This window comes from Megalobrama amblycephala, linkage group LG13 (genome assembly GCF_018812025.1).
Source record: "Megalobrama amblycephala isolate DHTTF-2021 linkage group LG13, ASM1881202v1, whole genome shotgun sequence".
In the NCBI taxonomy this organism is placed as follows: domain Eukaryota; kingdom Metazoa; phylum Chordata; class Actinopteri; order Cypriniformes; family Xenocyprididae; genus Megalobrama; species Megalobrama amblycephala.
In genome coordinates this window covers 10,459,659-10,520,304 of record NC_063056.1, presented here as the reverse complement: position 1 = coordinate 10,520,304, position 60,646 = coordinate 10,459,659, and the positions used below count along the sequence as shown (strand labels likewise).

The following is a 60,646-nucleotide window of genomic DNA, read 5'->3' as shown; positions in this document are numbered from 1 at the left end:
CGTTGGCGCCATGACCAGGTGCTTAAGGCAATTGCTTAGCCTCAGCCATCAGCACCAGCAAGAACCATCATGCTCTAAAGAAGGCAGTCCCCTTCCTTGATCTTCAGAACACAAATTAAGATATTTTTGTTGAAATCCAATGGCTCCGTGAGGCCTGCATAGGGAGCATTTCCTCTCTCAAGATCCATTAAAGGTGCCGTAGAACGTAAATTTAAAAGATGTAATATAAGTCTAAGGTGTCCCCTGAATGTGTCTGTGAAGTTTCAGCTCAAAATACCCCATAGATTTTTTTTTTTAATTCATTTTTTTAACTGCCTATTTTGGGGGCATCATTAAATATGCGCCGATTCAGGCTGCGGCCCCCTTTAAATTCTCTTTCTCCCCGCCCCCCGAGCTCGCGCTTGCCTTAAACAGCATAAAGTTCACACAGTTAATATAGCCCTTAAAATGGATCTTTACAAAGTGTTCGTCATGCAGCATGTCTAATCGCATAAGTACAGTATTTATTTGGATGTTTACATTTGATTCTGAATGAGTTTGATAGTATGCTCCGTGGCTAAAGCTAACATTACACACTGTTGGAGAGATTTATAATGAATTATGCAGACTGCAAGTGTTTAAAAAATGAAAATAACGACTCCGTGAATACAGTTAGAAACGATGGTAACTTTAACCACATTTAACAGTACATTTAGCAACATGCTAACGAAACATTTAGAAAGACAATTTACAAATATCACTAAAAATATCATGATATCATGGATCATGTCAGTTATTATCGCTCCATCTGCCATTTTTCACTATTCTTGCTTGCTTACCTAGTCTGATGATTCAGCTGTGCACAGATCCAGAAGTTAATACTGGCTGCCTTTGTCTAATGCCTTGAACATGAGCTGGCATATGCAAATATTGGGGGCGTACATATTAATGATCCTGACTGTTATGTAACAGTCGGTGTTATGTTGAGATTCACCTGTTCTTCTGAGGTCTTTTAAACAAATGAGATTTATATAAGAAGGAGGAAACAATGGTGTTTGAGACTCACTGTATGTCATTTCCATGTACTGAACTCTTGTTATTCAACTATGCCAAGGTAAATTCAATTTTTAATTCTAGGGCACCTTTAATGTACTAAAAACATATTTAAATCAGTTAATGTGAGTACAGTGGTTCAATATTAATATTATAAAGCGACAAGAATATTTTTGGTGTGCCAAAAAAAAAACAAACAAACAATAAAACGACTTATTTAGTGATGGCCGATTTCAAAACACTGCTAGATTCGGAGCATAATGAATCAGTGTGTCGAATCAGCGGTTCAAAGCGCCAAAGTCATGTGATTTCAACATTTTGGTGGTTTTGAAATCGGCCATCACTAAATAATTTGTTATTTTAGTTTTTTTGGCACACCAAAAATACTCTCGTCACTTTATAATATTAATATTGAACCACTGTACTCACATGAACTGATTTAAATATGTTTTTAGTACCTTTATGGATCTTGAGAGAGGAAATGTCATTGCTCCCTATGCAGCCCTCACGGAGCCATCGGATTTCAACAAAAATATCTAAATTTGTGTTCCGAAGATTAACAAAGGTCTTAAGGGTCTGGAACGGCATGAGCGTGAGTAATACATTTTCATTTTTGGGTGAACTAACCCTTTAAGCTTAGTGGAGGGCTATTGCCTAAGTTGGGCTGGCTGTTTTGAGATGTTTTAATTTCACATCTGTAATAAACAGTGTCGAAGTTTATATATAAAATAAACTGTATTGCAAAAAGGGCACTTGTCTAGTCAGAGGTCTCGAGATTTCAATGATTTAAGCAAACAAAACAACGGAAGCAGGTATCGGTATCAATTTCAGTATCAGCAGTAGTGAGTGATGAAAGCTGCATGATGCATATTCACAATCTCTGTTTTGAGGAACAAAGGATGGTGAGATGTAAATTTGTAATTATGAGTTTATACACTGCAATTGTGAGATAAAAAGTCAGTTTTTTTTTTTTAAATGGTAGAAACAAGCTTACATAGTATTAAATGTGTTACAGTGAGTGATGTCTCGCTGTTTTCTGGTGTGTAAGGAGTGAGTCAGTGGGCTAGAAATAGATGTTGATTTCAGTGAGTCATGATGAAGATCTGCTGTTGTCTCTCAGATGGCAAGATGACTCACTCACACTGTTCACTTGGAAGCAGCATAAATGCAGCAGCATCTACTAGATTTCTTGTCAGCTGTATGGGAAGGTAAGGTATTGATATGTTGAGATATGATTATCAACAAAAAGTTGATATAATCCACCAAATCAGTTAGTTTAACACTTATGGAAATGTCTATAATAGGGTGACTGAAGACTGCAGAAAACCTCTAATTACTCTGGTTTATAATTTAAAAAAAAATAATAATAATACAAAATATATATAACCCAATTTGAATATTCATAAGAGGTCTAGTTTGGTAAAATTAGAGGAATATTTCACCTAATAATGGGGAAAAAAAAGTTTCTAGTGAAACTTTTGGAGAATGTTCATGTTGTTAGTTGATATGACTGCTGAAATCATACAAGGCTTTGTGTGAGGAACAGACTTAAAATACATTTTAGTCAGTTCATTATAGAAAACATTAAATGATTTCAGTTCAGAAGACCTGGTGTATGTGCAAGATGTATGAACGACTTTCATGGTACAAAAATTGAGAAACACTTTCCATTCTTGTATGTAAAATAGCAGCCTGGATATTACCCCAAAAATAATAATGTTGGGAAGTTTGGAACACATGAGAGTGAGTAATAGATAGATTTTCTTTTTTCAGGATGAAATATCCCTTTAACATTACCATGAAACAAAATGATTATTATTATTATTATTATTATTATTATTATTATTTTAAGGATTATTGCAGTATTTATTATTGATTTTTGCACATTCCTTTTTATTCATGAGCCCTTACAATTTTCAATCAAAATAACTTCCCCTCCCTCTTGCAGCGACATCTCTTCTCTGATGTGTTTTTACTGGTGCGAGGGCAGGACAGCCTGTCACTCACATGAGATCAGCCAATAGAAAACCACAACCATCCAATTAGTTCCCCATGGACAAAAACGAGTGACCTGCTTTCAGCCGTTAACCATTAGTGTAATAAACTAACCGTACACAAATACACCAACACAGTACAAACTCTGATGACAGAAGACACACTTAATGAATAGGATATCCAGACAGATCTGTAAAAACTTGTCTGTATTTAGATATATGTTTTAGTATGCATGTAGCTTATCGTTCAGGACTGATGTTAATCAACTCAGTTAAACCGGTTAGAATGATAGTATAATAATCATAATGATGACAAATAACTTGACATCACATGTCATAAACAATGGAGGAGATGCTAAAACATAATGCATGAAATAGAAATCTATATATTTAGCTTTGTTTAAAAAAAACATCTAAAATAAATATATTTAGCAAACATTATATCTAGCTTAGCAGATATTAGCAGAGTAATGATGTTAAATGGAGAATAGATATTTTCTTAAATCCTGACAGACTAAGCTATGTTATTAAATCAGTTCACTTTGTTATAATCTCAAACCAATATTAATAATATAATATGAAAATTTAGTAGTAATCAAAGCATTAATCATTACTCTAAAAGGAATAGTTCACCGAGAAATTCTCATTCTGTCATTATTTACTCATCAGCCAAGTCAAACCTATAGGAATTTATGTCTTTGGAACACAAAAATTAAGATATTTTGAAGAATGTGCTGATCTCTCTTTTCCGTACAATGTAAGTGAATGAGGATATATTTAAGCAATTATTCACTGATTATCTTCATTTTGATAATCTTACTTTCATTATATTGAAAACAACAGCCCAGATATTTAACAAAAAAAATCTCATTTTATATTCTGCATAAAAGTCAGGTTTGGAACGGTGAGGGTGAGTAAATGATAACAGAATGACCATTTCTCGGTGAACTACTACTTTAAGTTTTCTCATCCTTTCATTCAGTGTTTTCTGATCCTTCCTCACTGGGATCTGGATTCTCTTCTGTCTTCTCTTCCGGATCTCCCTCATTCTCCGTGTTCTCTTGGTTTTCCTCTTCTGCTCCTTCCACTTGTTTGTCTTCTTCATCCTCTATATCAGCTTCTACGTCCTTTTTCTCTTCGCTGGTTTCATTTGCCTCTTGTTCTGATGTCTGTTCCTCATCCTTTATCTCTCCATCCTCTTCTTTCTCTTCTTCCTCTTCCATTTCTTTTTTTTCATCCTCTTGTTTCTTCTCTTCTTCTTCTCCATCACACGGTGATTCTTCTGTGTTTTGGGCTGGTTCACTTTCTGTTTTAGATGAGTCGTCTATATCTTGACTGGCCTCTGCTGCCTCCTTAATAAAACAACATTCAAATGAGAGTGTGTGTGTGTGTGTGTGTGTGTGTGTGTGTGTGTGTGTGTGTGTGTGTGTGTGTGTGTGTGTGTGTGTGTGTGTGTGTGTGTGTGTAAAATGGGTATGTGTGTGTGCCTGGTATTCCCTACTTTATGGGGACAATTTTTTTTTTTTTTTTTTTTTTTTTTGTCCCCATGAGGAAAACAGCTTATAAATCATACTAAATACTAAATGTCCCAAACTATTTCAAAAATCTAAAAATGCAGAAAGTTTTCTGTAATGGGTAGGTTTAAGGGTAGGGGGATATAATATATATGTATGTTTTATCCCCCTTCACTTATATGTTTGTACAGTATAAAAATCATTACGTCTCTGCCCCCATAAAACATGGAAACCAGTGTGTGTGTGTGCCTTTTTGTGATTTATGAGGACACAAATTTGTATAATGACATGGGTATTACACGTAAACATGAAATATGAGGACATTTCATGAGTCCTCATATTTAAAATAGCTTTAAAAACATACTAAACAATGTTTTATTAAAAACGTATAAATGCAGAATTTTTTCTGTGATGGGTAGGTTTAGGGGTAGGGGTAGTGTAGGGGGATAGAATGTACAGTTTGTACAGTATAAAAACCATTACGCCTATGGAATGTCCTCACTTTGATAGCAAAAACAACCTGCATGTGTGTGTACACACTATCATTCAAAAGTTAGATTATTCTTTATTGTTTTTGAAATATGTCTCTTCTGCTAAGTATGCAAGGCTACATTTATTTGATAAAAATACAGTAAAACAGTAATATCAAAATGCAGTAAAAACCCTGTTTTTTATATATATATATATATATATATATATATATATATATATATATATATATATATATATATATATTCTCTTGAATAAGCTATATTCTCTTGAATATTCTCTTGAAGGCTGAAACGCTACTTTACACTAGACACAAGGTGAGTGACTTCTGAGTAACTCTGTTAAGAAATGAATCGTATGTGTGCAGATTGGGTTTATGTAAGAGTATTAGAGATCATGATGTGGTTAGTGCACCTCACCTGCTCGACTTGTGAAGTCTTGTTATCCTCTGCACTTCTGTCCTCTCCATCATCTGCACAAACACAGACATAAAAGATAAAACAGCAGCGCCATCCAATGGTCAGGATTAAAACTACGACGTAATTTCTGCAGGTCAATAATTACAACTACTTTGCACATTCACACACAGACACATCTGATATTGTATATAAATCCTAATTTGATGCTTCTATGAAAACTTTGATGAAAAGGTAAAATGGCTTTCATGCCTTCATGCTCAACTGCATCAATAAAATGAGCAAAAGTCCAAAAATGAAATAAAGAAATTCATATATATGCCTAATTATATAAAATAAAATAATATTTATATTTATGAAAATTTGTGATTTTATTGGTGAAAGCAACGATGATCAATACGATCATCGTTACGGATCTAGTGGTTAAAATGACAGATTTAGCTTCAGAACTCAAATAAGCAAGTACTGAAATAGGCCTATGTCACACTCTTATTAAAATCTCTCATTAATTAATTACAGAGTCAATTTTTAAATGACCATTAGCTTTCGACGGTTCTGTGTAATTATTTTTGCAAGATTTACAGTCAAACCATTGTACTCTCTAGTAAACAAGAAAATTACACGAGTGTTTTAAATACTTAATGAGCAATAAATCCAAACATTGTGTGTGAAATCAATATACTCTAAATAATTAAACAGCAGAATTAATGCACCTCATATAAGTTCACGCTTTCCCCAATAGCGGCTATAAAAATATTGCTGTGCAGATGATAGCATTTCACCCAGGCATTTAATGCGTTTCAAATGCAAAACTGATTGAAGTTTAGCAGCGGAGATGAGCCGGCATAGCAATAATGGGCTTCTTTGAATATTTTATGGAAATCGCTCACATTTATTAACTGTAGTCCAAAACCCAGACTGTAAGCAGGACCGCTAATGTAACAATAAACAGTTAAATGTGATTGAGAGAAGGGCTTGTCTCATAAAAATGCTAAATCAAATTAAATAATATTTTAAAACCTTCATTAAAGGCTGTTGGATGGGGGATGGGGAGGGGGTATAAATCCTGACTCGAATGACGCAAGTTTTTGCCGCCTGTTTTTAAGCCTTCATTTCCAACACAACTGCTGTTAGATAGTAGGTTTTATTTCTCTGCAAATAAATATGTCTTTCTCTTCAGTCTTACTTTCTTGTTTTGTGTTCAACAAAGGAAAGAAACTCATAAAGGTTTGGAACAACATGAGGGTGAGTAAATGATGACAAAATTTTCATTTTTGGGGTGCACTGTCCCTTTAAAGCCTGGGACATACCAAGCCAACTTAAAGACTAGCGGTGACGAAAACCAACAGTGTTGTTGCCTTGCTTTGGATGCATCTTGAACACACAGCACAGATTACAGCTGACTGCAAACTAGCACTTGCATGTAAAGAATTAACATTCTTCATTTCAACTGCCAGAAAAGCACATTTTCACCACATTTTTAGGGATAAAATGTATGCAAGTGCTGCTAAAGTGGAGATTTCTGACTTTAAAAGGCATGTATTATAATTTATTGTATTGTATTGTATTGTAATTGTAATTTACAGATACAAATATATAAATAAATTGTTTTCTTTCCACTAGTCTGAAACAACACATTATGAAAAGCCAAATATATAGGCTAAAATCTCAAAATGAAAAAATGTTTCAGTTTTCTGCTGAAAAAATGTTTTTTCCTGAAGTGTCTTGCCTTAAATTTACTAAAAGGAACCAAGTTTACAAAAAACAACAATCTAAAGCATACATAACCATAACCAAAATGATCTAGGCTACAAACAGTCTCAGCAGTTCAGGCAGAATCAACCACACAGGTTTAACACTTAGTGTTAGAGGTTTAGAACGAACTCTGAGCAGAGAGATTGAAGAACATCATCTACTCCATTCATAGCTAGAAATGAAGACTTTCACAAAGGACACAAGTGGTGACAAGTAAACAAAGCACCACTGCACTTATGAAGTGAGATGTGTATTTGAAAGACTCGTGTCAGGTGTTCAGCACTTCTCGGCCGATTTTACACAAAAGACCGAGAGCTCCAGCGGTGATGTGAAGAACTCACACATGTGAAGCTGTTAAGGCAGTCATTGGTTGCTAGGCACTCGGCCAATCTTTTTAACTCCCGCGGGCCGGAGAAGAACAAGTCCTGCTGTTTTCACGCTATAGATGAGGTATTTATGGATTATTTTAATAAAGACCTCCTAAGGCTCGCTATAGCTTTCTCTCATCCACATAATGTTACCAAGCAAACTACACAACCCACGAGACGGAGCATCAGAACCACTCTGCCGTCATGAATTCTGCTTTACATCTCTGTTTATGACAAGCTTTACTTTCGTTCTTAGACCACGTGATGCATAATGAATCCAATGCAAATCAATTACAGCAGAAGCGATTGAGCCAAACATGAGAACATGGTAATAAAATGTGCAAATGCGATTGGTATGCATGCACCTGGCATCAAATGCGTTGAATGATTTTGCTCTTATGCAAACAAGGACAAAAACATGTGCTGCTCCAGAGGCAACCAATCACATTCATAACCTCATCAAAACTGATAGCTGTATGAAATATGTATGACAGAAACTGTTTAATCACAGATGATAAAATTTCACTTTTACAATTTGAGGTTGCTATGCACTTGGTAAAAATTGCATGTTTTTTTTTATTTAGTCTTGCCCTGAAAAAGCTGTTTCACATAACAGATATTTACAGACAAAACAATAGCTTAATTTATTAAAGAAAACCTGTTCAAAAGTTTACATACCCTTAATTCTTAATGTGTCATTAGCTGATGAAACGTGGTATGTGTGATGTTTTGTGATAGTGTTCATGAGCCTCTGTTTGTCCTGAGTAGTATTCTTTGGTTTTCTGAGCTACAGTGCTTATAAAACAAATATTAGCATATTAGTAATAGCATTAGTATATTAGCAACGCGAGCATTGGTGACATTACAGTTAGATGCTTTTCTGTAATGTTGATTTTAATAGCCATTTGAATTTAAATCATAATGAATTCTACTGCAGAAATGTAAAGAGTGTGTTCCTTCATTCAACCAGAGATCTGAGCCATATCTACAGACCAAACAATAAGAGACCCTTTTTACACCAGACTGGAAGAAAACACCTAGCATTACCCTAGAATCCACCCATAGCACCTTAGCAACAGCACAGCAACACCCACAACACAACAGCATTGTCTTCAGAAAAACGTTCAAATCTAGTTTGATCTACTTTTTTTTATAATGGCATTAATGGAGTTTATAATGCAGGAACAGTGGCAGAAATAAAAACCGAAAAATAATGATATTGGATGCATCAGCCCCTCAAAGCCATTAATCGCTCAGGTCAAGTGCAATGCTATAAATGTGCTAAAATATTTTTCTTAACATGCTCCACATTTAGTCTACAGACTAAAACGACTAAATATTATTTCTTTCTCTTAATCCAATAAGCCTCCTTCAAAGGATGATAAAAAAGTTTTTTTTTTTTTTTTTTTTTTTCAGCCTGGTTGGCATGCAGGATAAGGATGTAATGTTTTTATGGCAATTCATGAGGAAGTGACATGAAAACAGCACAGCGCTCAGACACGCTCGCTTACAGATAGACCTGTCTGCTCAGACATGCAGTTCCAGCATTTGTTTTTCCCTCATAAGTGAAGACTGCTGGGAAGCATTAAGAAGACGTACTGATTGGCTAATTCGCTTTGGCAGTGTCACCTTTTTCTATCTGAGCCGGCCCGGGGGGATATATTAAATCATGTTGTTTGCTTATAAAAGCAGCTTTTAACACGCTGATAGCGAGATTAATGAGTGAGCTTGTAATCATAGGCTGCGGCAGTGTCATAAACACATGGCTGTAACGCTGTCCTCTACAATAAATGAAGATGAGAGATCAACCAAACGGCCACCTTCAGCTGCGACTGACCTTGCGGAGATGAAATTTACCAGCTAAAAGGGCTTTTCATTTTGCTGTATGATGTTGATGGCAACAAAATTGCTCTCACAAGGTTAAACTATATAAATATTGTGCAAACAGAAGGAATAAAGAAGGCAAAACTGAGAAAACCAACAGAGACATGATTTCTTAATAGGTGAAAGCCTTGAAATGCAACAATGACCAAAATGACAGTTTTATCATTCTCACAAACAACATGTCTAATATTTAAAAAGCCAAATATACTTCCACTAAAGCTTCTAAGGTGCCATTAAAAAGACACATGTAACCTTCAGTCTATTGGCAGGCTTATTACAGAATAGGAATGTGCACGGTGAAAGAGACCAATTCAACAGAAGGCGTTTTGTTACACCTCTATAAAGCACAAGGGCAAAATAACCATGGCTCTTGTGCGAACATTTCCAGATTTGTACTACACTGTGATTATTTGCATTGTTCTGAAAAAATTTGAGTGATAGTCGCTTAATACCAAAGTAAAACTGCCACTATCTCTATTATATTGTGGTCTCAACATTGAGAACAAATGCAGAACAGACCCCTAACCTCATACATCAGCACATAGTCTTAACATACATCCCATCTGGATGACAGCAGAGCTGTTTTATCAATTTATTCACCTATAATAGTGACATGAAGCTGGTATAACTCACAATAGAAGTCATTGCTGGGATTTTGAGTCTTTAATGGTCTTAACACTGCATAATCAGTATGAATCACTCTGCAATAGGGCTTAATTGGGAATATTTTAAGGCACAGTTTTGGTGGAAAGCAATTTGCCACTTCTGACAAAAATAAATCACCATGCTTTTGGTGGGAGGACTGTATAAAATCACACTGATTATCACCTCCTCCTTGTCTAAGTGCATACAAAAACCGGGGGCGGGTTAATCAGTCCTGACTTCCATTCGCCGGAGTGTTTTCTTGCATTCCTGTTGATTTGTCAGAGGCAGACAGGAGACTCCTATAAGAGCGCTGTTACCAGCGAACAGCAAACCCACCAAGGCAATTGTCCAAGCTCCGCCCAGCAACTATTACACGGGCCTCCATCTTGGCCAATCATGTACGGCAGCCTCTTTCAGAAGAATTTCAACAGCCATTTCTGAAAAAGTTCCTCCAAAACATCATACATTCAGGGGCCTGATTCAAAACCACACAATTACTCAGCCCTAAGCTTAATTGTAAACATGAATATTTCATACATCATTTAAAGAAAAATATGTTTTGATTTAGTCAGCAGACAGTGAGGAGTGAGTCCGTCTCCCACTGCTGTAAGGACTGGATGTAAAGAGGGATATACTGATTAAAAAAAATAAAAATAAAAAACTACTGTGACCCTACAGACATTGTTATCTCCTGTCCTGGAATCTGAGCGTTCCAAGAGCTCTAAAATTTAACCAGTAACTGACTTTACACTATTTGTATCACTCCGCTTGTTTGTGTTTGTTCCAGATGGACTGTCAGTCTCTGTGTTAGTGGTGGTGATTTTATGGTGATCATTTTTGCAGGTACACAGTTTCACAAGTGGGTGGCAACAAATGACTTTATGAGTCTTTATGAGTGAGTCATTGAATCATTCATTCAACCAATTCGTTCAAGACTGCAGCCGCATACAAAATATGCATACTTCCCTGTTATATTGTAGGTGAAAAGAGTAGTATGTCCGAATTCACAGTATTCATATATGCTGTAGAAAATTATTTGTCAATGTTGTAAATAAAAAGATTATTAGAGTATGTTTTACAAGAAATTACAATTTCAGTTTTTCTGCTAAAAAAAATCATGTTTCTGTTCTTTGTAAACATTTGTGAAAATTAATAGCAATTTCTGAATGGAAATCCTACCCCCCTAGGTGAAATGTACGGAGCCTCTAAAACGAACATGGTGGTGGAAAAAATATATTTCAAAACTTTTTAATTTCCCAAAGAAGATTCATTCAGTCATTGAATGATTCACTCAACTGATTCGTTCAAAAATTCTGATTCATTCAAGAATGAAACACGTGCTTAGATTGTTTAAACATTTTTGCTGAAAGTAATGACATTATTTTTTTTTTTTTACAGCTAAATGTGTATGTCTGTCATTTCTAAAAACAGGTTTTCCTGAACACTTTCCTTGTCATCAACATGGTCAGACAATTTGCCATGTCAGGCTGTCTGGGATGCTCAATCAAACAGAGTTTTAATTTCTTGCTTATAGGTGTCTCTGAATATTAAAGTAGGATAGGATCAAGTATTTTACAATTAAAAAACCTCACAGACATCACCATTAATTGTTCATCTCAGTAGCTGCACATTCATACTGTTATGTTTTAGAAGCAGTCTTTATATGATATTATTAATGATTAATATCATATTATTCACATAAAAAATAGGTAATGCTCTGCTACAGTTTACATTCTGGTACATTTAATACTAATGAGATTGTGCTGGTAAGGACACAAGGAAAAGACTGTGACAAGAAAATTACATTTCTACATTTAAAGAAGGATCTGACTCCCTCTTCCAAACCCTCTTTTATTCTCTTGTCTCTCGCCTCTGGTTCAGATATTGCATTACTGCCATCACTGCAGGCCATGATCTAATTAGAAGCGAGCAAGACTTTAGCACTTGTCAAATCTCAGTCTGTTCGGAGGTGCTGAAAGACCTCAGACACACACACATACACGTTCTGATCAGTGAAGTGAGGCACAGAGAGAGGCACCTTAATGGCCTATTTCAGCATTATTACAGTATTGTGGATGGATTGTCACCAGGAGCCCTGAGATACTGAACTGTGAAAGCTATCAGCGGCTCTTGTACGTCTCCACACTCTTCTGATCCCTCCCTGTCATTACTGGAGTGGGACGGAGCCGCAGCAATTTCCCCCTGATTCCTCCTTCCCTCTCTCAAACACAACCACACATCCTCACTCTCCTCCAGAACCCTCTCTGACTTCATTACGCCATGTGATTGGAGAATTTGCCCTACATTCATTTAACACTTGTGCCATCTGTTAGACTCCCTCGTTAATGGTGTCAGATCCTCTGCAAATCATTGATATTCAAATGTATGCACATAGCGTTATATTCCAGCACATAGTTTCCTGCCTTCTAATGCACGGTTTATTTATCAAAGAGGGATATTCATCAGTGTAAGAGATACAAAATGTTTTGCCTGCATTGAGAGCTGCGCTTTAAGACTGTGCTTTACTCTGAACAAAACATGTGATGTTTCTGATCTTTTGGCTTTTAATTCAAATGATCTTGTTTCACACTTCACATACAGATTTGTAACAATGTTGACATTATGTTTAAAATTGTTTTGTCTTGAACCCATGTCAAGACCATTCTAACATCAATGGATTTTTGCTGCTCACTTCAACACCACACTTTTACCTTAAAGGATTAGTTTACTTCAGAATTAAAATTTCCTGATAATTTACTCACCCCCATGTCATCCAAGATGTTTATGTCTTTCTTTCTTCAGTCAAAAAGAAATTAAGGTTTTTGAGGAAAACATTCCAGCATTTTTCTCCATATAGTGGACTTCACAGGGGTATGACAGGTTGAAGGTCAAAATTGCAGTTTCGCCTACATCACGCATGACCTTTCCAATGTGATTACGTAATAAGTGGCACATCGCAGAGCAGTGCAAGACAAGCGTTTGTGGTTAAAAAGTATATAATTTTTTTTTTTTTTTTTTTTTTTTAAGAAAATTGCCGATCGTTTTGCTAGACAAGACCCTTATTCCTTGTCTGGGATTGTGTAGAGCCCTCTGAAGCTGGATTGAAACTGCAATTTGGACCCATTGCACCCTAGTGAAGTCCACTATATGGAGAAAAATCCTGGAATGTTTTCCTCAAAAACCTTCATTTCTTTTTGACTGAAGAAAGAAAGACATAAACATCTTGGATGACATAGTCACATGTAAGTAAATTATCAGGAAATTTTAATTCTGAAGTGAACTAATGCTTTGATATTAGATTCAGCGTTAAATTTGAGCACAGATCTGCATTTTCACTTCCTGATGACAAATAATAAATCCTGAATGAACCTCAATTATTAGCAGCCGAAATGAGCAGAATGCCGCTCAACACGAATACAACCAGCTCCAGTAAAACATTTGACTAGTCAGTGCAGATGATTACATCAGGCAACTAAACTCCCTGGTTCTGTAATCCTATATCCTGCATGAAGGAATCAAATGGAGACATTTATCCTGCGACACTGGAAACTTCATTAATTTACAATTTGATATGGTCAAACTGACTCACTATTACCACTTGTTTATTGGCTTGATTCTGTCATACACACTCAAATCATCACCTAAAATGACCTTGATGAATATGTTCCTGGCTTAAGTCCTCATTCATTTAATAAGCAGAACAAATGTCTGTGTAAAATCACAACAGATTACGAAAGAACCGTTTTCACATAGAAATACATTCTGCTCGACCCAAGAAACGGAAGCTCCCCCTGAAAGCGTGAAGAACAGAAGAGATGTGCTTTTGTTGACTTCATTGCCATGGAGATTTAATAGGCTTGTTTCAGACACCTGGGTACCAGCAGGACCTCGAGTGCTAATGAGGGAGAGACGCTTCTACACTAACTACAGACACTGCTCAATATGTGACACCTCCTCACTACCAAGCCTCTTATTTCTGAGCTTTATTTTCACCACATCAATTTAAGTATGAATCAAATTTCGTTCATAATCTGGAGCGTGACCAATAGCATTTGCGGGCGATCTCTGAAAGGGCTCTCTTTGCACTGAAATGTCATCATTCGGTGAGATGTTCTGGAAAGAGACACGTGCAGTCAAGCATGGCGCGGATCGCACACTGCCGGCTGCAATCTGAGGACACATGATGATGATGATGATGATGATGATGTAATTCCTCTCATGCCACAGCAAGAGCATGAGCAATACACTCATAGAACACCAGTGCCACCTCTTGGACACACAGGGAAGCGCATTATATAAGCATCACTGAATTACATCATCGTAATCCAGACAATAGTGGCTGCTGAGACACTTGGATACAGACACACATGCAAAGAAAGACATGATGAAAGCTGTCAAAGACAACAAAAACTAGATAGTAATAGTGATAGATTATGCATCTTTACAGTTAAATCAATCAGTGTTAAACCTATTTATATTGATTCAGTCACATATTTCATGAGACAGTGACAAGCTAAAGGTACATTCTGTTCTTACAGTGTACATAAACTAGTGTTCAAAAGTTTAGGGTCAGTAAGATTTTTTTAATAGAAATTAATACTTTTATCCAGCAAAGATGCATTAAATTGATCAAAAATGACAAAAGACCTCTATAAAGTTATAAAATATTATTTCAAATAAATGCTGTTCTTTCTATTCATCAATGAATCAGTTTTTACAAAAATATGAAGAAGAACAACTGTTTTCAACATTGATAATAATAAGAAATGTTTCTTAAGCCGCAAATCAGCATAATAGAATGATTTCTGAAGGATAATGTGACACTAATGAGTAATGATTCTGAAAATTCAACTTGACGATAACAGGAATTTTTTTTAAAAAAAATAATAAATTCACATATGTACAAAACATTTATTTTAAATTGTAATAATATTACACAAAATTACTGTTTTACTGTATTTTTGATTAAAAATGCAGTCTTGGTGAGCATAAGAGACTTCTTTCAAAAACACTTTTAAAAAATTTACCAACCCAAAACTTTAGAACACTAGTGTATGTAGTTGTACATGCTGTGTTCCTATTTTGGACAGACAAATGTCTAAATATGAATTTCTTCATTGACTTCAGATTTTCTACTGATGGTCAAACGTGTGTCTCTTACCATTGTCCTGAGCCTCATTAGACGCTGTGAGTTCGCTCCTCTTCTTGCGTATACTCATGAGTCTGGCCTGAGAGATCTCTCTCACCATAGACGACAGCTGTTCTTTGGAGCTCTGGTCCGGAGGACTGCTCTTCTCCTGTCCATACTCAGACTTACTGAGATGATGGTTCCCTACCTGACAACAGAAATATTCAACAATTTAACATATGAATGCCCAACGCAAAATCTTTCATGTTTTGTTTTTGTACTCACATCTCCATTTTGTCGTCTGTATTTGTATATTGGTGGTAGTGATGCTGCTTTTGACCTAAAATCACATTCAATTACAATCTGTTTAAAAACATGCTTCATTGCATTGAAAATACTGCGTCTTTCTCTTACCCGTTCATTCGCTTTATGCCTATGGGTTTATTGAACAGGAGGTCACTGTAAGGAAGCTTTTTAAATTTGTCTCGGCCAACAGCAACATAAAACTGTCCATTTTCTAACTCCTTTCCATCCATAACGAGAGTCCCTTCAAAGGTGTAGAGGCTGCAACAGAAGATGTTAAAGGCTAAATTAAATAAATATTGCTTAGATGACATATTAATGCTTTCTTTTCCCGAATGAGGAAAGGGCACTTATCATCTAAAGGACTTTTAACGAAGTTTTTCAGGCTTGTACAGTCCATCTAACAAAAATATGTTTTAAGAATGTTTTGCTAATGTTCCCTCCCATTAAGTTAGGAAAACAATTTCTGAATGTTGTCTAAACATTCAAAATGTCCAGTTTTTTAAATGTTTTAAAAACATTTCTTGGTCATGCAAATGTTTAAGGAACATTCCATTTGATCATTTTGCAAACATTACTGGAACATTTCATTACATTATTACAATCAAAACGCTTAAGAAAAAAAAAAAAAAACTTTTCATGAACGATGTATAAATAATGTTTTTTTTTTTGTTGTTTTTTTTTTTTTTTGCTAACTTTTTGAAAACATTATTAAAGACCAGGGGCCGTATTCACAAAACATTTTATCTTACCACTAAGAGTTCTCCGAAATAGCAGTAAAAGTAAAAGTTCTTAGCTAAGAGTTTTCTCTTAAAACCTATTCACAAAGCTGCTGAGACAAACTTTTACTAAGAAATAGAGAAAGGTCTTAAGTTAAGAGTAAGGGCGGGGTTGACCTCGTTGCTATGGATGATGTCAACACACTTACTAACTATGCCCACAGTGATTGACTGATGGGGGAGAAGTCTCTGTCAGCGATTTAATCATAGGGATGTTGTAGAACGAGATATCATGTTTCCATATTCAAATAAAGGTTTTAAAATACAAATGTTGCCATATTCAGAGAAAGTTTTTTTTTTTTTTTATAAAAATGTTGCCATATTGAAAAAAAGATTTTAAAATGTAGGCTAAGTGTCACAAATTAAATTAGTAAATGTTCAATTAATTGTCCGCCTCTTACATGTCTGCGTCTCGAGAGATTGCAGAATTCAAGTGACAAATGATGCTTTATAAACAAAGTTATGGAGGAGCGTGTTTAAACGGTCTATCTAATCAGTTTGAGTGGAGGAATATATACACAGACGAGATCAGACTCGCATTACCTCGACAGTTTTCTGCATCCCTCCGCCAACCTGCTCCTCAATCTCTGCTGGGATATGGGGCGAACTCTGGGTTTGGGCTAAATCAATTCCAAACTCAGAGTTTGGGCAAAATAAATTCCAAACAAATTCCAAGATCGGAGCCCTCGATCCCCTTGGACAGCATGCCAAATACGCATATATATATACTCTATTCGATCATTTGTAAGTGTGAACCCGTGAAAACAACTGCCACAGGTAATAGTACGTTATTTATATATTTCTTTATTTATTTATTGAAGATTTATTTTTGGCATTTTATTGTATTCCATAAATCAAAATATGTATTGCATTTATGAAGAAAAGGTGCAGCACCCAGCTTTATCGCTATTGCCTCAATGGTGTACAGTGCCTTTAGGTGGATTAGGATTGTTTGTGATTTGGTCTTAGTGACTTAGGAGTCCTCTTGACTACTCTTAACGTTTCACAGGTTTAGGAGCTAGTTTTAACGCTAAAATACTTTGTGAAATACTCTTAGAGCAAAAATTTAGGAGTCCTAAATTTAGGACTGACACGCCCATTAGTTTCTCCTAAATCTGTAAGTTAGGAGCTACTTTTAGCTTAAGATGTTTTGTGAATACAGCCCCTGATAACTTTAAATGACCATTCATTTAATTAACGACTATTAACGTTATTGGAAAAATGTTTGTTCATAACAAGAACCTTGCCAGGACGTTAGCCATAGTTCTGAGAATGCTCCCTGTTAGCTTGGAGTGTCCTGGAGAAGCACAATAATGAAAGTAAATTATGATCTGATTTCCAAAATATCTGAAATGATGTCATTTTTTAAATTGCTGTAAGGAAGCTTCTCTTAAAAATAATTAAATAAATAACTCTTACAAGTGCACAAGAGTCAACCTCTGATTTTAATGAGCAACTGCCAGCAGCATTAGGTAAAAAACAGCTAGTACTTTTTTTACCTTCTGGCGAAAAAAAAAAAAAAAAAAAATTCCTTTAGAAGCCATTTCATGAACATGAATTCTGACTAATATAAACTAAATTCACTTTTATGTACCTCCGCACACCCCCCACAATTCGCAAGCCCATTTTCTCTGTGATCATCTCCAGAATCCGCTCAAACTGGCCAATCACACGGCTGGGAATCAGAAGCCTCACCGCTGGATTCAGGACATCTCCATTTGCCACAACACTGAGTACACAGAAAAACAAATTTACATTTATATTACAAATGTATATTTGTAACATTGTAGATGTACAAACAAACAAAATAAATTAATACAGTACATCCATTCAGAAATAAATACATAAACACATACAGTTCATACATACATATAGAGTGCTGGTTCATTAGTTGCTTAAAAGAATAGTTCTTCCCAAACATCCAACTTCCTTACTATTTGATTATTTATTTATTTATTTATTTATTTATTTATTTATTTTTGTGTTTTTTTCCCTTTCAAAACTTGACTGCTGTGGTTACTACGAGCTATCACTGTGTGCAAAGAGCTGCAAAATTTCTCCAGAAATGTACTAAAAAAACAGCATAATGGGTTTGGAACAACAAAGTATAAATAATGGCAGAATTTTCATTTTTGAGTGAACTGCTTAGGCTTTTAAGTGCCCCATAGAGATATTTGATTAAATCTGAAAAAAGAAAAGAAAAACAAAACCCACAACACAAATGCTGCTTTTAGACACTAATCCCCGGTTTCACAGACAAGGCTTGAGCCTCAATGGAAAGCAACTTGCACTGACTTATATTAAAATATGTCAGAGCCATAGTTTTGTCTCAAGATACACACCAGGGGCCGTATTCACAAAACATCTTAAGGCTAAAAGTAGCTCCTTACTTGCCGATTTAGGAGAAACTCTTAAAAATAATGGGTGTGTCAGTCCTAATTTTAGGAGTCCTAAATTTTTGCTCTAAGAGTATTTCACAAAACATTTTAGCGTTAAAACTAGCTCCTAAATCTGTGAAACGTTAGGAGTAGTCAAGAGGACTCCTAAGTCACTAAGACCAAATCACAAACAGTCCTAATCCACCCAAAGACACTGTACACCATTGAGACAATAGCAATAGAGCCTTAGGTGCTGAACTTTTTCTTCATAAATGCAATATATTTTGATTTATAGATTTGAATCTACGATGAGACACCAAAAAAAAAAAAAAAAAAAAAAATCTTTAACAAATAAATAAATATTGTCCGATTACCTGTGGCAGTGGTTTTCATGAGTTCACACTTACAAATGATTGGATAGAGTAAAAAAATAAAATAAAATAAAAATAAGCATATTTGGTGTGCTGTCCAAGGGAATCGAGGGCTCTGAGCTTAGAATTTAGCCCAAACCCAAAGTTCTTCCCGTTCTCCGAAAGTGAAGAGTGGGATGGCAGAGGGATACAGAAAACTGTCAAAGTAACTATAAGCGAGTCGGCTCTCGTCTGTGTATTCCTCCTCTCGAGCTGATTAGAAAGACCATTTGAATGTTTCTCCCAAACTTTGTTTATAAAACATAATTTGTCGCTTGCATTCCGCATTCTCTTGAGATGCAGACATCCAAGAGGTGGACAATTAACTATATTAGTTTAATTAGTGACACTTAGCCTACATTTTAAAACCTTTATTTGAATATGGCAACATTTTAATTAAAAAATATTTGTTTGAATATGGCAACATTTGTATTTAAAAACCTTTATTTTAATATGGAAACATGACACCTCATTCTACAATATTTCTATGATTAAATCGCTGACTCCTCCCCATCAGCCAATCACTCTGTGTTTACTCCGTAGCAACGAGGTCAACCCCGTCCTTACTCTTAGCTTAAGACTTCAGTCTATTCCTTAGTAAAAGTTTGTCTCAGCAGCTTTGTGAATAGGTTTTAAGAGAAAACTCTTAGCTAAGAACTTTTACTGCTATTTAGGAGAACTCTTAGTGGTAAGATAAAATGTTTTGTGAATACGGCCCCTGTAATGTTTTTTCTAAGGCACATTTATAAAAGTTACTTAAATGTCCTAACTGAACTAAGGACTATGGCTTAATCTAAGACCTGTCAGTGAAACCAGGAGGTTCAAAGGTTTGCAGTAATGCTGACTAAACAATTATGGATTGAAGTGTGTCTAAATTTCAGTACAATAAAATAAAGAAATAAACAGTACTTACAATATTGCACAGGGTTCTTTGATGGGTTTGAGGAATCTGGCAGACACTATCACACGACTCTGAGGAACGGGTTTCAACTGCACATAGGAAAAAGACTTAAATGTGTGGCACACACAATAACAGTATTAATCTACTCATAGTACTCTGAATCTCAAGTTAAATATTAAATATAAAAGTTAAATATACTAAGTTGCTGTTTTTCATGCTTGAATGTTCAAAAAACACATTATTTTTTCACAGCACTTCTCTTCCAAGTTTGTCTGTAACACTCTAGGGGACTGGACTGGTAAACCGAAGGTTGCGGGCTCGATTCTCAATACCGGCAGGAAATGAATTCCCTTGAGCAAGGCACCTAACCCCCAATCACTTCCTGGGTGCCACAGCAAAAATGGCTGCCCACTGCTCCGGGTGCGTGTGTCCATGGTTTACTTTGTGTGTTCACTACTCACTACTCCTAATGTGTGTTGAATAAGTTTTTTTTTTTACATTTTACAATTGAATCTAAGAAAATAAATAGGAAACTGCATTGAGCAGACAGTAGAAAACACGGCCTCAAGACGTGAAATGTGAGAGCTGCTCACTGGCTGTCAAGGTCAGATGCAAGTTCGATTAACCAGTGTGTTTAAGTGAGGGCCTTGCTCAGTTCAACCCAAACACAGACAGACAACTGCTCTCATCTAGTGTTTCAGTGTCTCTCGGGCCCCTGCTGTATCCCCTGGTAACCCCACAGGCACTTGTGTAAATAGCAGAGGGACGGTGAGTCTTTGGGCCGCTGCCAGGCCAAAGCAGCCGCTCTAATTGAGACAATCAGGAGCCAGTAGGAACAAAGTGTGGCCCTCATCGTAAATAAATTGGCCTGTTCAATCTTGCCTAATGATGATTAGGACATTGTATCACCAATTACCAAGGCAACAGCCATTTAGTTCACTGCAATAATAAAGTGGGCTCTGAGCAGGTGTGATGATACTCACTCTCTTTGCCTTAGAGAGTTCATAAAATTTTAAGACTGTTGTAAAGTCCCTGTGCTCTTTTTCAGTCTTTCTTTTCATTCCCTTCTTTAACTAGTCTTGAGTACAGCGGGAGTATATGAAGTGTCATTCAGATCGTCTCAGAGCTTTGTTTGTGCATTGGGTCAGAGCCATTGACTTAAATATGCATCCAAGGAGGTGGATAATAATTCACAGGTTAATAATTCATTGCCAAATGAGCCGACAACAAAGTGATTCTTCCCAGACGACAACGCAGACGGTGTGTGTCTAAACATTACACCTCGCTTAGGTAGTTTTTCTTGAATGTTAAAAGCAGGTGCGATATGCTGAACTAGCACACTAATGGTCCAGACATATGTGTGAAGGGACCTGCATGCTGCTTTTCCTTTAAACATATACCTTGAAAAAAAGATTGTGTTTTGAAAAACATGTTCTTAAATCATTTGCTTTGTTTGCAATGTCTAAATCTACAGGGGTCTTTAGTGTTCTGGTACATAGCTACAGTAGTCCTCTGGGGCACGTGGATGAACTTATATACCCAGCTGAATCCATTAACAACCAACCTAGTGTAGTGACTGACTGCTATACACTGAATGTTTGTGCTCTGTTCTTAATTAATGGGATCAGCAGTGTTTTATATAGGAGTTGAGCTATTGGAGTTGTATACACATACACAGATTTCAGCTGTACAAATAAAGTGTAAATATTTGTCCTTACCACTCCATTGGGCTGAAGCGTTCTTTTCTTCCTGGTTCCTATCTGTAAATAACTAGAAAGCAAGTTGAATTACTTTCCCCCTCTTTCACAATGCAAAGAAAAAGATTATTTGCAGATTTTGTGAAGTTCCTATTAGTTGCCATAAAACAGCTTTAGTAAAACATTTAATTAATGAAAGTTAAAATGTGTGTTTGATCTAAAAGTTCATGCTTAAATATGTGAAATTAGTTATCTACATTTTTATTACAACTTTATGAAACTAACATTTTAATTTTGTTAAAATGAATGAGTTGGATCAGAAAGTGAAGGCAAAACATCATCATTTGTCCACCATACAACTTTCATTCTGAAAGTGCATCCAGGATGCACTTCATGAAGTTGGTTGATAAATGTTGACTCTGACTCTGCAGTTTTCATTTGTGCCCCGTTTTGATCACTGCATCATTCCCAGACTTTCATTTGTGCTATTACAGAGTTTTCGTAACTTTTCTGCCACTGTAAAATATGGAAAATAAAGAATAAATTGATGTATGTGTAAATGTGTGACTGGTGTACATGTCCTCATGGCATATTTAGGTTTGATCAGGCAAGGTTAAAATATGATACATTTTCATGCACAAAAATATACAATCGGATGGCTCAATCGGATTGAAAAGTTATCATTTAAACATCTCTATAAAAAATAAATAAATAAATAAATAAAATAATGCTGCAAACATTTTTCTATTTATGTTCTGAAACATTAAAGACATTAGGCGATATCCAACTAAAACATTTCAGAAAGAAACGTTTCATGAACGATGTATAAGCCTAAAAAGTGTTTTTATGCTAACATTTTGAGAACATTATGAAAGACTAAATGAAAACGCTATTTCTGAATGTTCTCGGAACGTTAAAAACATCCAGTTTTTGTCCTAACGCTTTGATAACATTATTAAAGACCAGATAACTTTGAACGTTCTATAAACGTTACCGAAAGAACTTTTGTTTATAACTTTGAGATTAGATAGATAGATAGATAGATAGATAGATAGATAGATAGATAGATAGATAGATAGATAGATAGATAGATAGATAGATAGATAGATAGATAGATAGATAGATAGATAGATAGATAGATAGATAGATAGATAGATAGATAGATAGTCTTACTCTATCTTCTTGAACTTCTCTCGTCCAGCAGCCACATACTGTTCTCCGCTCCTCAGGTGCTCCAGTGAGTCTATCCGATGTCCCGCTTTGGGCGTGTAGATGTTCCTCACAGCTCCAAACGGAGCCCGGACTCCACCAGTCACCTCCCGCAGCAGCGTGTCGAAGGTCGAAACCCTCTTCGCGTTGATCACCAAACGCCTGGGCTCGTAATACGGATCCCCATTCCGATATAAATATATATTTTTCACTTCAGGTTGAGACAGAAAGTTTGGCTTCTCCACACTCATGGCCACAAAAGGTGAAAGTTATCAAAGGAAAGAAGTTATAGCGCAATGCTGTTATATCTCCAGTGTAGTGCCTCAGTGCATATAATCCTCATGATCGAAGCGACATGCATGTTTGATCAACAAATCAACATTCTGTTACGCAACAATAAGCAAACAAACATATGTGGGGAAAAATCGCGTGGAATTTCCGCAAATAAAACTTTCAAACGGGATGTTCATAGCATGATGCTATAAAGATGTAAAGCGCAGACTAAACAGAAAGATGCTGAATAGCGGCGTTTCAGCGCACGTGAAGCGGACACACAGGCATCTCGCGCACTGAACGCCTGTCCGCAATGGTCATGGTAACTCTTGTGTTCTTTCCAGCGGTTTCTATAGTGACATTACAATCTTAAAGCCCGCTGATACCACCCTGCACTAACTCAAGAGACTCGGCATTATATATGGCAAGCCGTTTTAACATTTAGCAATCTACCTTAAAACAATCTGCTATATTGGTAGTAGCTACTTGTGCCATTAATATTCCAAAAGTGACTATTTTTTTCCCAAGTTCACCAGTAACTTTATTTGACACTATATTTATTCAGTTGGTAGTCAGAGACAAGTTTCATATTTTACAAACTGCACATTTTTGCCAATGAATTATGGAGATCTCTGTACACTTCTGACTAATATAGTACATAATAAAGTTTCATAGAAATCATTCCAATAGTCACAGGTATCCTGTTTGATAGTACTTTTTAGATTTATTAGATATAGTGCCCATGAATGAAACACTTAATCCCAATAATAAACATTTGTAAATTTTTGTAATATTTCTTATAACCATTTTACAATTCAATTAAAAATCTTACTAAGATACTACATAAACTAGATCTTACTAGATAAAAAATGTGACTAGTAACATACAAAATACATGCTAGTGCCTAAAAATTTGTATTTAATTAATGTCTTTTCATTTGTTGCTATGAGTACTTTAATATATCATGAAATTATTTGAAAAAAATACTAAAGAACAAAAAAAAAATGTTGTTTTTAGCAGAATATATACAAGTACCTAATGAATAGTTACGCTCAAAGTTAGGCCATAGTATGTGCAAGCTCAGTTAGTTCTAGCATACTTACCATTGGCTTTCCATACTGAGTGTATTTTAGTAAATTTAAAATTACAATATGTACTATTAACCCTTTACTGCTAAAACAGCTTTTACATCCAGATATTAATGTATGACCACTTTTGGATGTGGATGTATACCACATTCAATAGAGTAAAACAGAATCTCAATTCAGCCTAATTGGACACCAAGGAATTAATGTGCAAGTACAACCCTCCGTTGCTCTTATCTTGGAACAAAAAACATGTTTGTTTGGTGTGTTGCATAACAACTGTGTGTTAAATGCCTTGACCACTTGCAAGATTAGTGCCAAGGGAAAGCAGCCTTGGAAATTTGGTTAATTAGTGCATCTCTCCACACAGGTTTGGGAACAGCATTTTTCTGTGAAGAACAAGTGATATCCATTATATACACATGCTAAAATTCATATTGCATTTAAGCTTTTTAGCAGTTGCTCTTATCCAGAGTGAATTACAAGAAATATTTGAATAATTTTAGCTAATAATTGTGGTGTTCCGCAGGAAAAAAAAAAAAGGTCCCACAGGTTTGGAATGCCATGAGGGTGAGTAAATGATGACAGAATTTCATAATTTTTCATCTACAATCTATTGATTCAACTGAATCAATTATAATTTATACTCATGGTTTATTGGTTGTATTTTAATTGTATTGGTTATTTTAATTGTATCAGTTAATCAGTTATCACTTGCTGTAGTGTCCAACTGAGACTGTAACCCATGAATGACAGCAAAACACAGGAGTAAAAGAATAGATGCAAAAAGAACAAGAGTATTTATAAGTCTTCTTTTGTACAGAATTTAGGAGGTACTCTTTTTTTATTTTATATTGCACTGGCCTGGGGGTGTAAGAAAATATAGATACGCTTTAATATTGCGATATTAGGTTTGGCAATATTGTATCGATTCTCAAAAACACTGCATCAATATGTAACTGTTGGTTGCATCCAAGATTCATGGCAATGGCTTTGTGTTGGGTTTAAACCAGGCCAGTTGCATAAACATAGCCATTATGTTAAGACCCACTAGCAGTTAGTCAAGGGGCATTCAGTCTTACTTTTCAGTATCAAATTAGGCCAATCAAAGTAATGAAAGTAAACTGTGACAGCAAGAAGCACAGGAAGAAGTACCTGCCCTTCTAATGCTCCTAATTAGCATTAGAAAACCCAGATCACTACCACCAGTGGAAGAGGAAAGAATTATACTAGCTCCTGCTGCTGTCAGGCTTACGTCTCGTTTGATCTGTGTTTGAGTTTGACATTGAGTTGAACTCAGAGCTGAATGCAGCACACTCCTCCCTCCATGCACAGCTCTCACAGAACATGACAAATAGACAAGCCAGAATTAATGCTTTAAAGTCATTGAAATAATCATTTTTGAACACTGAACATTGACTCTCAGTCTTTCTCTTCCTGTTTCTCATGAAAATCATAAAAGTAATAATAATGTGAATTACATTGATAACCTCATAGAATAGCATAGTTAATAGTGGGCCACATTGTAACGCAGTTACGTTCCCCACCTGTGTGTCTGAGATTTAAACCTGGCTAGTGTCTTCTCCTAGTTAGCCAAGTATTAAAGAAATATCTAAACTGCTAAACAACAGATTGGGGATTAAAATAATAACAAATTTGTCTCATTTTAAATAAACACTAAACAACTATGATGAAACATTAACTTCAGTAGGAAATTTACTTTTGCTGGTTAAATAAATATGGGGTGATATCTTACAAAGATTTTTCAATTCTGTCATATTTTTTTCTCTATATAGTGTTGATATGGCAACTATTAAATACACTGAGTTTGGTTATGCTATTTTCACGGAGTCAACAACACCATCGTTCTACCCAGGCTGCGATTTGTGGGGGGGTTTGAAAAGGTTTTTTTTTTTTTTTTTTTTGAAAAAGATTTTTTTTTTTTTTTTTTTTTTTTTTTTTTTTTGTTAAAGAAAAGGTGGTGAAAATCAGGTTTTTAGTGTTGTTTATATGTCTGTGTGGTGTTTTTAAAATTCATTAAGACAAACCATGTGCAAATTCATAAGTCAACACCACTGATGAGTATTTTATGTTTAAAACTGCAGGGGGAAAAAAAAGACAGTCTCAAACCCGCGGTTTGAAATCGCTGGTGTTTGTGACGTCACAGACTACCTTGTAACCAATCAAGACAATGTGCCAGTGGGATTTAGCATATCATTAACCATGAGTGCTCTGAAGCAGGAGAGTCTCGAGAGAAGCAGGTTATCCCGGTATATTTTCTGTTGATATGAAAAATTGTGTAGGTTTAGCAATATAGCGAGTCTATGATGTTTATTATGATGTTATGATAAACTATATTTCTCCACTGATGTTCAAAGCGTTTGTAAGGATATGATTGTCAGAAGGCAGCTGTCTGACTCTGGTTTGTGTAACATTAGCAACACATTATTAGCTGTTTGATAATGTAGTCAAGCAAAAGACTAATCATATTAATTACTGTGTCCGACAGAACCGTCGCAAGGGCTGTGCCAAGTGTGCGAGTGCATGAGGCCTCACGCCAAAGTAAAGTGACAGCTGTAAAGTCAATAAAGTTCACGTTTTTGTCCTTCAAAATATTTTAATACTATAAAACATAGCTAAAACTATATTGTTCTGAGCGTGTGCGTGTGACGGTGATTCATGTGCATATGTCAGTCAGTGTGGCATCGCATGTCAAGTTCTGAAAATGCTATTCATTCCATTATAAATTCTGATTTGGCCCCCTCTGGAATGGGTCAAACCATAGATATTACCTAATATGTTCAAATAAATATGCTGGAAATCCGTGCTCATTCAAGGATGTGCATTTATTGCATGTACGGAGAAGGCTCGGGCCTGCAGGATTTCGTCTGACTGTATGCACAAAGGGTTTTTTTTAACACTATAAAGTTAAATAAGCATATAAAGCCTTTTACGCACCTTTCGAACCATCACTGAATGTTACTGCAGGACGAATGTAGCTCTATCTCTAGACGTTTTAAATGTTTTTAAATCTGAAAACTCCAAAAGGCAACGAATTTGTTAGCCATATTAATCGCATGTTCACAGAGGAAAACGGCTGAAAAACAGCGCACCTTGTTCTCTCGATACTCTGTTACTGAGAAATCGCTTCAGGTGATTCAATGAGAGAGCAGTCCAAACGAATGCGAGTGGATTCAGACCATTTTGCAAAGACGTTTTACCAATTCATAATTTAGAACACAGTTTAAGCATCAAAAATATGTGCGAAGTTCAGTTATACAGCTGTTAAACTTAATATACGAAGCTAAGCATGATTTTTATTTTTGGTATTTTATACCAAATGCTCTGTTGGTGGTTTGTGGAGTAGCATGCACCTGCACCTGCACCTGCACACCCTCATCAACACACCCTATATCGACTGTCTGCCCCTTCACTTCACTGTCTGGTCTCATCTATGACAAGCACGTCAGACCCCTAACCTGTATACTCACCTGAGCGCTTTCCTTTATATCATGATCCGTCTTCTGTCATCCGTTGTTGGTCTGCTGGCATCTGTTCTCCGTCGTCTGCCCTGACCATCCGTCTGACTGTTCACCAGCCACCAACCTGTGTTATATCACCGCTCTGCTCGAACCTCTACAAATAAAACCTGTTACAAGCTACTTACCTTGTCTGTCCTCTTCTGTGTGTTACAGCTATGTGGAAACTTTTAAAGGGTTAGTTCACTCAAATATGAAAATTCTGTCATTAATTAGTCACCCTCATGTCGTTCCAAACGGGTAAGACCTTCGTTCATCTTCGGAACACAAATTAAGATATTTTTGATAAAATCCAATGGCTCAGTGAGGCCTCCATTGCCAGCAAGATAATTAACACTTTCAGATATCCAGAAAGCTACTAAAGAGATTTATAAAACAGTTCATGTAACTACAGTGGTTCAACCTTTATGTTATGAAGCAACAAGAATACTTTTTGTGCACCAAAAAAAAAAAAAAAAAAAAAAAAAAAAAAAAAAAAACTAATTTATTCAACAGTATCTAGTGATTGCTGATTTCAAAACACTGCTTCATGAAGCTTCAAAGCTTTACGAAACTACTTTTGTTTCGAATCAGTGGTTCGGAGCATGTATCAAAATGCCAAAGTCACGCCCCCCCAGTGGTAAACCATTGAAATTTTGAAACACTTATGAAGTAACAAAGTCTCGTTTACTGAAATCATGTGACTTTGGCAGTTTGATACATGCTCCAAACCACTGATCCAAAACAAAAGATTCATAAAGCTTCGAAGCTTCATGAAGCAGTGTTTTAAAATCGCCCATCACTAGATATTGTTGAATAAAATAGTTATTTTGTTTTTTTGGCATACAAAAAGTATCCTCGTCACTTCATAACATTAAGGTTGAACCACTGGAATGACATGAACTGTTTTAAATATGTCTTTAGTACCTTTCTGGGCATCTGAAAGTGTTAATTATCTTGCTGGCAATGGAGGCCTCACTGAGCCATCGGATTTTATCAAAAATATATTAATTTGTGTTCTGAAGAAAAATGGGTGAATGTGAGAAGGTCTCAGGTACCTGTACCTGTTTAGTTCCCTCAATCACTTTGTGTAATTATACTCCCGATTCTGTTCAGTCCTTTGTTAGTCATTGTTGGTGTAACCAGTTATGTTGTTGGATGTAAGCCTTCTATATGATTATCACCAGTAAACGCTATTGCTATCGTATCCTGTGTTCATCATATTCCTTCCATGGACAGTTCCTTTACAAGTAGTGATGAGAAACCGAGGCTTTCTCAAGCATTTGAGGCTTTCCTCAAATTGTGCTGAAAAACGGTTCATTAAGGCCCCGGTATACTTCAAACAAAGTTCTTTTTCGTTCTTCGTTTAGGGGTATAACGAAGTTCGAAATGCATGACATGCATTTTAGTAATATATAAAAACATCATAATAAAGACAATATTGTTCTCTACACTGAACAAAGAGTAATTTCAACATATAAAGGATTTTTTTTTTTTTGTATTTTACTATAGTTTCAGCTGAAATTCTCATTACCGCAATGCGTCCAGGTATGTCTGAATGTATGTTTTGTTCTAATTTAAACAGGAAAACATGAAAATTTTCTAAAATAAATTATATACGAATGTTCTAATAGATGTTTTCAAATGACAGAAAAAATATGAATGTATAATATACAATAATAATGAAATAATAGTGGAAAAATGAAGTGTCCATGACTGATTTTCTCATTCTCCGCAACATTTTTTAAGGATTCTTTACACACAAAAGTTTTAAAAAATCTTGATTCTGAATTAAGCAACACATGTGCTAGAACCTCAAAGATGGCTACCAAGTAGGCACATCTCTTTATATTTATCAAGTTAGAAGTTAAAAAGTCTCTTATCAGACCATGTACACAACATTTTGATTATCATTACCGTAACAGGAAATTTTCCTCATTTGGAAAAACTTTAAATTAGTAATTTTCTGTGAAAAATTTACTTTATTACAGTTTTTTTCAATTGCTAAAATACATTTGTCCATTCTTTAGTCACATTTTCAAAACTCTAAACACATTTAGCAGAACATCCGTCTGTTGTGGCCATACCATTAACACAATTCATGTCGTTTTCACACAAAATGCAATCAATTAACACATTTCTTAAATGCTTAACTTTTCTTTTCATATAAGCTTACCTCATACCAAAATCATGGATCTTTCTCATCTTATTTGCAAATGCTTAAACACAGCAAGTCAGAAATGAAGACCTAATGTTCCAATCTTTAAATATAGGATAAAACCTCTAATTCTGCAACAACAGCAGCTCAAAAGTATTGAAAAAAATATAGAAAACAAATACTGAAACAACTGATAAGCATTTTTAATTAGCAGATCACTGAAATATTGAGAAATAGCGGATTCCAGTCTGGAAGCATAGTCAGGGGTTGAACTTCTTTCCATTACATGGACATACACAGTAAAATAGGACTCTCTGAATCGGATTTGTTCAGTGTGGATGAAGAACAACACAGAGGAGCAGAGAGAAAATAATATCTGGGTGAGGGAGAGGAATAGATGAAGGAGGAGAGGAGAAGTTGGATCAGGACAAGAGAGAAGAAAAGGTATGGGAGAGGAGGAATAATGCTGGACTGTGCATCTCTGTTTTTTTCACTTACACGTGGAACCTATGAAAGCTTATTTCTGCCATGAAAATAAAAAAGTTAATTATGTCTTTTTATCTCACAATTCTGACTTTTTAAACTCAATTCCTATAGTTTATATATCACAATTCTGAGGGGAAAAAGTCAGAACTGTGAGATGTATATTCACAATTGCAAAAAATAAAAATAAAAATAAAAAAAATAGAATTGTGAGATAAAAAGTCACAATTACCTTTTATACTTTTTTTATTCTGTGGTGGAAAAGAGCTTCAACAGTAACCAAAGGCCATGTATGTTGGATTTGTTGTTGATCAATGGCAGCAATTTCATGTTTTCATTTCAGTAAAAGCTTCATGTAAAGCTTTATACTACAATTATTCCACTACCACTGTTCCATATATGCAGAATATGTGGTCTGCGTAGGGCACTAACTACCAAGGGGACACCATCCCAACCTCTATGAGGGCAACATCAACACCACACACCCAACCCCAGAAAGAGATTTCAACCAAGGGGCCAAGTGAAGTTCTGCAGAGGGGACTCATCTGACCAGTAGCTGCCCTGAGCAATTCTGTTACTTTCTTCTTATTTTTTTTCAGCTGCACGTTCTATAAAATAATGACTCACTTCTGTTGCCAAGAATGCACACATTTAACACTCAACCAAAAATGGAGAATGGCTTACATGCATTATACTATTACTGTAGTAAAAGGAAACTGAATTATAAAAACAATGGATTTCATATTTTCTCCAGTTAGAACCGAAACACGACAAGTAATGCAGTTTTCATAATGCCATCAACTAGTATTTTGACAGTCATTTGATTGACTATATGTTCATGTTGAATAGAAAACTAGTGCTATGTTTTGACAGAACGACTCGATTTTGAATCAAGTTTGTTGTGTTTTGATAGAGTTAGTTTGTGTTGAAAAAGGTTTTTAGCGTTTTGAAATGTGGAGTTTGTGTTTATATAACAAAATATGGTTTTGGGCAGAAAATTAACTATTTGGCTAATTGTGTGATGTTTGTGTGTTGCTGTGTTAAGAGTTTAGAAAAAGTACTTTAAGTATTGCTAAACGCTTGTTGGCAATTGAAAAAAAAACTGTAATGTCTAATTATGTACATTAAATAAAAATTGTCTAAAATCATCATGGCTTCTCTGAATTTAATAAAATATGCTAAATATGCTACCTCATCCTCCGCAACACCATTCTCACTTACCGCAACAATCTAAGGCCAGCTGCAGGAGAGAACTTCTGTTTTGGTAATGATAATTTGATCATACAGGCTATTTTTAAATATATATTATGAGGTATTACAGTTTTTTACGATTGCTTACACACTAAAATTAAAAGTAGTACACTATTAGCAAAACCTTACATTCAAGAAGCAAAACATCAGCCCATATTTGCACAACTATAAGCACATTGTCAACCTCACACTTGTTGCAAAACTCTACACACAGTGATTTGCAAAACACTAAACACACTTAACATACACTACACACAAAAATCTATCATGAAGTCACTTCCTTGCAATACCAAAGCACTGACTGTCAAATTACCGCACCGTCCAACCAATTGGTTCAACACAGTCATCAGGTGTGCAAACACTTGTTTGCTTAATTGTAGACACACCAATCAGGTGTATAAGCACTATAAAAAGCAGCAGGTAAGTTTATCGGCCTTAAGCACAATGGAAAGAGTCAGAGAAAGAGTAAGACAAGGAGGAGAACGAGGACAACGAGGAGGAGGACAAGGAGGAAGGGGAGGAAGAGGAATCAACAGAGGAAGAGGAAGAGAAGGAGGCCATGCTGGAGGTAGAGGTAGAGGAAGAGGAAGAGGAAGAGGAAGAGGAAGACAAGAAGGTGCTCAAAGAGGACCGAATCTGACAAATGAGATCTGCGCAACACTGGTTGACCACGTTATCAACCACGGCCTGACGCTGAGGGAGGCTGGACTGTACAGCCAAATCTAAGCCGATACACAGTGGCAAGTGTGATAAGAACATTTCGACTGGAAAATAGGTATTGTAAAAATATCATCATATCAAAAACATCTGCACGGTTTCAGTAACTGCTCACAGTACTGTATTGTATGCACTATCAGCACTTCTGTTACCTTTTCCTGTGAAATTACTGTACTATTGTATACTGGGTTTTTTTATACATAGGATTGAGGGTCGGGAACGACAAGGGGGAAGGCCTCCTATGTTCACAGAACAGCAAGAGAGGGAGATAGTAAACATGGTTTTGGCCAACAATGCTATAACACTCAATCAGCTCCAAGCTAACACTGTCAATAACCACGCCACTTTCAACGATATCCATCAGGTCTCAACATCAACACTGGCACGCATCCTAAAAAAAACAACATATTCAAATGAAGCAAATTTATCGAGTGCCTTTCGAGTGCAATTCCGAAAGGGTGAAACGACTGCGGCATGATTATGCAGAGGTATGTATTCACTTTAGCAGTGTGATCTTGCATACTGTCTCTTAATCTTTTACTGTACTGTAATATGTATACTAGATCTACACTGAACTACACAATTTTCTTCAGAGAGTTTTACGAATGGATGGAGAGGAGTTCCAGCATGAGTTCATTTACGTAGATGAGGCTGGGTTCAACCTGACGAGAACACGAAGGAGGGGAAGAAACATCATTGGCCACAGGGCAATAGTCAATGTCCCAGGGCAACGTGGGGGTAATATAACACTCTGTGCAGCCATTACACAGAATGGGGTCCTCCACCGTCATGCCCATATGGGCCCTTACAACACAGCACTCATACTTACATTCTTGGACCAATTGCACAACATAATAGCAGCAAATCAAATCGATCATATGCAATACATTGTTGTCTGGGACAATGTGTCTTTCCACCGCTCTGCTCTGGTTCAGAACTGGTTTCAGCAACATCCACATTTCACCGTCCTATATCTTCCACCATACTCTCCATTCCTCAACCCTATAGAAGAGTTTTCTCGGCATGGCGGTGGAAGGTATATGATCTCCGTCTCCAGGCTGAGGTACCCCTCATCCAAGCCATGGAGGAGGCCTGTGACCAGATGGAGGTAACAGCAATGCAAGGATGGATTCGTCATTCAAGACGTTTCTTTCCAAGGTGTCTTGCTAATGACAACATTGCCTGCGATGTTGATGAAATTCTCTGGCCAGATCCAGCTAGGCGAACAGACAATGTCTAGTTTTTTTGTGTTTTGTTTTGTTTTTACAGTACAATACATAAAGTGACATTTTGGTACAGTATTATGAATCTCCATGTCAATATTTTGGGCGTGTTGACAAATAAATGAGTTTCTTCAGTCTGCAACATTGGTCTTGTAGTGTTTGGAGAATTTACATTATATTTGTACTTTGTTGATGGTAGCCTACTCTAATCATAGGGAAGTAGAAGTGCTAAAAGTGTTTTAGGTTTATCACAGCAGAGTGTAACTCGTGCAAACAGAGTATAGTAATGTGAAACGTGTGTGTTTCATATGGTAACAAAGTGTGGTTTTTAAACCGATGTGTATAGTTTTTACAAGAGTGTTTAATTATGCTAAGGATCTGTAGTGTTTTGCTAATTGGGTGTGTGGTTGTGCTAATTGTGTGTAGTGTTTTGAAAACACGGGCCCTGTTTTGAAAATCGTGCTGAAGCAATCCAAAAAAACTGTAAGTTAAATAATATTTACTAACTGTTGGAAAACTTTCGCAAAGGCTAGGGTGAGAAATTTCAGAGAAAAGGTTTACAAAAAAAAAAATCTTCAGCAAGTCAAAACACATCTTACAGACTTCCAGTATTTTTATATCAGGTTAGTGATATTATGTCCTAAGCTGACACCTAACCTTCACAGAAAGCTGTCCAAATCATTAGATTTAAATATAAACATGATTTGGCCAATTTATGAGCATTTTAAAGTAGCAAGCAGGTGTGGACTTTAACCAGTAAGTGACGTAAGCGGCTGCTTAGAGCCCCGGGGAATCAGGGGGGCCTTATGATGGCAAAACATTTTCAGCAAATGCTCCAGTGGGTGTTTGTGTTTGAGCTTTGGAGAGTATGGCCCTTTTAAGGCCTTTTTTACACAGGACGTGACAACGGCACCACTGCGCTATGAAACCTATTTATTTCATTGGCTTGCGCTGCGGTCAAACTTTCCGCTGCGCTATGTGACGATTACCCGCGCGGCCAATAGAATAAAATAACTAGACATCTAGACCAATTTGGTGTTTGCAAACAGCGATGACGTTTTTTGTGGGCGGAGCCTAGCTGGTTGCAGAAAATGACAGTTGAGCAGTAGAAGTCTATGGAAGCCACGAAATAAAAGAATAAAAAAAGTTAATTTCGAGTTTATATCTCACAATTCTGAATTTTATTTCTCGCAAATCTGAGTTTACATCTCACATTTCTTACAAAGAAAAACAGAATTGTGAGATATACTCGTTATTCTGTCTTTTCTGAATTGCAATTTATCCCGCAATTCTGACTTTTTCCCCCTCAGAATTGTGAAATAAACTCACAATTGCGAGTTATAAAGTCCGAACTGGGAGTAATAAACACGCAAATGCAAGAAAAAAAAGTCAGAATTGTGAAATAAAAATTATGTTTAAAAGTTATCTATGTAAAATATTATAGGTTTAAATTATTTTAATTATAATTATTTCATGCTGTAACTGCTATGTATGTATGTCCTCTGAACTGCATATGTGAATATTATGTAGACTTACTGTTTACATCAAATTCCTGCTTTAATAGTAGACTAATCCTTGCAGGTGTCATCAGTCCAGTCTGTGAAACGTCTCCGTTTATCTTCAAAGGACGTTTTCAACGATGGTTTTCTTTAAAAATGAAGACTATATTTTTTGCATTCCAATTCCAACAACCAGAGGCACAACAAAACATTTTTCTCTTATTCTGTGGATTTTGCACATTTTCCTTCAATTGCTACCGCTATTTTTCTGCAACCAGTATGCGCGCGCAGCTGCAAGTGACGTAATTGTGACGTCTGCTCCAAAGTGGTCTATAGAACTCCCGCTAACAGTTTTGAAAACTCCACCTACTTTGCCCTGGCCAGCAAAATCGTTTTGCATCTAAAGGGTTGTGCTGAACTCAGCGGTGGGCGCCCCGCATTCCGCGTCCTGTGTGAAAGGGCCTTTCACATATCATATCTTTTGTGTGCGCAAATTCGTTATTACAAATGTAGGCGCGCGGCGTCGCTTCTATTATGGGCAGACATTTTTTCCACTCGCTCATATGCTGTGGCGAGATGAAAACATCTCAACTTTTCAGAATGCCACAAGCGCACCACAGGTCATGTGACAAGAACCAACTAATCAGCTTCGCCCTTTCCACAACAACATCAAAAGCTCAGCCGAACAGCTGATCATAGCTGTACAGGGCAGGTTTTTATTTCTCATCTCCATAACTGCAAGGGCTAGAAATCAATTTATCCTTTGCTGATACTTCATCATCATGGAGAGCGCAGTTCATGGTTTGCATAGCAACGACAGATGCCACAGGAGCACAAGCGCTTAAGGGGAGACACTACAGGCAAAAAAAACTGTTTTTTCAGGCACCTGTCAATTTTGAGATTTTGCACTTTTTGGCTTTTCATAAAGTGTTTTTTCAGACTGGTGGAAAGAAAACATCCAAAATACACTTTTAAGTGTATGTTTTATACCACTTTATCTATTTGCGTCTACAGATTTCAATTACAGTAAATATCTTTAAAAGCCGTTTTCTCAAAATGAGTTTTTTTCTCCTGCTCTGAGTCTGAAATCTCCACTTCAGCAGAACTTACATACACCAAACTTTACAGTTTTATTCCTATCTATATTCTTAAGGTTTTTGCAGAGGGATTTGTTGATATATAATTAATATATAACATTTTATTCCTAAAAAAATGGTGATTTTTTTTTTTTCTTTTTTTTCTGGCTGCTGATAGTATTTTCTGATTTATGGAGTGATAAAAGGAGATATCCAAAATGTCCTCTCTAAAAACCTTTTAATTTAATATGTCCGAAAAATTAAACAAGAATTTTGAACCTGACTTCATCCAATAGGCTATTCAGATTTTTGTTCTAGAAATGTATGCAAATTAGCGCATATTTAATTAGATAACGCCTCATTTGCATATTTAAACATAACATTTTAGAAAACTTGTAATACAAAAAATGTTTTTGTTCAGAGTTGAGTTGATGTGAATTTCAACTTAATTCACATTTATTTGTTTAGCGCTTGTTACAATACCAAACGTTTCAAATCAGAAAATATTCCAGAAAATTCCCCATATTAATACAGAATGTTTGAGCGCTTTAAATTTGGTCAAATCTGATTGGTTATCAATGTTTTGCACCGCAACAAGTGTTTCTTTAATATTTATTTAATACATGGAAAAATAGTAGTTTGCTTTTAAATGCATGTGCAGAATATATACAATATGTTCTTTCAGGTTTGCCACATCATTTTGAAAATACATCAGGTTTCATTGAAATATTAAAAAAAAAAAAAGGTTGTAAATTGTGGAAGGTGTTGCGGTAATGTGAAATCAATCAAAATAATAATAAAAAAAACCCTGTTCATTTAAAAATAAATATTATTTCAGAATTTCAAGTAACTCTCCATGACTGTTAATTATCCATGTTTAAAAATGTGAAAATGTATTTGCTTTTCTAACAGTGTTGATGTTTTCAGACTGTTGTGTTAATGAGATTTTTTAGGACTTGTTTTGGAAATTGTGTTCAAAAAGGTCTTAAATTGTAAGTAAATGTTTTTAAATTTATGTACACAAATACTCCAGACTTTGTTTCTAATGTCTGAAAAAAAATATTGTTAAAGCAATTTTTAATTTTCATGTTTGAACTTTTTAAAACCAAGTTTTCATGAGAATCACCCATGTGCCATGCACTTTCTTCTGGTGTACCATGGTGATTCAGGATACTGACTCCAGTACCGATATGGTTTCGGAATCGGAACAACTCTAGGTAAAAGGAAAGAAGTGTGAGACACAGCTTTGGAGCAACTTATGCCGAGTTCAGACTGCACGATTTTCAAAGTAGTCGGGTCACTGTTCTTTTCACACTGACTATCTTGGCCAGGATTCAGTCGCTGCTGTGTTCAACGCGTGATATCGCGTTGTTTCCTTGTCATGTCTCGCGTGTGTTTGGTTGTGAAACGTAGTTTGCGTGCCAGACAGTGTTGTCTGCGATTCTTCCTATTGTAAAGTCATGCAGTGTGAAACCTTCTGTCGCCGATCCATCGTGCAGTTTGAACACAGCAGCGTCTGAATGCTGGCCAAGATAGTCATGCAATGTGAAAAGAACAGTGACCTGACTACTTTGAAAATCGTGCAGTCTGAACTCGGCATTAGTTGATTCACAACACTACATAACGGGTTCTCACTCTGCGTGTGTTTCACGATGGATGACGGTCGTGCTGAGCGGTGCAGGTACAGAGGAGAAGTAGAAGAAGAGAAGAGGATGCCACCATTTGCTAAGGGGGATGTTTTCATTTTCATCCTTAATACATACATTTTAAACCACAAACTACGGAGTATGTTTTGGACATTATTTAACATGGTAAAAGACAAACAAAAAATTTAGAATAATAAAATTTCTTACTCCAAGTTTTAGGGGTGCTGATAGGGCTGGGCGATATATTGCATGCAATTGTCACACGCATTTCGTCAGTAAAGCCGGTTGCCTGATTACCGCTAAATCGCCATAACCTGCTTTCAAATGGAGCGGCATGCTGAAGCACCCCTAAAAAGGCGCTAGCCTCGCCCATGAGCTAAAGTATTTGTATCAATACTGTGCGCCTTTTACCCCATGTGTGGGGTAAAAGCATATTATATACACGCCATAAATATCATATGCACGCGAAAAAAACGCGAACCATAAGCACGCCAAAACTAATTTTGGAGTATATATTCTACGAGATTACAAACTCGTATTGATACGCATTCTCATGTGATCGTGTTGGCAACACAGACATTTTATCGATTTACCAAAAACTAATTTCATAAAAACTTTTTGAGTGGTGAATATGTCATCATAACTTACCTGAGATGATGTTAACATTTTATTTTTTATTATTATTTTTTTTTTTTTTTTGTAAATGTGACATGGGCGGGTTTGTTACTGACGTTTTAGTTTGCTTTCAGCAACTACCGAGACGGCAGTCTGTCAGAAATCGCGCCACAGAAAATAAAATGCATGTCATGTGACTTAACTAAAGCACATCATTGGCTAAACTAAGGTCTTGTCTTACCAAAAAAAAAAAAAAAAAAAAAAAAACGAGAATGTTCTCTTCAAAAGACAGTGGCAAGGAAATGAACACAAAGTGTATGTTGCCATATGGCAACACTATGCGGTAGAGGGTTAAATAATTTACCATTAGCATAAAGATAAACGTGACCCATTGACCTAATGATCAGTACAGCTAATATATACAGATAAATACAGAGTGTTCTTGCTAACAGGTTTGTGGAGGAACATCAGACTGTTCCCCTGTAAAATCTCTAGTGCTCACTATGCTCTACTGTCTTCTGTTGAGGCTGCGACTATATTTGCTGTACATTCATTAATGTTTCATATTCACGTCTTCACATATTGTTTTATTTTCTGCAATACATATTTAATGATATGTTTAGGATATTAATAATATCCTCTATATAATGTCTTGATGTCGATTTTAGATCATCTTGTAATTTAAAACTTAGTAAGCACTGCATTATTATCATTGACCACAAGATGGCGCACTATATCAAACTACAGAGATGGAATGGAGTAGCTCAGTCTAATGATAAGGCCGGTCGATTTGGTCAAGTTTAGCAATTTAGAATAGGCTGCATGTTATTTTGATTAATAGTCAATCATGATATTTGGTGATGAGCTGTCCATCAGCTCAACATCAGATGACTTAAAGCCTTTGACAAGGATTTAGCTGGTTTAATGTAGGCTAAAGCCCTGACATTATTAAAGCCCTGATACCTGCATTAGGCCTATTAATCACACAGAAATGATCGTTCTGTCATCATTTACTCGCCATTATGTTTTTCCAAAAATGTACAAGTGACTTTTTTCTTTGAACATAATGACAATATTTTGAGGGATAATAATAATAATAATAATAATAATAAAAATAAAGTTGAAATAAAATTCAAACTTCCATGTTTCACTTACTGATTTTTTGTAATTATTTATGATATGTTCTAACAATGTCAGAGAGGAAATCCTCTCTGAAATCTTGTTGAAAATAAACTTGAGCCATTTTCTAACACTGGGATTCAATTATGATACAACCAATTTAATTCACATGCTTGTGTTTCATTTGACTTGGTCTTTACTGATGTAAGACCATTAGAGAACACAAAAGGCTGAAAATGCAACTTAATACGCATCAAATCTGAGTACAAAAGAAAAACAACTTACAATATGTGCTCAGTTTGTCAATTAAAGGTTATGTGTGCTAATGTAAAGCTGTGTGTTCATGAGAGGAACAGAGAACGATGTGGGGGGCTTTGCACTTGTTTTTGTCCTTTGCAAATATGCTTTTAGATTCAACCACTGCAACATGACAGGAAATTATGGGTAATTGCTGTTGTTTATTGGCTGTAGTAATGGCTGCGTTTACACCGTGTCCTTGTGTAGCCCAAAGTGCTTCATAATTGGAGCTCTTTGACAACACGAGCGCTGAGACGACACTATCTGAGCGGACACTGTCAGCACACACTGCTTTCCATACAATACACCTACAATCATGTTTACTCTTCAGAAACAACTTATGATTCCTCTCTCTAATTTAAACGTACAGTAAATATACTTTTTTGGACATTAGGATGATTTAGTCAACTGATTTACCAGTGAAGAAGACAATTGATTCAAATGAAACACAAATAATTGCAGTCAAAGTTCTGCTGTAAATGTTCACTAGTGTAAGAGTCATTCCTGTCCTCCTGTTATACAAATCTTAACAAAAAACTTTTTTTTTTTTTTAAATTCATGTCTGCCCGTAATCTGTAACCAAAATAACTTTCCCTCCTTCTTGCAGCCACATCTCTTCTCTTCTCTGATGACGTTTACTGGCGTGAGGGTGGGAAACCTGTCACACATATAAAATGTATCAATAGTAAACCACAACCATCCAATATTGTATTGAATTGAAATTGTTTGAATTGATAATCAATTTAGAAGTTTCCCAGTTTGGCGCTGGATTTGCAGATTGCGGGTGGTGAGTAAAGCTGCATCAGATGTCTGTGTTTTGTTGACAATCAGCGCGCAAGTGCATATAATGTAAACAACATGAACGCTTTTGTCCCCTTTGTATTTATAATTATATCCAATTTTCACATACACACCCTTAGAGTGCAGAGATTTCATCTTTTTTTCATCTTTTTTGATCATATTGAAGTGGGAAAACAACACAATGATCAGTTTATGGATCGGTTTTGTCATTGAATAATAATATTCATTGTTTTACAGTGCAATTGCATAATTTTTAATTAATTTCTCTTAATGCTAATATTTATAGCAGGTGCTTAATTTTTCCATTATGCAACAGTGTGTGTAGTTTGATGCCATTAATTTAGAGATGTGTGTGTGTGTGTGTGTGTGTGACATATCAGGACACAGATTTGTATAATGACATGGGTATGGCACTGACATAAGCCGCGTTTCCACCAAAATTACCCGGAACAATTGTACCAGGAACTTTTCTCCCAGGAACTTTTTGTCCCCCCCAGACCTGTTGCCTTCTGCGTTTCCACGCGGTCTAAAGTACCTTGAAGATTAGGCTAATTTGTCCGGTGACGTAGTACTGCTGGCGACTGTTTCTTCCTGTCAGTGACGGACCACTCGTTTCGTCTGGAAAAACATGGTGTAAAAAAGTTAGATTGATTTTTTTTTTACTACAACGACTTTAAGACGATATCATTTAGATGTGATATATACATATATTTATTTACCTTCAACCCACTGTTCATCGGATTCCGGCATGGCTTCCAACAATGCAGTAGCGGAGTCTTTTGTCACCAGAAAACTGAACCAGAAAAGGACGGTCTGTGTCCTAGCAACACATCCAGGCGGTCAAACCACTTGTTAGTACGCCGATCGGAACCACTTCTATTGTTGTGATCCTTTATTTTCTTGTAATCTTGCTTTAGTTTTTTCGATCAACTTCTCTCGGCATTGTTTTCCAGTGTGCACAATCCCAAGCTCGCATAACCGACTTACTGCTGCGTGAAGTCGACCAATCAAATGCGGCGTGAATCCGACCAATCAGCATGTTCAGCGCCTAGTCCCACCCCCGAAAGTTCCTGAACTTTGAAAAAGTACCACCTCGCCATCAGGGACTTTTCTGAGGGGGAAATTTTACCCGGAACTTTATTTAGTTCCTGGTTCCTGCGGTGGAAACACACCGGCTGCGTCCGAAAACCTAGGTAGCTGTCTTGCTGCCTCGCTGTCTTATAAGAGAATGACTTGTACGGCAGCGTTTGTGCATGAAGGTACCTCACGAAACTGATTTCGGACAGACTTCTGAGGCAGCGTAACAGTTTAATGATCTACAGCAATATAGCGCGAGCTTTGGTGAGAACTAAACAAATATTTAATTATTACAGTAGTAATTTCTCGATAGAAATTATATCAAAATTGAAATATGTTGGTCAAAATTGTACATTTATACACAAACTGAGCAGCAAACGCAACTTTCGGACGCCATCTTTATTTTTCTAGCTCAACTGTCACAGAATGGAAAGCACAGGATTGCGGGATATCAAAGGCAGCTAAGGATACATCCATGCTTCCTTCAAAAATCGATCTGAGGAAGGTATCTCATGAGACAGGAAGTGAAGCTAACATTGGATTCGGACGTGCCTTGATGCCTTACTTCCTTGAAATGTGTCCTCAGAAGGCAGCATTTTCCAGTTTTCGGACGCAGCCACCGAGTACCAGCCCAAAGTCCCTAGTTCCTGGGTAAAGTTCCTGCGGTGGAAACGGGGCTAGGTACTACAAGGAGAGGGTGACTTATGACCAGGGTTGTGGACTCGAGTCGCATGACTTGGACTTGACTTGGACTCGAGTCTCAAATTTGATAACTTGCGACTTGACTTGACATAATCAACAAACTGCTCCATTGGGCTTTGATTATGGGGGCGTATTTCAACCGATCCAGGAAAGACCTCAATTGGATAGACCTACAACCAATCAGAGCTACAGAGTAAGTGACGTATGTTGAGCGACGCATAGTTGTCAACAGAACTCTTCTTAGCGACCATCGGGGCCAGCTGATAAATCAAACTTTTGCCGAATCCCGTAGGAAGGACGGCAAAGACATCTTTCCCATCGACAAATGCCTTGATCGCGGTCCTCTGTTCCGTTTTTAAAATTAATGCGCTGTCGATATCTTCTATAACGGACGCGATGGCGGAATCTACACATCTCAGTTCTTCAACAGCCATCATTGTTGTAAACTAATTGACCTTTCGCAAAGACCCGCCCCCCTTAGTTACTGTTGCTTTGTCCGACAAGCCGTGGCGCTGTCACGCCACACAGAGTGGAAAATACATCGCGGAGCAAAGAGGAAACTGACAACACATCGACAGACGAGACAGAGCAGGTTACTTATGATATTAAACAAAGTCCCAGCTTTCAAACTGTGTAGTTATTAAAAAAATTCAAACAATAAAAACCGTTTTGTGGCTCTTTAATAGGTTGTGACCATGATCGTGACAGATTGCTGTAGCACCTCAGCTCAAGAGGCTCGTGAACCGATCATCTCTTCCTACTAGTCCATTTATAGCATCAAATAAACATGAATGAACATGAGAATGAATGTTGTTTCAAACGCGGAAAGACGTCAATATGCACAATTTTTCAAGTTTAACTCCACCGAGGTTAATCTTCTAACTCCTGACTGCTTTGTCGGACAAAATGGCAGATGCGGCGTTCTGATTGGTTAGATCGCTTGTCAATCAAACTCCCCAAGCGCTCTTTGATGACGTGGCTGATTACGTTTCTGGTGATAATCTGTCAATCATCGCCCTGACAGTGTGATTGGTCCGAACAGTTTCTGTTCGGGCATAATTACTCCTCTATGGATCGAGTCCAGACCGAACTCCCCGACCTCAAAATGTTGTGGGCGGGGCTAAGTTCGGCTGGCATCCAGGCTATGCACAAGTACTAGCGAACCATTTATAATTTGAGAAAAAAAAAAACACTGATGTCTAAGTAAGTAACTAAGTAACTAAGTAAGATGTCTAAGTAAATAATAAACCTTTCATATATAATTTTGAGACATGTTTTTTTTCCCCACAACAAACGCACATTTTAGCCTATAGGTAACTATAAAGTCTTCTCCCTGTTCACCAGCCACTCACTTTCATGTCTTTCGGGAGAAATGGATGGATTTACGTTTTGTAAATGACAGGCACGTAGCCCCAAAAAGTGTCACGTGACGCTTGATACGTCGCCATGGAAATAGAAATGTTCTACAATTACTCATAGACAGTAAAAGTAAACAATTACTGTCGCATAAATTATTTTGTTAAACCAGGGACTCAATATTTTAAACTTAATGTGTAGCAAATCACGATTAATTTTCCCAATTAACAGTTACTTTTATTTTTAAATCTGCATTGCCACTCTTCACATTCAACCAATCAGACAACCAACTAATCAACGTCCACTAAGTTTGAAAATCGCGCATTCATGGATGATTCTGCCAAAATGATACCCAGGGTAATTTTATTTGGATATAAAAAATATAAAACAACAAGCAACAGGAGGACTGCAATATGTAGAACCTGTGGTTCAAAAATTACAGATGCTGTGTTAACAACGTCCAATTTTGTGAGGCATCTGAAAATCCACAGACAGCGGTAAGTTGACATTGTTAACATACCTGTTACACATCGTAGATGGTTTAGTATTTAAAGCTGCCGTAGGTAACTTTTGTAAAAAAATGTCATTCTACAGAAACGTCCACTTTTGGTATGACAAAATGTCTTAAAATGTATTTCTTTTTCTAACATTTAAACTTAGACCACATTATTATATTACACTTTGACTTTATGAATACACATAAATGACAGCTTAATGATTTTTTAATTTTTTTGTACATTTATTTAAAGACTGCATGTCCCCTTTTTTGTCACTGGTGTTACCTTACTTCTCTGGCATTTTTAAACAATTTTATGAAATATTATTTCTCTTTTTTTTTCAGCACATGCAGTCAGAGTTACAGAATAATAATGATAATGCAAAAAATAAGGAGATAATGTGTTTTTTATTTTAATCAGATTAGTTAAAAGTGTGATTGAATGATAATAATTCAATTTCGCAACCATGTATTTGCTATAACGATGAAAATTTTGGAAAAACAGTTATGAAAAGTAATGATGCAATCCTTTAAATCTTAATTCTTGAGTGTAGCAGAATTCAATGGATGTAAAATTATTATCATGTCACATATGACACATTTTATTTAATGTGACAGACAAAAAACAGTAACACCAGTGACAAAATGAATCTCCAGTGACGTATACATAGGACCAAAGATCCTTAATTTTTCAACTATAATTAAGTAGATTGGACTAAATTTTTACATTTGGTGTACAATAAAAGACTTAACTTTGACACTTAGTGAAAACAGTCAGAAAAAGATCATAAACAACATTTTAAAACTGTCTGTAAAATACGCTGTCTGTAAAGTCGCTGCACTGAATTTAGCCAAATACCCTTAATTTAGCCATATCTGCCCAAAGGAGGATTAACAATGAGAAAGAAAAGTTATAATCATGTAATCTTAGTGCTATTTTATGCAAAAGAACTAAATGAATAGCTTTAAATAAAGTTTATCTATAAATGGGTAACACCAGTGACAGTAACACCAGTGACAATTTTCATGAAAAATGCATTTTACAAAATGGCTGCTGCAAGGTGTCAACCCACATGTTGTCAATCATGATATATTCACTAAATCAAGTAGTTTAATCCATTTGTATTCTAGTTTTTTATAATTCCCTAGCAATAAAGTAGGTCACACCAGTGACTTCAACTAAAAGCTTCGTATGAAATTATGATTTTCTAATTAAAATTTCTGATAATTGAAAAGAGATAGTGGACTTTTCATTTGCCTTTCTTCGTTGATCTTCAGGAAACAGGAAGAAGGAAGTCAAGTGATGCCATCAGTGTGACTTTTTCTTTCAAAATAAAAGATTTTTGTAAAAAAAAAAAAAAAAAAAAAAAAGAATTATGTAATACTGAACATCGTCTTCAAACGTTTGTAATACTATACTAAAAAAATAAATAAATAAAAATAAAAAAAAAAAAAAAAAAAAAAAAGAGATTTTTGTTAAAGGTAACACCAGTGACACAACACCAGGGGACAACTACATTCATTATATATTTTATAATATTTATTTGGCATTTGGTTTTTTAATGTTATTTACATTATATATTTGATAGTTATGCATACATTATTGAAATTAAAATGGTAGAAAAACCTGTTTCTGAGCTCAAAATAAAGTACTTTCCCTCTGTACATGACTGTGGGGACAAGCACTTCTGTGGTGCTTGGAATTTTTAGAATTAATTAAAAAACAAATATTGGCACATTGATGGCTCAAGAAGGTTTAATTGTTCAAATAACATATTGTTTCATATTAAAATATAAAAAAATTGTAATCCTAAAGTGTTTTTCAAGTGTAATATTTCTGTAAAGTCTAGGGACAGAAAAGTGGACGTTTCTGTAGAATGACCCATTTGTTAAACCTGACATTATGTCCTGACAGTAGAATATGAGACAGATAATCTGTGAAAAAATCAAGCTCCTCTAGCTCCTCCCAGTGGTCCTATTGCCATTTGCAGAAATACACCGCTCCCGGTAAGAAACGACCAATCAGAGCCAGGAGGAGTGTCTTAGCAGTGTCAATCAATCAAGCTCGCGTGCGCGCTGATCACACTCCTCTCATGCACAGTGTACAGGCGTCAAATTCAAGATTACCGGTGTGGCGCAGCTTTGCTTATGGCGAAATAAAACGATGTTATATGCAAAGTAGGGCTGGACAATAATTCAATATCAATATATATCGCGATATAATTTTTTTCGATAACGGTGATATGATTTTTAAACACATTTCCGGTATTTCGATATATACATTACAGCATTTCTCAGGCGCAGCCGTTAGAAAGAGCAGAACGCGATTGGCTATTTGCGTGATGACGTACGCCACAGAGACATGCAGCCACCAGCCAGTGCTCAACAGTTGTACGCTAAGATCAAACGCGAACGCGGCAAGTTTTACAAAATGAGTACACCTGATGCAAATGCGACGGAACAAGCTTCCACAACTTGATGAAAATATGTGTGCAAACACCGTGCTGGTTAACGTTTGGTGCAGGAGAATGTGTGAAATAAAAACTTTTAACACGGATACTTTATTCTGTATGAGCTATGTGTCACGTGGCTAGTGTTATTAAACTCATCGCGGAGCACCGCGCTGAAACCGAGCATATGCGCTCCGCGTGTATATCATAAAACAATCGTATTTTTCATGTGTTCGTATTCAAACTCCAGTTCTGACCGCATCGCGAGCAAAATACAAACAACACACGTGCTGTGCTGAGGGAAACCGCCTACGGCTCACATGTTTGAACGCAGCTAGAGCATGCAGAGGTGAATGAACAGAACTTTTGTGATATTTGAATTCTCCGCTGTAATGCGATCTCACGCGAACATATTTTCCATTTGTGCTGGTAGATTACTGCAAAACAATCCACATGCACACAAACCTCTGCTCTAGTTGCGTTGCAGGAAAACACATTGTGTTGTAGCACTGAGGAAACGAGCACCAACGATATGTCTCTGAATGACAATAGACTGAGGTGAGAGAAGTGATACTTCCTCATGCATAATACCGCAATTATAATCTTATGAATACTACAGCGCAGTGATTGATTAAATGAGCTTTATGTCATGAATATATAGGCTATGTCGAGATTCGCTCGAAACGGTCTACGTCAGCATGTTCGACCATGCCCATACTTGGGCCGAAAGTACACGATTACATCAGATTTTGTGATGTTGCTCCGAATCAGCTTTTCAAACAGGAAGACAGAAATCGCTCTGAAAAATGCAAAAATCACTATTTTTCACTTATGAATAACATTGAGTACCTTTAGTGTTTTCAATGATGTGCAGCCTATACATATCTGTTTACAGCTCAAAAAAAGTGTTTTGGGGTTTCATGACCCTTTAAGAATAATAAAATCAGCCTACGTTAAAGTTTAATGTTTAAGATATTAATATTATTAAAGTGAGTGAGTCTTATGTCTATTTTTATGTTTGTATGAAGGCTAAATACAAATAAAATCTGAACATACATTTATTTGTACTGTTTTTATTTCTAAAATATTATATAGTTTTATAGGAAGAGATTTCATAGATTTGGCAAATTAATTTTTCAGACGTTTGTAGGTACAGACATCCGTTGTGGCCGTTCTTGGCAGTTTTTCTGAGGCTATTATATAGTTCATATCGATATCGGAATTATATCGTATCGACCGAAATTAAGAATTATATCGTGATATAAATTTTGGCCATATCGTCCAGCCCTAATGCAAAGGACCACCCTGAAATCTACAAGAAACCATGCCATACATAATTTGTCAGTCCTGTTTTGAAATTATCTTAGTTGTGTAGTTCTTAAAAAATTAAACAAATCAAGCAGGGATACTTACTTGTCAAGCAGAAATGTGGCTGACTCTGCATCGGTTTTTAATCCGTTCAGGACACGTAGCTCCCTCCACCTCGGAAAAGCCGCTCCGATATTTACCCTCGTTTTATTTCGGGCTCTATCTAATTCTTTCTTTTTGGCATTTTTATCATCGTCATCTGTCTTTTTCCGTTTACCCTTCTTTATTTTATGAGCAGGTGCCACTCGAGGAATTGACAGTTTGGATTGTTTTTCCGCCATAAGCAAAGCTGCGGCACACCGGTAATCTTGAAGCCTGTATGCGCTGGCGCTGTGCATGGGAGGGGTGAGATCAGCGCGCACGCGAGCTTGATTGATTGACACTGCTAAGACACTCCTCCTGGCTCTGATTGGTTGTTTCTTACCGGGAGCGGTGTATTTCTGCAAATGGCAATAGGACCACTGGGAGGAGCCAGAAGAGCTTGATTTTTCACAGATTATCTGTCTCATATTCTACTGTCAGGACATAATGTCAGGTTTAACAAATATGTAAAAAAAAATTTTTTACAAAAGTTACCTACAGCAGCTTTAACTTATCATGTTAGCTAACATTAGTTAGCTACAGTTACACAGACTCAGCAGACAATGGACATCAACTACAGCTTTGGTAATAACTGTGCATGCCTCATTGATGAATCCAGCTAAATTGACCAGTGTGGAACCAGTGCCAAACATGTTTGATTTACTTTTTGTTGCGGCCACGGCTCGCATTTTATGACTCGAACCATTGGATGATCAGAAATGGCCTGGTATTATTAAATTATTAACATTTTATTTTGAACGACAGTGCGGCATTGAGACACATCGTCTCGTGAAAGCATTTAAATGAAGTTTGAATAATTTATCAATATAATAATAATTTAGAATAATAAGAACATAAAATAATATTACGTTAAGCCTACAACGAAATAACTTTTATTAATTCCATCCCACAGTCTTTTAAATCCATTCACTTGTGGTTTCTTATTTTTATTTAACATTATAGCCTGTATTATTTTATTTTTTTATTTTATTTTTTTGTGTAGCCTGTATTATTTTTTTATTATTTCATGTAACTATTTTCCCAATTAACATTATCATTAAAGTACCATAAATATTAAAGTAACATTAAAGTACCATAAATATTTTGAAAATATACTGTAAATTCCCAATAATCATGTCAAGAAAGCTTCGACTTCTTTATAGTAGGCTATTATTAGTGCCGATAAATGAAGCGTCAGTTTTACATGTTAAGTGTTTTTTACATGTTAAAATTTGTCCAGATTTATTTTAATTGTATTTATTCTGAATATTTTAATTTATAGAATCTCTGCTTTGTATTCTCTTTACCATGCACAGGTTTGAAGAATATCAGAGTAACAAAAGCATATCAAATTATCCACAGCAACCTTCAGTCTCACAGTTCATGAAAACTCGTGTTGAGCAGTACAGTGCTGGTCACCCTCAACAGAAAGCTATAACTAATTCAATACTGTCTGACTTAGTTATTGATTGCAACCTACTTCTGTCTGTTGTGGAAAACAAGAGTTTTCGGCACTTTCTCTCAGTGATTGACCAGAAGTACACCCCAGTGTACTTTGTACACCCCGCAGAACATTGTCCTCAAAAGTGGAAAACCTTGCTGCGGAGCGATGCATGAAGCTAAAAACTGTGTTAAGCAACGCACAAAATGTGTCTGTCACAGTGGATATTTGGTCCGATAGAAAAATAAGGGGGTTTCTTGGAGTAACTGTACACTTCATTGAGGCAGCTGATGAGAAGATGAAGCTTAATTCGAATTTACTGGCCTGCAACCATTTCAAAGGCCCACACACCGGTTAAAGAATCAGTGAGCAATTTGAGGCCATTTGTGATGATTTTAACATTAAAGATTTAAATTAGACTACATTATAAGTGATAATGCAGCCAACATGAAGAGAGCCTTCACTGTGTGCTTCCCCACTGAACACGAACAAGACATGCATGATGAGGACCAACTTGATGATCCACAGCTCTGGAATGACCTAAGCCAAGAGGAGCAGCAATCCCTGGATGCTGCTATGGGAAGAAAACAGCGTCTTCAGTGTTTTGCCCATACGCTTCAGCTTGTGGTGGGGGATGGTTTGAAAGAAACAAATATGATCTCACGTGCTCTCTCAAAATTGTCCAAAATCAGCTCATTGCTTCACACAAGCACAACATTCAAAGAAGTCTTTCAGTCTGAATTTGGAGAAAAAAGCATTCCAGCTGCTGTTAACACAAGATGGAACTCAACACTGAGACAGGTACGAGCAGTAATTGAATGCGATCATCCAAGATTCTGTTGTGTTCTGGAAAAGTCTGGACATAAGGAGCTGTTGTTCACATCAAGGGAGTGGATTCAGTTAAAGGAGATGGTGGACATCTTGAAGCCGTTTGCAGAGGCAACAGATTTGACACAGGGGGAGAAGATTGTCACCATCAGCTCTGTTGTTCCATCTGTTCTTTCTTTGAATCACCACTTGGAGAAGCTGAAATCTCAGGTCTGTTTCTTAAGCAGCCTGGTCAGAAGTTTGCAAGCTTCCCTGATCAAACGATTCCTTGGAATCTTCATCAATGTGAAAATGGCAAGCACAAAAGATACTACTGCACCATTTTCAGACCCAGTCTACCTAAAAGCAGCCATCTTGGATCCAGCATTTTCACTGTAGTGGGTGGAGCACCATGTGCTGGTCAGCCCTGAAGTCAAGGAAGTGGTTGCACAAAAAGTGAAGGGTAAATATTATCGAGCTAATTTTTTTTTTAAGTAATAGATTTTCACTTTAACTAACTGCATAATTAGCAACATTAATATTTTCCTGTTTGTTTCTGCTGTGCATATCCTTTACCAGAATTGATCTTGCAAGATGGTGCTGAGAATGTGCCGGCTGCTTGTTTTGAAGCTGAAGAGCAAGAAGGTCAACAGCCTGAACATGAGGTGGGGCTGTTTGCAGCATATCACAAGAGACAGAGGAAAAACACTGGGACCACTCCAGCACATCAGCTAAGTCACTACATTGACATATCTGAAGGACAGAACGCCCTCTTGTTCTGGGCTATAAACCGGAACACCCTTCCTGCACTATTCCGAGTGGCCATCATGGTCTTGGCAGTGCCTGCCTCTAGTGCTCCAGTGGAGCGTGTTTTCAGCCATGGAGGCATCATACTACGGCCCCATCGTGCACAAATGTCTGACAGACTTTTGGCCAATTTGATCTTTTGCAAGTGCAATGATTCATAGTGCCCAAAGAAAAGATCAATCACTCTTACTGACTCAAACATTCATTTCACTCACATTGACTCTCTCTTAGTGTTAAGTATGGTAGCACAGCATTTTTAAATGACTGTCTTCATGAGTTTGTCTGCATCCATGTTGCATGTTTCCTCTCTCATTGATTTTGCCATTGTTAATAGGTTACCAATAAAATAGTTTTTTTTTCTTTTTCCCACTGCCTTTTCCTTATTTTGTCACACGTAAGAACAATCCCTAATTTGAACTGAGATAGATAGGTGCCCTTAGTGAAAATTTTATCGCAATAAATATGAAATTGAACTGCTAAGTCATGAACATATTTTAAAAGCCTTCCTGATATAAATTAGTATACATTTCATAGTAATTAACACTGAGACACTAATTTGTGCAAAAAGCACTAATGACTTAAACTCGAGGACTTGCAACTTGACTTGGACTTGCCTGTCTTGACTCGGGACTTGACTTTGGACTTGAATGCAAAGACTCGAGACTTACTTGTGACTTGCAAAACAATGACTTGGTCCCACCTCTGCTTATGACGACATTACCCAATGTCCCCATTTTTCAAAAGGCTTATAAATCATACAGAATGAGTTTTTTTTTTTTTGTTGTTTTTGAGAAAGTAAAAATGTGCACAGTTTCCTGTGATGGGTAGGTTTAGGGGTAGGGGTAGTGTATGGCGATAGAAAATACGGTTTGTACAGTGTAAAAACCATTACGCCTTTGGAATGTCCCCACAATTCACAAAAATGAACGTTTGTGTGTGTGAGTGTGTGTGTGTGTATTGTTGTGCACCTCAAGAATGCTAGAATTACGTAAGGTTCCTGTGATGGGTAGGTTTAGGGATAGGCTCCTGTGACGGGTAGGTTTAGGTTTAGTGTATGGGAAGGGCCATACTATAGTGACTTTTAAGATTTATTCAGTAAGAAACTGACTCATTAAGAATGTTTCATAAATAATATCGATCATTATGTCATTTGCATCATCTGAAGATATTTAAATAATTTTACCACCTGAGAAAATAGTGTTCATACATATAACTTTTTCCTATTCAGTGCAATGAAACTTTATTAATATTTGAGTGAAATTAGCTTAGTATTATCAGTAGATTGGATAAAGTCTGTTATGTTTTGCGGTGTTAGATTTTATGTCTCTATAAATGATTCATCCAAAGATCATCCATAAGATCAAATAGGTTTGATAATATCAACATTTCAGAAGATGGTTAAAAATATGAAAATGATCTTCAGGTTAATATCTTGTCATTCCCTCTGTGAGCAATGACTTTATCTTTTTTATCAACATTATTTTATCAACATTTTTATTTTCCAGTTTTAACTTGATAGTAATTGTATTTAGTTGAAGAGCTGGAATCATTTATAAAATGCTTCCTTAAATGAAACACAGCCACACCTTATTCATTTTTAAGTAGCAGAGTTCAACAGGTGTTGTACGTGTAACCGTATATCATAACCAGCTCTGTGTTCCAGATGGTCACATTTGTGCCAATTTGTCTCATAAGTGTCAGCAGCTGCTGATCAGCTTCAATCAATGACGGTTAGTGTGTCATTTGCACGTCTAAATCAGCTCATTTATTTGCCTAATATGAAGCTTTGCCTGCTTCACACCTCTGAAGCGATCAGATTTTCCCATCTGTCCTCAGGTGTGAGTGTCTGCGTTCATCTCCGGCCAGCTCAGCAACGCTCGTCCTCAGCCTGGAAATCTTCCTCAGATTGAGGCCGTCACACATAATCAACAAGCAGGATTCTGGAACACGCAAGTCATCTCGATAAAGGCCAAAACAATTATTTACCTATAAGGTCACTGGGGCCTCTGCTTTTACCTTTATTAAGTGCTAGATGATTTGTTATATAATATTCTGACCTTTCCTTCTGATGGTTTATTGACTGCCAAAATGTCTCAGAAAATATGCCAGCCAGAATAATGGAAACTGGCTGTTTATCAACAATCATAGAAACTTAAAATCACCATGAAATCAATATGCTGTATTTATGACAATATTGCAGTATTTATTCTAAAAGATCTGTGCACATTTTTATTTTATTTTATTTTTTTATGTGCCTCATAATCTTTAATCAAAATAACTTCCATTCCCTATTGCAATGACATCTATTCTCCGATGACTTGCAGAACAACCTGTCACTCACATGAGATGGCAATCCAATAGCTTACCAAAACCCTTCCAACCAATTACCCACAGACAAAATCAAGTCCTGCCCTACAATTGTTCTTGTTCCAGGAGTTGTATATGTCACAATAGTAGTGGCAGAACTAGACTTTTATACATGGGGTGGCCAGGGGATGGCCAAGGCTACTTTAAGGGATCCATAGACCGTAAAAGATTATCATGTGTAACACTTATTTGTTTTCATTCTTTTGACCCATTCTTTTGATAACATTGTATTCTAATAAGTGATACGCTAACAAAATTGTAGATACCAGTGAAATTTCACAATTCTCAAATCCAACTTATATACCACAGCAAAACCTACAAGCCTAACTAATATAAATTTAAAACATTGAAGACAAGTGAACAGTCATTAATAAAATAAGAGCAGTGCTAAAAATTAAGTGCTTGAAGTTTGTCAGGTCTAACAGGTAATTCAGGTGTAGAAATCGAATAATCAAACGTAAAATAACATTTATTGTCTTCACTGTATAAATTAAATATAGATTAATCCTTGTTAAAGCTACAAAAGTTATTCAGTCAAGATCAGTGAGTGATTTTTTTTATTTTTTATTCTTTTGTTCTTTGATTAACTTTAATGATAGACGCCAGCAGGTAGACTGTATAAGGCTGCTGTCACATTAAGACCGAATGCAATATATTGCATCCAATATATTGGCACACAACTGATTTCTTTCTCAACTTTTTGCATTTGGTTAAGACATAAGCACAAGATGAGTATTCGTGCGCGCTCTGTGTGCGCGCTATGGATGAAGCACCATAGGCTATGTGAAGGTAAAATGATGCATTAAAGAAGGAACCGAAGATAGACAAAAGCCTGAAGATAGAAGGTAAACAGAGCCTGCAAACCTCCAATTCTTTTTTAGTGAGGTGATAGCCATAAGAAAAACCTTTTTTACAGTGAGAAGCTTGACAGGCACTGACTCTAGAAGTTCAGTGGGGGTCTCTACCAGCCCCTTAATGACTATAGCTAAGTCCCATAAAGGAACCTTGGTTCTAATAGGAGGCCTCAGTCGCTTGGCCCCACGGATGAAGCAAGAGAGCAGAGGAGGCTTCCCGAGTGGTACCCCATCACTAAAGGTATGGCAAGCCGATGTAGCGGTCAATAAACCCTGAGAAGGGTGTAGCATGTGTCTGCTGATAACTTCTCCAGCAGAAAGTCCAGAACTCAAACAATCTGGCAGATAACCAGATCTGCATGATGTGCAGTGCACCACCTTTCAAAGACACCCCATTTACTGACATAAAATTCTTCTAGTGGAGGGAGCCCTAGCACTGAGAATGGTCTCTTTTGCTTTGGATGAAAGTCCAGTGTCCTTCAGTTGGTACCCTTCAGGGGCCAAGCATGAAGGTTCCACATCTCGGACTGGGAATGAAATATTGTCCCCTGCGCATGAGACAGAAGATCCTCTCTGGATCCTCTCTGGTATCACCCAGAGTGAGCCATTGAGGTGCTACCAGTAAGAGGCAAGACCCTTGTTGATGAACTGGGTCTCAGAGAGAAGTAGATGGGACATCTCCTCTCCCCTGTTGACAGAAATTTGTCCTAAGCCCAAAGACAAATCTGCTGCTCGTTTAAGTGGCGTGAATGCAGGCCGCCCTGGTAATTTATGTAGGAGACTGCTGCCGTGTTGTCCACCTGCACTAGGACATGGCAGCCTCTCAGCTGCTGGAGGAAGTATTTCAGGGCCAGAAATACAGCCATCAACTCAAGGCAGTTGATGTGCCAATCGAGCTGATGACCACCTGGATGGCCACCTAAGGGTTTACTCACACTAGGCATGGTTGCCTTGAACCGTAAACACATGCCTCAAAAACAGTAATCACAAATCTGTAAGGTCAAAAGGAAGCTCTTCACTCAAAACCATTCACTCTTGCTGAAAAAACAAACTTTGCCCTCAGACATCACACACAAGCCCTCAAAAACACACACACTACAACATAGTCTTACACACTGGTGCAATAAATTCAAAACAACATTTCCAAAACGGGTAAGTTATGTTACTTGTAGTTCCCCCCTCAAAAAACTTTTCACATGATGAACACAAAAGACGCAACCAATGTATACACTGCATATTTTATTTATTTATAACACATTATTTATAATAAAAATTATAATAAAATAATTAATAAAAATAAAAAGCTCTTTGGTCTGGGTTAGGCCAGAGAATCTCATCCACATCACAATTGGCCCTAGCCGGGCAGCGAGGGTAAAATCCTCTGCATGACTGCCTGATCCACCCCTGGTCTAGTCATGTCTAGTCTAGTCAGGCTTCTTCCGTGGCCTGGAGGAGGTGAACATGGATATAAGGTTCTCGGTCATACACTTTCCACTGCCATGCCGAAAACCACTCCTCTATCAGGTTTAGAACTGAAACTCTATTTGTATGTGAGGCAATTTGATGCATTTCTTTATTACAGTAGCATAGTGCACAGAGTACATCACTCAAAAGTTACTGTACAGAGCAGTTTCACTGTGAGTACACCTACCTGTTTTCCTCCCTGAAGGTTCTGAAGATGGAGGCGATAGTGAAGCGACTCAATTTGGCTGTACTCGTTGCCCAGCCTCCCTCATAGTCATACCATGGACAAGGGCAAGGTCAACTAAAGTGGCTTGTCTCCTTACCCTTGCCCTTGCCCTTGCCCTTCCTTGTTCTCATCCTCCTTCTCCTCCTCTTCATCCTCCTCCTCTTCATCCTCTTCCTCCTCCTTCTCCTCCTCCTCTTCCTCCTCTTCTTCCTCCTCAACCTATTCCTTCATTTCTCTGTGGATCCATTGTTCAAAACTCAATGAACTGATTACCCTTTTATCTATCTATTGAAGGATCTGATTGATGTGTGTTCAAATTTGACTCTTAGTGCTTTTACCTGGGGAATTGTGTGCTAATTGAGCTCAAGCTGTGCTAACTTGAGTGAACAGTATTGAATGCTAGTGCTTTTTTTTTTGCTCCTGTCTGCCTCGCTGCCGGTGTTTGCGTCTCCGTATAGCTTTGTTTTCTCTTACTTTTATTGAATCTCTTACTTTTATTCATTGTTGCTTATATTATTATTGTTGCCTACCACATTAATCTGACGTCGCTAGCCTGTAATCTTTGAATCTAAATCGCTGTTACAACGCGTTTGCATCTCGCTTGTTAACTTGTTATCAGTCTCGCGCGCTCCTTTTCAACACGTTCATCAAACAGCTGTGGTAACTCGGATCAGTCTACAAACATGGTGAGTCATGTTATCCTTTCACACTGTTAACTTGTGTTCAGTTTGTCACATGTTCAGTGTAGCTCTCTCTGTCAGCGACGAGGGATTTACATGTCATAAATGTAGGGAAATAGTCAGGCTGACAGAGAGAATCTCAGAATTAGAAACACATATCCAAACTTTAATCGAGGATAGTAAGAATGCAGGGGCTTCAGATACTGTTTTGGATGCGACTAGCTTAGTGAACTCTGTACATTGTTCGGTTCCGGCTGTAGAGCCCGTGCAGCAGGGCACTTGGGTAACGGTGAGGTGGCCTAGCCGCGGAAAACACCACTCTTCCGTTCCATTAAGAACATCAAACAGGTTCTCCCCACTCAGTGAAGCACCCACTGAGAATCCTGTTGAAAGTGCCCTAGTTATTGGTGATTCTATTACACGGAACGTGAAAATAGAGACACCAGCCACCATAGTCACATGTTTGCCGGGAGCCAGAGCACCTGACATCAAAACAAATTTAAAAGTGCTGGCTAATGCTAATCGTAAATACTCTAAAATTATTATTCACGTTGGCACAAATGATGTTCGACTTCGCCAATCGGAGATCACTAAAATTAACATTAAAGAGGTGTGTGAACTCGCAAGTACAATGTCAGGAGAAGTAATTTGTTCTGGCCCTCTTCCTGTTTGTAGGAGTGATGAGATAGTTAGCAGATTATCATCACTCAATGGCTGGTTGTCTAAGTGGTGTCCGCAGAATAATATAGGTTTCATAGACAATAATAGATGTCGAAATATTTGAAGTATGTTAAAGGATTATTGAAAAAATAAGACTATGCGAGCAGAGCCGAAAACTATGCTGGCATCGCTGTTGATGGGTCACGTGATCTCCAAATTCCAATATATCTTGAGTAAAAGTCTTAAAGTATCTGATTTTAACAGTACTTAAGTTTTTTTACTCATGGTGAATGTAGGCTCAGAGATGCACTAGTCCTCAACACCTGAGAGACATGCCAGTGAAAATAAGAAACAATTGATTTGTAAGATGAGAAATCAAGTTTATTCTCTATAGGGGCATCCAACAGCCGGTTACTTAATTGATTGGATGGTTATGGTTTGCTATCTCATGTGAGTGACATGTTGTCCTGCCCTTGTGCCAGTAAATACATCATCAGAGAAGAGATATTGCTGCAAGAGGGAGGGGAAGTTATTTTGATTAAAAATGCTAATCACATTAGTCATATTAACACATTTTAGTTTGAAACTTGCGATCTCAAGGTATTGACAATATTCTGGGTTCAATACAAGTTAATTATTGACAACATCGGTGACATCCTGTTGATTACCATAGAATACCTTTGTATAAACAAGCTAAAATCATGGTTACAGTAATGCTCTATTGGTTACACTTTACTTTAATACTTTAAATGTTGTGATCCTATCGGACTTATGATAGTTACCTGAATCGTAACAAAGCACTGTTCACCAGAGAACTGGCCCCCCGACTAAGCCTGGTTTCTCCCAAGGTTTTTTCTCCATTTTAACACCTATTTGCCACCTGTTTGCCACCTGATGTCATCTGTTAGAGTTTGGGTTCCTTGCCACTGTCGCCTTTGGCTTGCTTAGTTGGGGACATTTGATTTGACATTTGATATTCAACAGTGCTTTGGTCTGCCTGCATTGACACCATTGTTTAAGAGCTGCTGTGCAGCCACAATTACATACAGTTATCACTGTGAAGCTGCTTTGACACAATCTGCATTGTAAAAAGCGCTATATAAATAAAGGTGACTTGACTTTATTTTACAGTTTACGTGTTCTTAAAGTGTACTTACAGTGTAGTTATCCAAGAAAGTACTGTGATATAAGGTTAATGGGTTAAGGTTAGGTTTAGGGATAGGTTCAGAGTTAATACAGTTATAAACCAGTAATCCTATAACAGGTCTGTAAAATAAAGTACCGCTCTTTCAATAGTTCTGTTCTATTCAGTTCTAATTACAGATGCATTTACTTTTGTGTCTGTTACCATGTTTTTACAGACTGATGCAAATGTTTTCCTGTGTTCACTCACACAGACACTGTTGGAAGAGTTGGTTTTTGAATCTGATGTATTCCTGTTGTATATGTGACATAATAAAGTTCTTACTTTGTATTAAAGATCTAGAACATTTCATAACAAATGATAACATTTCATAACAAAACAGATTAGAAGACTTTTTTTTATACAGGCGTCATTTCAAAATAAAAGAATTGGCAATGAGAATCATTTACTGTATAGTAGAACAATGAATGAACAAAGGCCTGAGAAATGGTAAAGTAAATTTACTTCAATATTCTAGAAAATATTTAAAATTTGTTTATAGTTTCCAACCTGATGGAGTTGCAGTACTGTGTAGTTTTGGACTCCTCCATTTTATGTATCTACACTATACCCAGCTAACAAAAACATGTTCTAAGAACATTTTGCTAATGTTCATATTAAGTTTTGAAAAGTTTTTTTAAATGTCTTAACTTTTTTTCTTGGTTATGCAAATGTTAAGGGAACAATCCATTTTATCATTTTGCAAACATTATTGGAACAGTACTTTTGAATGTTCTGAACATTCTGAAACAATTAGTTAATTAATTAACATTCAAAATATGTTAGACTAGGGTGACCATATTTTGATTACCAAAAACCAGGACACTCGGCCCGGCAATGAGATACTCAAATGATACTTGAAGTTTACTCAAAGATGCCTTATAATTTCAATACATTTAAAGTATGCCTCTGTATGTATTACAAAATACTATCTATAACCAAAGACACAAATTCAGATAGGCTTCTCAGAGGTTACTTAACATGTTTTATTATGACAAGTTTCAAAAATAACAAATTAAATAATGATAGAAATAATGTCTCTTCTGTAAAGATATAGATATTTTTTGTTAGTTTGATGTTTTTGTAAGTTTGTGAGAGCTATTTTTGTTAAATTTGGATTGCTAATATAGCAGAGGTATTTTTTTAGTTATTTATTAGTTATTTATTTTTCTTATACTTTTCTTCTTCATCCTGTTTTTCTTCCTCATCCTCCTTGTTTGCCCATCTATATTTTGCTGTAGAGCTGATCTTTCCCAGCAGTTTTTTGTTGCTTAAGCATGAAAGCATGAAAGTTATAAAGAAATTTATATAAGCCTATCAGCTGTTACATCGCAAGGTACAAAGGAAGAGCACAACGAGCTTAACTCATTGTAGACGATAGCTGAAGATTGCTCTGCTGTTACACGAAGTATCTGTTATTCAGTTACAGACGACTGCACAAATCGTGCATACTAATGAAAACATTATAAACTGTTACCTAGAAGTAAACAACTGTAGTTTAGCCATAAGTCAGCCACGACGCTGAGAATAGTTACCTTTATGGAATAATCCACTAATGTCTTGAGATACAATGTGAACTAATATTCTCAGTTGGACATGCAATCGCGCATGTCTGCGAAACTCATTTATATTAATGTATGCTCTGCCTTCGGAAACCAAAAATCGCAGAATCGGAAAATCTTGTAACACCGGTCAATTGAATGGCCAAATGAAAAACATTGATAACCAGGATATTTTCATCACTTTATAAAAAACAACCAGGACAGGACGTGAAAACAGGACATGTCCTGGGAAAACAGGACGTTTGGTCACCCTATTTTAGACAAAGATCCAACTAAAATGTTTTAGAAAAATATAAACATCATTTGTGTGCTAACATTCTGAGAACGTTATTAAAGACCAGATAACTGTGAATGAACTTTCTATTAACTGGAAGAATGTTTGTTAATAACTTTGAGAGCCTT

At 36.7% G+C, this 60,646-nt stretch overlaps 1 protein-coding gene across 2 annotated transcripts; it reads right to left on the bottom strand.

Moving 5' to 3' along the window:
• Positions 1-3,111: 3,111 nt before the first annotated feature.
• On the bottom strand, positions 3,112-23,815 carry LOC125243863 (doublecortin domain-containing protein 2-like). Of its 2 annotated transcripts, none has more exons than XM_048153707.1 (9): positions 22,867-23,815; positions 21,715-21,766; positions 20,009-20,085; positions 17,902-18,036; positions 15,640-15,789; positions 15,511-15,565; positions 15,259-15,433; positions 5,449-5,501; positions 3,112-4,375 (listed from the first exon to the last, which is right to left on the bottom strand). In XM_048153707.1, the coding sequence occupies exons 1-9, from the start codon at positions 23,151-23,153 to the stop codon at positions 4,001-4,003; spliced, it is 1,359 nt and encodes a 452-aa protein (XP_048009664.1). In that variant the 5' UTR covers positions 23,154-23,815; the 3' UTR covers positions 3,112-4,000. The 2 variants fall into 2 exon arrangements, with proteins under 2 accessions (XP_048009664.1, XP_048009663.1); XM_048153706.1 differs by having other exon boundaries at positions 3,112-4,378; positions 22,867-23,752.
• Positions 23,816-60,646: the final 36,831 nt, after the last annotated feature.

Excerpts from the sequence above, each read along its gene's own strand:
- LOC125243863 (XM_048153706.1), bottom strand. The coding sequence starts at position 23,153 with ATGAGTGTGGAGAAGCCAAACTTTCTGTCTCAACCTGAAGTGAAAAAT. Across the intron at positions 21,767-22,866 it reads GAGAAGTTCAAGAAGATAGA|TTATTTACAGATAGGAACCA; the intron begins GTAAGACTATCT and ends CTTGCTTTCTAG. Across the intron at positions 20,086-21,714 it reads CGCTTCAGCCCAATGGAGTG|TTGAAACCCGTTCCTCAGAG; the intron begins GTAAGGACAAAT and ends TCCTATGTGCAG.